General features: G+C 44.1%; 5 protein-coding genes and 2 pseudogenes across 5 annotated transcripts; 5 read left to right on the top strand and 2 right to left on the bottom strand.

The window, feature by feature from the left end:
- The first annotated feature begins 6013 nt into the window (after positions 1–6013).
- On the top strand, positions 6014–6979 carry LOC136653077 (olfactory receptor 6M1-like). The gene has a single exon (XM_066630002.1). The coding sequence runs from the start codon at positions 6014–6016 to the stop codon at positions 6977–6979; it is 966 nt and encodes a 321-aa protein (XP_066486099.1).
- Positions 6980–14397: 7418 nt separating this feature from the next.
- Positions 14398–15405, top strand: LOC136653076 (olfactory receptor 14A16-like). The gene has a single exon (XM_066630000.1). The coding sequence runs from the start codon at positions 14398–14400 to the stop codon at positions 15403–15405; it is 1008 nt and encodes a 335-aa protein (XP_066486097.1).
- Positions 15406–23340: 7935 nt separating this feature from the next.
- Positions 23341–30016, bottom strand: LOC136653075 (vomeronasal type-2 receptor 26-like; annotated as a pseudogene).
- Positions 27240–27359, top strand: LOC136655018 (5S ribosomal RNA; annotated as a pseudogene).
- Positions 30017–47774: 17758 nt separating the features above from the next.
- LOC136653074 (olfactory receptor 14A16-like) lies at positions 47775–48782 on the top strand. The gene has a single exon (XM_066629999.1). It carries the CDS (start codon positions 47775–47777, stop codon positions 48780–48782), a length of 1008 nt encoding a protein of 335 aa, XP_066486096.1.
- Positions 48783–58839: 10057 nt separating this feature from the next.
- On the top strand, positions 58840–67020 carry LOC136653073 (vomeronasal type-2 receptor 26-like). The gene is made up of 6 exons (XM_066629998.1): positions 58840–59081; positions 59318–59609; positions 60685–61533; positions 61751–61963; positions 64976–65102; positions 66116–67020. The coding sequence occupies exons 1-6, from the start codon at positions 58840–58842 to the stop codon at positions 67018–67020; spliced, it is 2628 nt and encodes an 875-aa protein (XP_066486095.1).
- Positions 67021–69004: 1984 nt separating this feature from the next.
- On the bottom strand, positions 69005–69961 carry LOC136653072 (olfactory receptor 6M1-like). The gene has a single exon (XM_066629997.1). The coding sequence runs from the start codon at positions 69959–69961 to the stop codon at positions 69005–69007; it is 957 nt and encodes a 318-aa protein (XP_066486094.1).
- Positions 69962–71389: the final 1428 nt, after the last annotated feature.

Genomic DNA, 71389 nt, shown 5'->3' with positions numbered 1-71389 from the left:
ATTTAATGAAGCCAAGTTCATCACATTCAGCATGTTAGTGTTTTGCAGTGTTTGGGTATCTTTTGTTCCCACGTACGTGAGCACCAAGGGAAAATCTATGGTGGCTGTGGAGATTGTCTCCATCTTGGCCTCCAGTGCTGGATTACTGGGTTGTATCTTTTCCCCCAAATGTTATATAATTGTTTTGAGACCTGAGTTAAATAGCAAGGATCAGCTAGTATGGAGGAATAAATAGGAAACTAAATAGGACAATGGTGTTATTTTCTTTACTCCGTTGTTTTCCATAAGGTTGTAATCCTGTCCTACTCACTGGAAATAAAAAACTCTATTAACAGCATTTCTATAATTATGTGAATGGAAGGAAAGCTAAGAGACATACGAGTGCCCCCCGTATCCACGGATCCAGTTATCTGCTGTTGTCCATGCCCCCTGTACCCATTAACTTTACTTATGTTCTTACCAGTAGTGCCAAGAGAAAATTTTCTTCCTTTTATTGAGTGCTGTAACCATAAGAACGGAAGAAGAGCCCCATAAGATCATGCCAAAGGTCCATCTAGTCCAGCTTCCTGTATCCCACAGAGGCTCACCAGATGTCTCAGGGTGCATACAAGACAACAACAAGAGACCTGCATCCTGGTGCCACCCCATGTATCTAGCATGCTGAGGTAGGCTACTTCTAAAACCAGGAGGTTGCACGTACCCATCATGACTTGTAACTTGTGATGGACTTTTCCTCCAGAAATCTGTCCAATCCCCTTTTAAAGGCATCCAGGCTAGATGCCATCACCACATCCTGTGGCAAGGAGTTTCACAGACTAAATCATGTTGGGTCAAGAAATATTTTTTTGTTGTAACTCTTCTGACACTCAATTTTAGTGGATGTCCCCTAGTTCTGGAGAGATAAAAGAACATCCTTCGATCCACTCTATCCACCCCCTGCATAATTGTATATGTTTCAATCATGTCCTCCCCCCAGGCACCTATTTTCTAGACTGAAGAGACCCAAACGCTGTAGTCTTTCCTCATAAGGGAGGTACCCCAGCCCACTAATCTTTTTGCTTGCTCTCTTCTGCACTTTTTCCATTTCCATTATATCCTTTTTGAAATATAGCAACCAGAACTGTACGCAATACTCCAGGTGTGGCCTTACCATTGATTTGTACGATGACATTATAATACTGGCCATTTTATTCTCAATCCCTTTTTTAATGATCCCAAGCATGGAATTAGCCTTCCTCACTGCCACCGCACATTGGGTTGTTGCTTTCATCAAGCTGTCCACCAGTACCCCAAGATCTCTCCCCTGAGTTGTCTCATTAGCCTATATAGGAAGTTTTGGTTTTTTTGCCCCAACGTTCATTACTTTACACTTACTTATATTGAAACACCTCTGCCATTTTGTGGCCCTTTCTCCTAGTTTGGAGAGAACTTTCTGGAGCTCTTCACAATCCATCCTCCCCTGACTAACTGGAAAAGTTTAGTGTCATCCACAAACTTGACCACCTCGCTGCTTAACCCTGTCTCCAAGTCATTTATGAACAGATTGAAAAGCACCAGTCCCAGGACAGATCCTTGAGACACACTGCTTTTCACCTCTCTCCATCATGAAAATTGCCCATTGACATCTACTCTCAGTTTTCTGGTCTTCAACCAGTTCCTAATCCGATTCCTAAACTCCCTGACAGTGGAGATTTCTGAGCAGCCTTTGATGAGCGACCATGCATGCTTATAGCAGGATGTGCAGTGAGGCAGCCTAAATGCTGGAATAGACTAATCAAGCATTAACAGGAAACTGGGGGGTGTCTGAGGTGGGGAGGAGGGTGGACCGAGGCTGGGAAGGGAATGATGTTGATGGTAGTAGCACCACTGTTATCCTATCCCAATTCCTGGGCCCAGTCTGCCTTCCCGGGTGCGCTTGGACTTGAGTCAGCTATATAGTTGGCTGAAGTCCAAGTAGACCTAGTGTGGCATTTAAGGCTTACCCAGGGCAAGGGAACAAATATTCCTTTACCCAGAGGAGACCTTTGGAACTGCCATTATGCAGGATGCAGTGCGTTGTCCAGTGGCGTGGCTCCATCAGCAGGAGGAGATTCAGTAGGATTGGGCTGTCAGTGTGAACAGCATTTCTGTAGTTTATGCTGACCTGAATGGAGGGAAAGCTTAGAGACAAACATGCAGCCCAACTCTGTCCAACATGATCCATTCAACATGATGCCAGAAGTTCTGGTATCAAAGCAACTCCATTGTTCTTTTCCCCCTTCCCAGCCCCAGACAAAGAGCTGGCATTGCTTTGAGGCTACACATTGAAGACCTTGCAGCTTATGGGGAGGTAAGTAAAAAATGTCTTTACTTACCTCTCCTGTGTTGCCTTGACCTCCAATGGTTCACTGCATGCTCCGGGCTGACCCTGGATGGGAGTGCATCTATAAAGGCAGTTCGCCTTCCACCCTGGCATTCACCTCTAACAAAATGGTCAGTCAGGTAGTTCACAGGTGTCCTCTTTTTATTCATGTGAGTGGGGATGAGGCAAGCTGGCAGAGGTAATCCAAACTGTATACATGTTCATGTGCTAATGCTGTTCAAATGTATGTTTGAAAGGCCAAAACAAACTTATGCCAAAGTTATAGCCATGATGTTATATTAAGGGAGACTGTTTGGGATAGAAATTCACAAACATTGGCTCAGCAAGAAGTTTAACCAGGCCCAGAAAAGCAATTTTGCTTTCTCTGGGAGAGGCTGCTTGTACAAAAACATTACAAAGTTGTAAGGAACACTTAAGGTTACCTAAGTGAATTAGTTTAAAGCAATAAGTTTAGTAATATAAAGGAAAAAATATAGTTTGAATCCATTTTGCCCAGAAGCCTTAGAGGGAAATGCAAAAGGGAAAATCAGAATAAACTTTACTTTTACTTTTAAAGACATTAAAAAATGTCTTTACTTACCTCTCCTGTGTTGCCTTGACCTCTGATGGTTCACTGCATGCTCCGGGCTGACCCTGGATGGGAGTGCATCTATAAAGGCAGTTTGCCTTCCACCCTGGCACTCACCTCTAACAAAATGGTCAGTCAGGTAGTTCACAGGTGTCCTCTTTTTATTCATGTGAGTGGGGACACTAGCTGAGAAATGTGGAAAAGAAATTTCTAAATCTGCAATAAAAGCAACAAAGATGAGGCAGTTTGTAACTGGAATCTATTGAGTTGTACTAAATCTGATCTCAAGAACTGATTGGATAGTTTATGTTAATATGCATTCATTTCATGACTGGTTAGTTCCTGTAAATAAGAGTAACACTGAGTTTTGGATAGATGACAAGCTTCACTCATTGCATAAGAAAAGCAAGCCATATTCTTTGAATTCCCAGGTAATAGAAAGGGGTGGGATTGAGAATACTTAGGCAACAACATTGGCTGCATAAATTTACACTTCGCACAATAGACAGAGCTGGAATGACACCATTATGGAAGTGTTGGAAGCGGGGAATTGTGTGGTTTTTATTTCACATGCACATCACCCTTATACTTTCATCTCAGATGGGAAAGCATGTTAGGGCGTAGTTGTTCACCGGCAATTTTGCTCCAATCCCTGCCATGGAGACTTCCTGATTGGCCCTGCAGGGCTCGGGGGGCAGGACCATTGGGCTGTGCATTGCCCAGCCAGCCCAGAGCGGTCCCTGCAGCATCCCCCTCCCGCCCTCCCTTTCATCAGTCCAAGTCTAGCTGGTTGCTTGTTGGGGGCTGGGTAGGAATTTCTGGCTGACATGCAAATTGGCCTGGTGTGCTGGTTTTTTCCGCCTACTCTGGACTGAGGTATGGTGATGCGGTTGTATGGTAGGTTTGGTCACTTTAGCAAGAGATGTGCTTACACTAGAACAGGGGTGTCCAAAGTTTTTGGCTGGAGGGCCACATCATCTCTCTGACACTGTGTTGGGGGCCGGGGGGGGGGGGAAAGAATTAATTTACATTTAAAATTTGAATACATTTGTATAAGTTTACATAAATGAATATATTAAAGATGAACTTATATGAATGAATGAAGGTCTTGCAGTAGCTCAAGGCCTATAAAAGGCCTTGCACAAAGCAAGGCCGGCCTTTCCTTTGCTGCCTTTGCTGCGTCACAGACATGAAACAACAAGAAGTGGAGGGAGCCCTCATCCCACAGCTCACGCGAGAGGTCAAACAGTCGCCCTCACGCTGAGAGCAGTTGCCTCGGGCCAGTGCAGGCTCCAACAAATCTCCGGGGCCAGAGGCTCATTGGAGACTGGGGGCTCCCTGAGGGCCGCATTGGGAAGCTTCAAGGTCCGCATGTGGACCCAGTGCCTGGACCGAGATATGGTGATGCAGTTGTATGGTAGGTTTGGTCACTTTAGCAAGAGATGTGCGGGGTTGGGTAGGTAGGCCTAGGCTATGGTGTACAATCTGAGGTATGCAAGGGCCAGGGGTGAGCCAGAACTGCTCCCATGATGCTTGACCAGCTTGAAGGAGGCTGACCGGCAAGTCCCTGGTCTGGAATAGGCAATGCCCATGCAGGGATTAGTTGTGGGTTGTGCCATCCAGCTGCCTTGACCCTCAGGGGTTGGTGAGGATAAGTTTGGTAGCTAGGCTGTCTTTCCCCAAATTAGATCCCCGCACATCAAGTTGGGTTAGTCAGTGCCCTGCTGTTTATTGAATTAATTAATTAATAAAGTGGCCCAGTTTCATTCCAAGGCTGTTTCTGTGTGTTTATTGGCGGTGCAGGGTAATAGTCATAGAAACAAACCACGTCAAATAGGCTAACTGGGCAAAAAGGTTCAGTTGTGTCCTCTTATATTTGGCAGAGGGAGAACAACTGTTGCTCTTCATCCCCACAAGGCATTTTTTCCAGTGACTGTTGCTGGTATCTCATCTGTATTTTATTTGTTTTTAGATTGTGGCCCCTTTGGGAACAAGGAACCATGTATTGATTTATTTAACTATGTAAACAACTTTGTGAACTACTCCCCTTGAAAAACAGTATATAAGTATTCTCCACCATATCTTTGCCTGGATTTTAAGCCCGCCCTGCGCCCCAAGGTAATTGAAGCAGCTTTTAGATTTCATTCCTGAGGGGGTGACAAAGGTGAACAGTGTGCCTGGAGGCTTTCAAAAACCAGACAAAGCAGGAAGAGCAGACTTTCCACAGCCCAGATGCTGAAATTTCAGGAAGTACCTGGGGAACCTCACGTGACCATCCTCGTCTTAATGATCACCTGTGAGCTACATTTGCATTTGGCATCTAGCGGATTTTTCGTGCCTTTGGGTGTTCTGTCTTCCCTGTATAACTGCAATGCTGTAAGTATCTGTTGTTTCATATTGCCTATAGAATACAGGCATGGAAGTATTTTTTTAATCTTCTCTTTGCATGCTGCATGGTCAGACACTGAGCGAATATATCCAGGGAATCTTAGCTTTGTGTGCATATTCGAAATGATCCATGAGGGCTTTACACACCACAAGAAAAGACCCTTCCTTCCAACCACCTCCAAATATCTAAGTGTCCCCATGAATTGTTTGCTGTTTCTAGCCTATACCATTATAATTCCGTGCCAAAGCACCCTTCCTTTTCTCTTCCCTTCTCCCTTTGCAATCTCTCCCCCATATCTAGTCCCATTTGCATTCTTCAATGTATAGACCTGCCACATAAAGCAGAATGTTTATACATTTCACTATGTCTGTGATGTTCAACCAGTTTGCCAGCATATTGGTGTGCTGCAAATAGCCTGAAGGTGTGCTGCGAGAGTTTGGGGGAATTTCATTGATTAGTAGGGTCTTTGGGGTATGTGAGTCTCCAGCTGAGAGCATGGTGTTCCCTGTCAATTTTAAAAACACAGATGGTGTGCCTTGACAGTTTTAGTGCCTTGCCAGCAGGCTGTGAGATGAAAAAGGTTGGAAACCACTTTACTATGTGAATCACCAGTATTAGCAGCTACATTTGTGATAACAGGAATTGCTTCTCCATATTTGTTTCTTTTCATCTTTGACTTCAGGTTCCTGGCACAATGGTCCTGAATGACAAAGGAAATACAACGGAATCAGTTGTAAAGGAGTTTGTTTTGCTTGGCTTTTCTAGTCTCCAAGAGGTGCAACTGCCACTGTTCTGCCTCTTCCTGGTCATGTATGCGCTTTCATCTATCGGCAATGCTCTTGTCATCCTTATGATCCACTTTGATTCCCATCTCCACATACCCATGTACTACTTTCTCAGCAACCTGTCCTGGCTGGAAATCATCATCACAACCACAGTTACACCCAAGATGCTCAGCCTTCTCATCTCAAAGAAAAAGACCATCTCTTTCACTGGATGTGTTATTCAGATAACATTGTATTTATTAGCTGGAGCCACAGAGATTCTCCTGCTAGGTGCCATGTCTGTGGATCGCTACTTGGCCATCTGCAACCCACTGCGTTACACAGCCATAATGAGTAACCAGGTCTGCAGGCTGATGGTCCTTTTCTGCTGGATAGGAAGCATCTTTTGTGTCTCACTTACCATAGGCTTCAACCTGATCTTGCCTTATTGTGGCCCCAACGTCATTGATCATTTCTTCTGTGACACGAGCCCCTTGACAAAATTACTCTGTGCAGACCTCACCCTAATTCATGCTCTTCAATTCATGGTGGCCTGCCTTGCGCTGCTGACCTCTGTCTCTGTGACAGCTGTTTCTTATCTCTACATCATTATCACTGTGATGAGGATGCCTTCAACCCAAGGAAGGAAGGAAGCCTTCAGCACCTGCAGCACCCACATCACCTTGGTCTCAATCTATTACGGCAGCTGCATATTCATCTATGTCAGGCCAGCTGGTAGCTCTTCAATGGATTTCAATAAAGTGGCCACAGTGCTCAACACTGTGGTCACCCCCTTACTCAACCCAATAATCTATAGCTTTAGAAACAAGGTGGTTATGGATGTATTGAAAGATGCATTGAAACAGATGAGTGAAACACTAGTGAAGACAGCCTGATGAAGTGCCTTTTGTCTCTGTAGAATGGGCTCCTGTTCCATGCAGAACCTTGGGCTTAACAAAGTAATCTTTCTTTTCTCCCTTGTCAACCCTTAAATGTTTCCAAGTATTTGTTCGAGTAGAAGGGACTTCTGAGTGCTTTGGACATTATCATGCTTTGGTCATCCCTTCCTTGGCATCTGTTAACTCCTTGTGTGACAGAAACACATTTTCATGTTCAGAGGTGGTGCACAAGCCGTCTAACTTCTGCTGTTGCCTCCCTCAGCAGACAGGTTTACTATTGCTTTGCTAGAGAGAGAGAGAGAGAGAGAGAGAGAGAGAGAGAGAGAGAGAGAGAGAGAGAGATTTGGGGGAGGGGACTTCATGAAGTGTTATTTCAAAAGTGATATATCATCATAAATCCTGGATTTTCCAGTTAAATAATTTTTGGAAAGCCTTAGAAGAACCATATGGATTGAAAATAGGAAAAGTTGTTTTGATGAGATGTTGATGAAAAAATTTGGATTAAAACACAGGATGGTCTGACAACAGTTTTATATTCCTCACTGCAAGTTAATGTACATATTTACTTCTTGCTTGTGCTTTTACTCTGCAAGTCTCATTTCTTCCTAAACTAGCAAGTGCAGGAACCCTGAGCAAGATTCTGGTGTGGGGCTTTCAAAATTGGCCATGGATACGATCGCAATCCAGATTCCCCTCCCTGCACAGACATGGCTGTGATTTGTCCTGGGAGAGGCTCCTGTTTCCAGAACTCAGTGGTGGTACTCCCACCATCTTCACACTTTCAGGGCATTCATTTTTATTTTTGGTGTGACTTGCAGGGAAGATGGGGAATTGTAAAGAAAAGAAAGTAGCAGATACTGGAAATGGTTGCTGTTGCTGAAACTCCTGTGTAGGCTGCTTAGGGTTGGGCTTGTGGGTCTGGAAAGTAGAAGCCATTCTCGTCAGGATGGCAACATCCCCCTTTGATCTGAGGCTCTTCTTCACTTTTTGATTAGGGGAGAGACCCTTGTGGCTGCAAAAGGAGTATCTTATGAAATAAATTGTCTGAATTTCTTTTGGATCTTGATAGAAATCCGCTTCTGCTTAGAGGAGCTGTTTTTGTGTTGTGCTCATTTTGGTAGTACTCCTCTTGGTGAAACACACCATAGGTCACACACTTACATTGCTGATAATAGTCTCTTGCTTCCAAAAGGGGTTAGTGAAACTGTGAAATGTCATTAGTGGTGTTTTGATATTGTTCCTTGGGAAGTTCCTACTATTTCTCAATCCCATTACTTTTTTCTACTCATGGTAAATGGGATGCCCACCAGACAGTTGTGAAGTTGAGGGAGATGATGGGTAGGCATCTCCCCAGCTCACTGAGGAGATCAAAAACTGAAACTAGAATAAGAACATAAGAACAGCCCCACTGGATCAGGCCATAGGCCCATCTAGTCCAGCTTCCTGTATCTCACAGCGGCCCACCAAATGCCCCAGGGAGCACACCAGATAACAAGAGACCTGCATCCTGGTGCCCTCCCTTGCATTGGCATTCTGACATAGCCCATTTCTAAAATCAGGAGGTTGCACATAAACATCATGGCTTGTAACCCATAATGGATTTTTCCTCCAGAAACTTGTCCAATCCCCTTTTAAAAGCATCCAGGCCAGATGCCATCACCACATCCTGAGGCAAGGAGTTCCACAGACTGATCACATGCTGAGTAAAGAAATATTTTCTTTTGTCTGTCCTAAACCTCCCAACACTCAATTTTAAGTGGATATCCCCTGGTTCTGGTGATATGTGAGAGTGTAAAGAGCATCTCCCTATCCACTCTGTCCATCCCCTGAATAATTTTGTATGTCTCAATCATGTTCCCCCCTCAGGCTTCTCTTTTCTAGGCTAAAGAGGCCCAAACACCATAGCCTTTCCTCATAAGGAAGGTGTCCCAGCCCCGTAATCAACTTAGTCGCTCTCTTTTGCACCTTTTCCATTTCCACTATGTCTTTTTTGAGATGTGGCAACCAGAACTGGACACAATACTCCAGGTGTGGCCTTATCATTGATTTGTACAATGACATTATAATATTAGCTGCTTTGTTCTCAACACCTTTTCTAATGATCCCAAGCATAGAATTGGCCTTCTTTACTGCCGCCTCACACTGGGTCGACACTTTCATCGACCTTTACACCACCACTCCAAGATCTCTCTCATAATCTGTCACAGACAGCTCAGAACCCATCAGCCGATATGTGAAGTTTTGATTTTTTGCCCCAATGTGCATGATCTTACACTTACTTACATTGAAACGCATCTGCCATTTTGCTGTCCATTCTGCCAGTCTGGAGAGATCCTTCTGGAGCCTTCACAATCACTTCTGGTCTTCACCACTCGGAAAAGTTTGGTATCTGCAAACTTTGCCATCTCACTGCTCAACCCTGTCTCCAGGTCATTTATGAAGAGGTTGAAGAGCACCAGTCCCAGGACAGATCCTTGGGGCACACTGCTTTTTGCCTATCTCCATTGTGAAAATTGCCCATTGACACCCACTCTCTGTTTCCTGGTCTTCAACCAGTTCTCACTCCAGGAGAGGACCTGTACTCTAATTTCCTGACTGTGGAGTTTTTTCAGTAGCCTTTGGTGAGGGACCATGTCAAATGCCTTCTGAAAGTCCAGATATATAACGTCTATGGGTTCTCCCGCATCCACATGCTGTTGACCTTATCAAAGAATTCTATAAGGTTTGTGAGGCAAGACTTACCCTTACAGAAGCCATGCTGATTCTCCCTCAGCAAGGCCTGTTCGTCTATGTGTTTTGAGATTCTATCTTTGATAAGGCATTCTACCATCTTACCCGGTATAGATGTTAGGCTGACCGGCCTACAGTTTCCCAGGTCCCCCCTCTTTCCCTTTTTAAAGATCAGTGTGACATTTAATATCTCCAATCTTCTGGCACTGTGACCGTTTTGAGGGATAAGTTGCATATTTTAGTCAAGAGATCAGCAACTTCATTCTTCAATTCCTTAATAACTCTTGGGTGGATGCCATCACGGCCCGGTGACTTATTGATCTTTAATTTATCAATGAGGTCTGAAACATCTTCTCTTTTAACCTCTATCTGACTTAATTCCTCAGTCAGGAGGGGCCATTCGGGCAGCAGTATCTGCCCAAAGTCTTCTGCTGTGAAGACAGATGCAAATAACTCATTTAATTTCTCTGTCATCTCTAACTCTCCTTTTCTCTCCCCTTTCTCTCCCTCACCATCCAGAGGGCCAACTGCTTCTCTGGTGGGTTTCCTGCTTCTAACATATTTGAAGAAGCTTTTATTATTCCCCTTAATGTTGCTGGCCGTGAGTACCTCATAGTCTTGCTTGGCCTCCCATATCACCTTCTTACATTTCTTTCTTTTTTTTTTTTTTTAAAGAATGCTTTATTTATTTATTACAGATACAGGTAAGGAAAATTGGATAGACTTAGGGTTAGGACTACATAGGTTACACACAAGGCTGGTGGCCATCGATTACAACAAACATTAATCCAAACGAAATTACTAATCAATACAAAAATTATCATATTCATTACCCCAACTGATTAATACTTTAACATTCCATATTTTTCCTCTAATCTTATCGATCCCATCATATTCAAATTTTACTTTACTTTTACTCTTCTTACCACTAAAATAATCTCTAAAATAAAATCTTTCTTATCTAATTCTTAATTTCTAATATCACATCTAAAAAAGAAGTCTCTGATTACAATGGTATTACCCCCTTCAATCTCTTCTAACATATTATATATCATTTTTCATAACTATCCAATCAAAAAAAAACTTCAAAGTTTTGCTTATAGACTCTTCTTACCACTAAACTAACCTCTAAAATAAAATCTCTTATCTAATTCTTAATTTCTAATATCACATCTAAAAACAAATATCTCCAATTACAATAATATTATACTTCGCTTATCCACCACATATTTATTAACCCAAAATACAGGTTTAATATTTTCTCCAAAATAAACATCTATAATTTATTTTATTTATCTTCTCTTTTAAAAAATAACACTTTTATTTATCTTAATATCACTTTAGTTTACACAATACTTATATTCCAAATTTACAGTTCCATCTAATTTATTTCATATGATTACCGCTTTAATTTTCAAAATACTTATATTCCAAATTCCCTTTTCATTCCCTTTATATTCCAAATTCCCTTTTAATTTAATATAATTAATAAAATATTTATCTTAATACCACTTAATTTCCGCAATATTTATATTTCAAATTTTCATTTAAATCTATTTTAATTTAATATAATTAAAAAAAAATTCTACTTATTATTCAACCATTTTGACCTTCTTCTTATTGCTTGCTTTGTGCTCTATCTTATTGGTGTTCCCTCTTAGTCTTCCAACTGGATCTTCCACTTCTTCTTTTTCTTCTTTTTCATCTTAAGTCTATTGAATTTCTTGGCCCCCCTGTATTTTTCTTTCTTCTTCTTCATTCTGTTATTCTTGAATTCAGTCCATAAATTCTTCCTCTTCTTGAGACAGCTTGCTCTCTGAACATTTCCTCTTTTTTCTTCCTTAAGGTCCTTAGTTATTATGACAATTGCTTCTTCCGCCTCGTGTCCCATCTCAAAATACTCCACTTCTTTAACTTCACCGGACATCTGATCCATTCTTTTTTCTTCTCTATTGTTTATAATCTGTTCCTGCGAGTTTACAAGGGAGGAACTTATTTGCCCAATTTGTTCAGACAGTTCTCTGACCTGTTGCTCCATTTCTCTTCTAAAATCCATCACAAAGTCCATCAACCAGGCCTGGCTTTCACAACCATCTTTTAAATTTTCAAAAGCCATTTTTATCAACACCAACTTGAACCACTTCCTGCAGGGCTACTTTCCAATTTTTTATCCAGGGTTACTTTCCAATTTTAATATCCAAAAAAAAAAAAATCAGTCAAATCAACACACTCAAATTAGGTTAGTATGCCTTTAAATGACCAAAAAAAATTCAAGCCTCTTGCTGAGAAACCGAAAGTAGCCGTAACCAGACTTAAATCAAGGCTTTTTGCTGGGAAAATGAAAGTAGACTTTATTTCCTTCGTTGAAGATTACTTATTTATTTCTCTTCGGTACATACCATTGAAAAAAATAATCTTGTACTTACTCCAGCAGGGGAAATACCAACTCACCTATTCCCCCCCTGGGTGGCTAACTTCCAGCGTGAATAATCTTGTATTATCTCCTTCTCCTCCAGACTTCTTACTTACAGTTCTCGGTAAAACTTTTTAACGAGCCAAGTTCACTTACTCTTAATAGCTTTTTCCGCTGTGATGTTGTTGTATCTAGGCCGTGGGAGGACGGGTTCTCAACTTTCCGAGCTTCTCCAAGATGGCGCCCGGGATAGATATGATTCAGCACAGAGCAAAACAGAGAGAAATCCTTGAAATTGCCTGTTTCAAAGGACCCCCCGTTCAAACTCTCAGCACTTCGTACCGTCTTCCTGGCACCGAAGCGTGCCTTAGTTGTTTAGGCACATGAAAACACATCTATTTCGCAGTCTCTTCGGGAGCCCCCAAAGTTCACTGCAAGTTCGTTGAGAGTTAGCTCCGCCCCCACCTTCTTACATTTCTTTTGCCACAGTTTATGTTCCTTTTTATTCTCCTCATTAGGGCAAAACTTTTATTTACGGAAGGAAGCTTCCTTGCCCTTTACAGCCTCTCTAACTTGGCGCGTTAGCCATGCGGGCACCCTCCTGGATTTAGTGGAGCCCTTCTTTCTTTGTGGTATACACCTCTGCTGGGCCTCTATTACTGTTGTTTTAAGCAGCCTCCATGCACTCTGGAGAGATTGGACACTTTTTACCCTCCCTTTCAACCTCCTTCTAACCAGCCTCCTCGTTTGAGGGAAGTCCGCCCATCGAAAGTCAAGGGTTTTTGTGAGAGATTTGCCTGGTATTCTTCCCCCGACGTGCATGTCAAAACAGATCGCAGCATGATCACTGTTCCCCAATGGCTCCGTAACATTGACATCTCTAGCCAGGTCCTGGGTACCGCACAATATTAAATCCAGAGTCACCTGTCCTCTGGTGGGCTCCGTGACTAGCTGATCTAAGCCACAGTCATTTAGCATGTCAAGGAATCCGGTCTCCTTTTCGTGACCAGAACACAAATTGACCCAGTCAATATGAGGATAATTGAAGTCCCCCATGATTACAACCCTATCCCTCCTTGTCACCTCCCTGTTCTGTTTCCTCATTTCAAGGTCCCCTTCCGATTTCTGGTCTGGAGGACGATAGTACACCCCCAATATTACATCGCTCCTCAGGCCTGGTAATTTAACCTACAGAGATTCTACAGTGGAGTTGGACCCACCTTCAATCTCTACTTTGCTGGATTCTTTCCCTTCCTTAACATAAACGGCCACCCCACCTCCAACACGCCCCTCCCTGTCTCTCCTGTAGAATTTCCTGTAGAATAAGCCCAACCTCCAACACGCTCCTCCCTGTCTCTCCTGTAGAATCTCCTGTAGAATAAGTCATGGGTGTGTCCTCGGTGCAAGGAGCTCCAGGGTCTCAGGGAACGCGTCCGCTCCCTTGAAGCCTTGGTGGCTGACCTGGAGAAGCGCAGGCAGGCAGAGGAGGACTGTGGGGAGACTTCTGGGGATGATCAGGCTTCGTCCCAACCTTAGTCGTGCAGCTCCTTGGCTGCCTGGGTGGGAATTCTCGGGACTGGAGGACGTCATCCTGGAGAGGAGGGAAACAATCCCCTAGGGGGGACCCCTTCTCCAGGGGATGGGCCCGTATCCGAATGCACTCGGGATAACCCTTGGCGGGAGGGGGGTCGGGGGCTTCTTGTAGTGGGGGATTCAATTATTAGAAACATAGAGAGGGGGGTTTGCGACGGTTGTGAGGACCGCATGGTGACCTGCCTGCCTGGTGCGAAGGTTGCGGACATCACTTCTTGTCTAGACAGGCTAGTAGACAGTGCTGGGGGAGAGGTAGCGGCTGTGGTGCGTATCGGCACCAACGACGTGGGCAAGTGTAGCTGGGAGGTCCTGGAGGCCTGGAGGCAGGAAGCTGAAAGCCAGGACCTCAAAGGTAGCGTTCACATTTTAGATGATTGGACCATTCTGCATACGTAAAATGCAGGTAGTTAAATGTTTCGGCAACAATGGTATTCGGAGTCCCTAGAAGATTTTTCTCACTGCATAAAGATATCTTGTATTGTTCTGTAATTCATTTCATTTCTCTGTCATGCTGGTATCTCAATAGAGGCTGTTGAATACCTTGTTAGATGATCTCAGCTCAAAACTAGCCAGTTATTGTATGTATTGTATGATGTTTTTAATAACATCATTGTGAAAATAAAATAGTTGGAGTAATTCCGTTTGTTTCAGGGAACCGTATTATTGTAAGTCCACCGATATGTGTTTATACTTATCTTTCTTCTTCCTCAGCGGTCAACATATTAATGAAGTCAAGTCTAATGTAACTATTATAACTGATTTCTTACTTCTGGGATTGTCTGAGGAACGGCAACTTCAAATTGTACACTTGCTGGCTTTCTTAACACTGTACTTGACTGTGCTGGTGGGGAATCTTCTCATCATCACCTTGGTAACCCTCAATGCTCACCTTCAGACCCCAATGTATTTCTTTCTAATCAACCTATCCATTGGGGACCTTGGATCCACCTCTGCCACCATGCCTAAGTTTATGACCAATGTGCTCATGAATACTAGACACATTTCCTATTCTGAATGTGTGGCACAACTGCTTTTTTTCCTTTTCTTCATTTCCTCTGATATTTTCATTCTTGCTGTCATGGCCTACAACCGTTACGTTGCCATCTGCCACCCTCTTCACTATATGACTGTGATGAAAAGGGGAACCTGTCTACAACTGGCAGGTAGCGCATGGATGGCAGGTTTCCTCAATGCTTGTCTGCACACAGGGACCATTTTTTCAATGCCCTTCTGCTCCAACATCATCAACCAGTTCTTCTGTGAAATTCCACACCTAGTCAAGATCTTATGTGATGATTCATATCTCCATGAAATGTGGATGCTTCTCCTTAGTGCAGCCTTGGGTCTCAGCTGCTTTGTGTGCATTATCATGTCTTATGTGAAGATCTTCACCACAGTATCAAGAATGTCCTCTGTGGAGAACAGGCAAAAGGCCTTATCCACTTGCATTCCTCATCTCATAGTTGTCTCCTTGTTACTTGGTACTGGTATCCTTTCCCATTTCATGCTAAGTTCCAGCTCTTCATATAACTCGGATGAAGTGCTTGCTGTGATATATTCTGTATTGCCACCAATGATGAACCCAATAATCTACAGCATGAGGAATAAGGATGTCAAGTCTGCTCTGTGGAAGCTGCTGTACCCAAAGTTTCCAACCAAGAATATGATCCCTCATGTTCACTTATGAGTTCCTTCTGCTTCCATGTGGGACAGTTTAATTTTAAAATTCATCATAGCTGCCTCATATGGGTGCTATTGTGTCTGTTTTTCCCTCAGTAGAAAAAAATAATCAATACTTTGGTTTCTCAAGCATTAAAAAACAACACTGTGTATAGAATATGTTGTCTAAGATCTCAGAACAATCAAAATGTTGTGGGCAAAATGTATATTTCATTCACAGTGGGTGAGAAACAACAGGAGACTTCCAGAGAACAGTGGTGAACCTCCCATTCATTCTATGGGGCAAAGGCCCCAGGCACAGAGCCTCATGCACCTTTAGGACCCCGCAGAAGCCTCCCTGGGGCTCCTGATGAGGTTGGAAACTGTGCTTCTGGTTTTTTGGAAGCACGGTTTAAAGCATCGGGGAACCTCAGAGAGGCTTCCCCAATGCATCCTGGAGTTGCGTGAGGGTCTGTGAGCTTCAGGTAAGTGGGGGATTTGCGTGTGGGGGCAGCGACATCCCATGGGGGGCACCATCACGGACCTTTGCCCTGGGGTATGGGGCTCAGGAGGTCTGCCACTGCCAGAGAGGAGAAGGGATGTTGCAACACTGTGCCAGTTGGTGGAGCTGGTAGGAAGGCCTGCGCCCTCCTGCCAGTGGAAACACAGGAAGCAGCATTTGCTAGATAGGGTATGTCCCATGCTAGGCAGCAGAGGGGTGGGAGAAGGATAGTGGAAGGCAGGGAGGGGCCAGAATGGGGCAGGTGTCAATAATGGGGGCAGATCAGGCCTGGGAGGGGGTAAGATGGGCAGTGCAAGCACACACTGTATCTTATCCCCCTTCCCGGGCCTGATCTGCTGACATGGGGCAATGAAGACATGCACTGATATCAGGCATGCAGTGATATCACAATGGGACACTCAATTTTCTGACAGGCAGTGTCATTATGGTGTCATAATGTCCAGTCGCTTCTTCTGATAGATGACATCACTGTGGTCATTCAGTATCTCTCACTCTCCTTCAAACAGGCAGCAGAATCAGTGTGCAGGAACAATGTCACACATTGTTCACACATACTAGGATAGGAAGATTCCCACATGTTCTCTGCAGACGCGTGTGGCCTCTGGGAACACAAGTGCCTCTGGGAACGAAGTGCCAGGTAAGGCACCGCAAGTTTAGCCTCAGTGCGAGTTCAGCAGCAGGGCGAGGAGGCCAGGGCCCCAGATATCGCCTTTCTCTTCCTTTGAGAAGAGGGCTGCTAACCAGTGAAGGGTTTTTTATAGTACCCCTAAATAAAAACAACAAAAAAGCTATGCCGCCAGACAGCCAGCAGCAGGGTGGGGGCTATCCAGTTTTCTGCATTGAGTGCCACATGTATGATTATTTGCCTCTGGGGCATAAGTCAAGGGTGCGTCCTCAGTGCAAGGAACTTCAGGGTCTCAGGGAACGCGTCTGCTCCCTTGAAGCCTTGGTGGGCGACATGGAGAAGCAGAGGCAGGCTGAGAAGGACTGTGGGGAGACTTCCGGGGACAATCAGGCTTCTTCCCAACCTCAGGCATGCAGCTCCTCAGCTGCCCGGGTGGGAAGTCTCGGGGCTGGAGGACGTCATCCTGGAGAGGAGGGAAACAATTCCCTGGGGGGACCCCTTCTCCAGGGGACGGACCCGTATCCGAACACACTCAGGATACTCCTCGGCAGGAGGGGGGTCGGGGGCTTTTGTAGTGGGGGATTCAATTATTAGAAACATAGAGAGGGGGGTTTGCAACGTATGTGAGGACCACATGGTGACTTGCCTGCCTGGTGCGAAGGTTGCGGACATCACTTCCTATCTAGACAGGCTGGTAGACAGTGCTGGGGAAGAGGTAGCGGTTGTTGTGCATGTCGGTACCAACAACATGGGCAAGTGTAGCCAGGAGGTCCTGGAGGCCAAATTTAGGCTTTTAGGCAGGAAGCTGAAAGCCAGGACCACAAGCGTAGCATTGCCGGAAGTGCTACCTGTTCCATGCGCAGGGCCAGCTAGGCAGGCGGAGATCAGGGGTCTCAATGCGTGGATGAGACGGTGGTGTAGGGAGGAGGGGTTTAGATTCGTTAGGCACTGGGGAACGTTTTGGGACAAGCAGGGCCTGTACAAGGCGGATGGGCTCCACTTGAACCAGAATGGAACCAGACTGCTGGCGCATAACATTAAAAAGGTGGCAGAGCAGCTTTTAAACTGATCCCTGGGGGAAGGCCGACAGGAGCCAAGGGGCATCCGGTTCGGGACTCCTCATCCCTATGGGTGTGCCCCATCCCTATGGGATGAGGATGGGGAGATTAGAGAACAACAAGACAAAGGCAGAGTAGGAGAAGAAATTGGGAAAGGTTGTGTGATGGGATGTGATAGACCGTTTGGCACAATGAGAGGATGCGGGGACAAAGGAGCGAATAAGCAGCGCATCCTGGGGCATTCTGTGTACAAATGCTTTCATGTGAATGCCCGAAGTCTACGAGCAAAGGTGGGAGAACTGGAATGTCTGGTGACAAGGGAAAATATTGACATAGTGGGCATAACGGAAACCTGGTGGAATGCGGAGAATCAGTGGGATACTGCAATCCCGGTTTATAAACTCTACAGGAGGGACAGGCAGGGGCGTGTTGGAGATGGGGAGGCCGTTTATGTTAAGGAAGGGATAGAATCCAGCAAAGTAGAGATTGAAGTCCGACTCCACCGTAGAATCTCTGTGGGTTAAATTACCAGGCTTGTGCAGCGATGTAATACTGGGGGCGTGCTATTGTCCTCCAGACCAGAAATCGGATGGGGACCTTGAAATGAGGAAACAGATCAGGGAGGTGACAAGGAGGGACAGGGTTGTAATCATGGGGGACTTCAATTATCCTCATATTGACTGGGTCAATTTGTGTTCTGGTCACGATAAGGAAACCGGATTTCTTGACGTGCTAAATGACTGTGGCTTAGATCAGCTAGTCACGGAGCCCACCAGAGGACAGGTGACTCTGGATTTAATATTGTGCGGTACGCAGGACCTGGTTAGAGATGTAAACGTTACTAAGCCATTGGGGAACAGTGATCATACTGCGATTCGTTTTGACGTGCACGTTGGGGGAAGAATACCAGGCAAATCTCTAACAAAAACCCTTGACTTCCGACGGGTGGACTTCCCTCAGATGAGGAGGCTGGTTAGAAGGAGGTTGAAAGGGAGGGTAAAAAGAGTCCAATCTCTCCAGAGTGCATGGAGGCTGCTTAAAACAACAGTAATAGAGGCCCAGCAGAGGTGTATACCGCAAAGAAAGAAGGGTTCCACTAAATCCAGGAGAGTGCCTGCATGGCTAACCAGCCAAGTTAAAGAGGCTGTGAAGGACAAGGAAGCTTCCTTCCGTAAATGGAAGTCTTGCCCTAATGAGGAGAATAAAAAGGAACATAAACTGTGGCAAAAGAAATGTAAGAAGGTGATACTGGAGGCCAAGCGAGACTATGAGGAACGCATGGCCAGCAACATTAAGGGGAATAATAAAAGCTTCTTCAAATATGTTAGAAGCAGGAAACCCGCCAGAGAAGCGGTTGGCCCTCTGGATGGTGAGGGAGGGAAAGGGGAGATAAAAGGAGACTTAGAGATGGCAGAGAAATTAAATGAGTTCTTTGCATCTGTCTTCATGGCAGAAGACATCAGGCAGATACCGCTGCCTGAATGGCCCCACCTGAGCGAGGAGTTAAGTCAGATAGAGGTTAAAAGAGATGATGTTTCAGACCTCATTGATAAATTAAAGATCAATAAGTCACCGGGCCGTGATGGCATCCACCCAAGGGTTATTAAGGAATTGAAGAATGAAGTTGCAGACCTCTTGACTAAGGTATGCAACTTGTCCCTCAAAACAGCCATGGTGCCAGAAGATTGGAGGATAGCAAATGTCATGCCTATTTTTAAAAAGGGAAAGAGGGGGAACCTGGGAAACTATAGGCCGGTCAGCCTAACATCCATACCGGGTAAGATGGTGGAATGCCTCATCAAAGATAGGATCTCAAAACACATAGACGAACAGGCCTTGCTGAGGGAGAGTCAGCATGGCTTCTGTAAGGGTAAGTCTTGCCTCACGAACCTTATAGAATTCTTTGAAAAGGTCAACAGGCATGTGGATGCGGGAGAACCCGTGGACATTATATATCTGGACTTTCAGAAGGCGTTTGACACGGTCCCTCACCAAAGGCTATTGAAAAAACTCCACAGTCAGGGAATTAGAGGACAGGTCCTCTCATGGATTGAGAACTGGTTGGAGGCCAGGAAGCAGAGAGTGGGTGTCAATGGGCAATTTTCACAATGGAGAGAGGTGAAAAGCGGTGTGCCCCAAGGATCTGTTTTGGGACCGGTGCTTTTCAACCTCTTCATAAATGACCTGGAGACAGGGTTGAGCAGTGAAGTGGCTAAGTTTGCAGACGACACCAAACTTTTCCGAGTGGTGAAGACCAGAAGTGATTGTGAGGAGCTCCAGAAGGATCTCTCCAGACTGGCAGAATGGGCAGCAAAATGGCAGATGCGCTTCAATGTCAGTAAGTGTAAAGTCATGCACATTGGGGCAAAAAATCAAAACTTTAGATATAGGCTGATGGGTTCTGAGCTGTCTGTGACAGATCAGGAAAGAGATCTTGGGGTGGTGGTGGACAGGTCGATGAAAGTGTTGACCCAATGTGCGGCGGCAGTGAAGAAGGCCAATTCTATGCTTGGGATCATTAGGAAGGGTACTGAGAACAAAACGGCTAGTATTATAATGCCGTTGTATAAATCTATGGTAAGGCCACACCTGGAGTATTGTGCCCAGTTCTGGTCGCCGCATCTCAAAAAAGACATAGTGGAAATGGAAAAGGTGCAAAAGAGAGCGACTAAGTTGATTACGGGGCTGGGGCACCTTCCTTATGAGGAAAGGCTACGGCATTTGGGCCTCTTCAGCCTAGAAAAGAGACGCCTGAGGGGGGACATGATTGAGACATACAAAATTATTCAGGGGATGGACAGAGTGGATAGGGAGATGCTCTTTACACTCTCACATAATACCAGAACCAGGGGACATCCACTAAAATTGAGTGTTGGGCAGGTTAGGGCAGACAAAAGAAAATATTTCTTTACTCAGTGTGTGGTCAGTCTGTGGAACTCTTTGCCACAGGATGTGGTGATGGTGTCTAGCCTAGACGCCTTTAAAAGGGGATTGGACAAGTTTCTGGAGGAAAAATCCATTATGGGGTACAAGCCATGATGTGTATGCGTAACCTCCTGATTTTAGAAATGGGTTATGTAAGAATGCCAGATGCAAGGGAGGGCACCAGGATGAGGTCTCTTGTTATGTGGTGTGCTCCCTGGGGCATTTGGTGGGCCGCTGTGAGATATAGGAAGCTGGACTAGATGGGCCTATGGCCTGATCCAGTGGGGCTGTTCTTATGTTCTTATGTTCTTAATTTATAAACCGGGATTGCGGTATCCCACTGATTCTCCACATTGCACCAGGTTTCCGCTATGCCCACTATGTCAATGTTTTCCCTTGTCACCAGACATTCCAATTCTCTCATCTTTGATCAGGGACTTTGGGCGTTTGCATAAAAGCATTTGTACATGGAATGTCCCAGGATAGGTTGCTTATTTGCTCCTTTATCTCCACATCCTCTCACTGTGCCAAACCGTCTGTCACATCCCATCACACTACCATTCCCAATTTCTTCTCCTATTCTGTCTTTGTCTTGTTGTTCTCTAACCTCCCCATCCTTGTCCCATAGGGATGAGGAGTCCCAATCCGGATGCCCCGTGGCTCCTGTTGGCCTTCCCCCAGGGATCAGTCTAAAAGCTGCTCTGCCACCTTTTTAATGTTATGCACTAGCAGTCTGGTTCCATTCTGGTTCAAGTGAAGCCTGTCTCTTTTGTACAGGCCCTGCTTGTCCCAAAAGGTTCCGCAGTGCCTAACGAATCTAAACCCCTCTACACTTGCCCACGTCGTTGGTGCTGACATGCACCACAACCGCTACCTCCTCCCCAGGACTGTCTACCGGCCTGTCTAGACTGGAGAAGCAGATGTGACATGTCTAATCAAGACAACCCATAGAGAAAATGGCAAGAGTATAGTAAGATGATATAATTGAGATAAGGAAATAAGGAAATAACCTAAATACTTGGGTTAAAAGTGGCCCTTATGTCATTTCTCCCCTCCCCTTATTGTAGGCCAAATGATCCAAGTAGTCCTCAATGGGGCAAAGCAACAATAACAATCAAACCAAGATTTATTATGGCACCATCAAATATAGCATATATTTTGGAATGCAATGTTTGCACCTTGAGTATGCTTGGTCAGGTTTATAAAATATTAGTCCTTGTTGGCGCACACACTCTCATGCACACACATGCTAAAATATGTTTGTGGTGTCTTCTTGGTCCTTAATAGAAATCCTGACTCCTAACTGCAACACAGTGGCATACCTAGGGTGACTGAGGAGCAAATGTCCCAGGGCACCACCTGGGGCAGTGTCATGACCCCCCCCCACTTCCCCCCCTTAAAAAAAAATGTCAAGGCCTTCTGGAGGACCTAAAAATTACTTCTGGAGGGGGGTGGGGCAGGATGGGGGCAGCATTTTGTGGTCTTGGCCCCAGGCATCACAGGGCCAAGGCCACAGAAATTCATATGGGCTTACATAGATTGAGATATATTGCATGAGGAATGGGGGGAGGGGTCACATGAAACCATGCCCTCTCCCCCTACCTCCCCCATTTCCTTTTTTTGCTTTAAAAAAAGATGGAGTGCCATTAAAATTACTTCTTTATTCATTTGCTTTACTTCTTAAATTTACTTCTTTGTTAGTTTGGGGAGGAATATTCACCCGTTAGGAAGGAAGGAAGGAGGGAGCCATGAACTATTTGAAACTGGGGCTGTCACTTGTGTATGCACTCTGTATGTGTGCAGGTCCCAGAATGTATGTCTGAGAAACTAGACATCGGCATGAGCTGATCTCTGGTTGGTGCCAGGGTGCTAAAGCCCAATGAGAGGACAGTTGCTTCTGTCTCCCTCGGGGTAGGTCGACTAAAATGAGGAGGAGCTCCGTAGTCAGGATCTGCTGCAAGAGGTAAGTGAAATGAATGATAAAGTCAAGAAAGGGTGCAATCCTAAAAGCACTCTAGGCTGACACAAGTCCCTTGCGCCTGCCCAGGAGGGTTGCAAATGTGCCATGAAGCACAAGAAGGAGGCAGTAGGGAGGCATTACAGGTGGGTGGAGGGTGGGTGGAGAGCGGTCCTGAGGCAGGCAAGCAGGCAGCGGGAGGCAGGGCTGGGTCTCAGCTGTTATGCTGGATCCAATCCCGTCCCTGGAGCAGTGCAGAACAGCTTGAAGCCTTTCTGTTCTCCTCTGGCTTGTGCCACCTCTAAAGTGGTGCAATTCTGAGGAGACCCATTGGGGCGATGGTGGCTTACCCAGGGGTAAGGGGAAGAGTTTCTTCTTATCTCCAGCTGAGCCACTTCTGGCCCCAATCTTGCTTTGGATACAGCGCAGGCATCCTAGTCTGCCTGTTGCAGCACAATTGCTGAAAGTGACCCAATTGATACCAGCAATATTGTCTCGTATAATATGTGGTGGGTGCTAGACAAATATAGATTTCTAGTTGGATTATAGTTAAATTAAGAATCAATTTAATGTTAATTTTTGAAAGAGTTCAGCAATTTATTTGTAAATGAAATGGACAGTAGACTACAGATAATATGACACCTTTGGGAACAAGGTGGTGCCAGACGATCAGATACCTGGGCTATCAGGAGTCCTATTCCACGCTGAAGTGCTATTGCTCTAGCTCAGACAGCTGTAGCTCAAAGCAATCATCCCTCACACTTCCCACAGCCCACCCATGCCCAGCCTCTGTGGGCACCTCATCTGAGATGGGGAACTATTGGTGTGTATCTAGCATTCATGCAGCTCCATTACACATGACAGTGGTGTGGCTTTCACACAGTACAATGGGGCCTATGACAGTGGATCATCAGATCTGCTGTCATAGGTTCTTCATATATTATTTATCGCTTTCTCCTAATCAGCTGCTCCTTGCTGTTCAGTTCTGGTCTCAAAATAATTATGTAGCATTTGGGGAAAAAGATAAAACCCAATCACCCTGCACTGGAGGCCAAGATGGAGAAGATCTCCACGACCACAACAGATTTGCCCTTGGTGCTTAGGTAAGAGGGAACAAAAGACAACCAAACACTGCAAAAGACCAGCATGCTGAAAGTGATGAACTTGGCTTCATTGAAACTATCTGGCAGCTTCCTGGCTAGGAAAGCCACTGTGAAGCTGATAGTAGCCAGAAATCCCAGGTAGCCGAGAACACAATAGAACATGGTGAGTGACCCTTCATTGCATTCCACTATGATTTCTTCAGCCAGAGAATGCATGTCCAAATCTGGGAATGGGGGAGCGGTAGCTAGCCACACAGCACACAGACTGGCTTGAATCATGGAGCAGGTAAGAACTATGGGGCTGGTCAGTCGTCCCCCCACCCACTTCCTCATCCTGCTTCCTGGCTTGGTGGCCATGAAAGCCAGAACCACAGTGATGGTTTTGGCCAAGACACAAGAAACAGCCACTGAGAAGATGATGCCAAAAGATGTTTGGTGAAAATAGCAGGTCATTGTCTGTGGACGACCAACGAATAGCAAGGAGCAGAGGAAACAAAGCATTAAGGAGAGAAGGAGAAAGTAGGTGAGGTCCCGATTGTTGGCTTTGACAATCGGAGTATTCTTATTCTTGATGAAGATAATCAGCACCAAAGATGTAACCAGAGAAAAAGAGAGAGCCAAGGAAACCAATATTATTCCCAACATTTCTGAGAAGGAGAGGAAGTTGATTCTCTTGGGCAGGCATTGATCTTTGTTCTTGTTTGGGAATTGATCTTCTGAGCATTTGACACAATCGTCCATGTCTGAAAAATATAACAGATTGTATGCTGATTTCAATGTTCTTGCGTCTACCATCCTGTATTCCATGAAATTATAATACCCATCTCCAATTCTCAATGTTCTCTACAGAAACTACCAATCTTGGAAATATTTAAATACTCAAACCACTGTATTTTATAAAAGAAATACTAAAGATAAGTCAAAACAATTGAAATCTTCAACACTGAAACAGTGTTGTAGTCACCGATTAACCTATCAATGGCCATCTTTTAATCTTTCTAATGATAGCCTCTCTCAACCAAACAAGTTCTCAGTCAGAGTAAGAGAAGAGGCACCTGCTTAAAATGAGGAGCTCAGTTCTCCCTTCATAGCAATGGGAAAATCTGATTGGCCATTTCAATAGAACTGGATAGTCTCTCTTTGACCCCACTGCTCTGTCCTGAGATCTCCTCATTAGCCAGAATGAAACAGTTTGATGGGAGGCTGCAGTTGTCTCCTGTCGCCGGTGGCTCATTGTATCAGATGCTGCCTCCAAGCCGCCTTATGACATGTCACGCACTCCCCCCCTTGTAAAATACCTCAATAGGACTTAAGTCTCCTACCTTTCTGGTGTGAAATCTTCCCAACCGCACATGGAACACAATCGTAGCAACAAAATGGCTGACCTTCCTTGGTTTTTTTGCAGAAGCCTGGATGGCAGTTGTCATTGCACTTAGCAAGGGGCATCACCTAATTGAGAAGAGAGGAGAAATTATGTCCTTCATACCCCAACAACAAAGTTCTTTAGAGAGTAAATACTAAATTTCCTTCTCATGGAAAAGACAGTAGGGTGATTCATGTAAATTATGGAGAGTTTAGAACATGGATGGTTTTAGACTGTCAACACTGGGAAGGGGTTACTCTGTCTTCTCATGGACCACTATGCTGTTATGTTGTTCAGAAATGAAAACAATACAGGAATATGGTGGTGGAGAGGTAAAAGTTTACCCTTCCACCTTAGTTATGGTGACAAAATAACTTGAGCATGTTCTGAGCGATAACACAGGCCAAGATATATTTTGCTGTCTTAAGTTATACATATTCCTAGGTATATTTGGAGTGCTGATTCAAAAAAGGGCATCTGTTTTACCCTGTCATGTTTAGTTTTGGAGATATGGCATAGCCTCACTAGTGAATGCTTCAAGCAGCTTACTCATGAGGAAATCTTAGCCATGGCACCCAAAATCCATATAAAACCACAATAAATTTTGGGGGAAAATGTTTTTCTCAAACTCACAGTCCTATGTAATGGTTCTCCATCAACAGGATAAGACCTCCAAATGGGAGTTTGGGCCCAATCCTATCCATATCATAGTTGAATCCTACCTGGTTGAACATGTTGTGCCATTTGATGGCCTCAGCATTAATGTTGAACTCCTTGCCTTCTAGAGCCTGTGGGTCCATCCATCCTAATTTCACTTTTGAGAAGCTTTGGTTGGGGAAAGTAACCCAGTTGATGATATCAAACCCAGCAGCCAATTCACCCTTCTCATTAAAGTAGACCGTGTCCCCAGCAGTATTGTTAAATATGATGCTTTTCAGGAAAGTGTGAAGCTAGATTGGAAGATGAAAGCACAATAGAAAGGAGATGGGGAGTTCAGCATGAATTAATCCTCAATTCTAATATTTACACTGCTGTTTTATCTGTTTTTCTATCCCAAGAGAAAAAAAACAAATTCTGTCCCAAGAGGGGGAAAAAAAACAGCTAGAGGCGGACCTCCCCACACCCAAGGCAAAGGTTTGTGATGGCGCACCTCCTGCGGGCTGATGCCACCCCCCCACACACAAAAAGCTCCCCCCCACTCACCTGAGGCCCATGGAGTCTTGCGCGACCTCTGCCCCTGTCAGGGAACCTCAGAGAGGCTTCCTTGAGGTTATAAACTGTGCTTCCGGGAAACCAGAAGCACAGTTTCCGCTCCCATCGGGAGCCTCAGAGAGGCTTCTGCAGGGTCCTAGCGGCTTGTGCCCCATTGGACCAAATGGCAGGTCCACAACTGAAAGCATAGTATGCAAGAGTTCATACAATAGATGCCTGTCGAAAAGTTAATACTCCTAGAAGATCTCCATTCCTTAAGCAAGCCCATGGGGCTTTTCAAACAGCAGTGTGAGTTCTTTGACCAGTGATGGTTCAAAGACTGCACCACAGCTGGGGTAGTCTGAACTGTTGCCACAGGGCAGCAGCAGTTCCAAACTCATGTTGCCGTGGACCCTGACCTCCAATGCTCACAGCAAGTTGGCAGTGGGGGGTGTGGCATGTGTGGGAATGGGGAAGGAAGGGAGAGTTTAGGGCAGAGAGGGGGAAGGCAGAGATGGATCTTGGAAGGGATCCTAGAACCTGGTGGTAGCAACTTGCACCAGGATCCTATTCTCTTTCTCATGCCCAATCCCCACTTTCTTACCAAGTATTAACACCAGCTATGCAGCTGGCATATGTAGACCCCTACGTCATCAGGAGGCATATGGAGAGTTCCTCTCCCAGGCCTTCTGAACGCCCTCTCACCACAGAATAAAGCAAACACCTCCTTGGCACGACTATGTACCATAAAACAGCAGAGGATAAAACTGGGCTGTTATTTACATATCATACTTTGTCATGCCACTTAAATCACTGGTCTTTCATTTTCTCATTTATGTCTCAGCCAATAGAAACCAACATAACCTAGAATTAAAACCAACTTGCTCCAATTGTATTAGCTACCAATTGAACTCAATTTAAGGTTCTCAGGTTGAGCATTATCATTGACACAGGTCCAAATTGACCACTGTGGCTGCTGGAGCTTACCCAGAGGCAAGGAGAAAAATATTTCCTTACCTTGTGGAGACTTCCAGCAACCAAAACTCCCCCGCATTTTGTAGCATTGCTGCACAGCAGTTTAGTTAGGATTGGCCTGCCCATTAAGACTGAGCTGTGAATCAGCAGCAACTGTTACCCTGCACATGCCTGATCTCATCTGATCTCGGAAGCTAAGCAGGGTCAGGCTTGGTTAGTACTTGGATGGGAGACCGCCTGGGAATACCAGGTGCTGTAGGTTTATACCATAGTCCTTCAAGACTGAAGGTTGCCAACCATTTTAATCCCCTCATCAAATGCTAACATTCAATAGATGAGAAGATGATTGTTCTTGATGTGAAATAGTACCTGCCAAGGTTGCACATTCAGATGATCTGGTCTTCCGCTCTCAGCTCTTCCACTGAGTTTTAGCTTGGATGGGTGCATCTTGTGAACAGCATGAACTATGGCATAGATGGCATTGTAGATGCTGTAACTTTGCCCCATTATGCTTGCCTCAAAAAAAGTGGTGGGAAGGTTCTCTAGTCTCTCTTGTCCTGTACATAGATCAGTGGTGTCTTCAGGTTTGTCAGAATCAGAAAATAAACAGTTGAATGCCTGTTCCCAGAAGACCTTTAGGAAGCCATCTCCTTTTGGAGAATGAGGATGTAAGCTCTGGAGGAACTGTGCAAACCCCAGAACCTCATTGGAATGAACAGCAAATGACAAGGCACCATCAAATATTTGTATATCATTATTCCTGTACACCGAATCTGTTGCAAGAAACCACTGAGCAGTCATGATCCACACTTTACCAGTCAAAACCTTGGTATCTTCAAATAAGGAATGCAGATATATCAAATTCATCAGAAATATTATGGTCTGATGACTTGCATTTATAATATTTACTTTGACATTGGAGCTCATGATTGAAATAGCCTGTGCACGGAGTGAGTCAATTGAACTCAATGTGTCTATACTTGGGATGTAGAGGGTGTTTTTTCACTGAAGGCTGAACAGATGCCATTCTGGGCAAGCATGGAAGTCAACGTCTGCAAGAAATTTTCCCCGTTATCGTCATCTGCTGTTATGAGGCCAACCCAGGTCCATAGGAAATGGAGAAGTAAATGCACAATTCCCCTATATTGATGTTCTTCGTTGGGGACCATCCGGTAGAAGAAAGGGAACTGGGTTTTAACATCCATCACTGGAGCTAATATACAATATGCAATCTAAACAAACAAAATAATAACAAAAACACATCACATTAATGATGAATGAGACCATTCTCTTCCAAATATCTGCTGCTGTGAAATTCATGAGGTTTAAGGAAAATAAAAGAACTGGAGAAAAGGTTCACAATGCTTTTTGTACATACGTAGAAAACCTTTTTGTAGAATTGCACCACTTATAACAAAATCTTACACTTTTTTTTGATCCAGTCAGATATTTTATTCAATCAAATCAGAGTGATTATGCTTCACATACACACAAAGTGGAAGAAATGCAAAAACATTTTTTTTATTTGAACATATCTTTCACTTTAGTGTTTGCATATTTATCCGTTCTGCTTACTCTCCTTACCAGAAAAAACAGAATTGACCAAAAAAAAGAAAAGAAAGGGAGGCAGGAGGATATTCTGAAAGGATAAGCATTAGTTCAAGTGGGAAAGCTTCATAGTCCACACCGTCATACTACCTGTGGGTACTTGTAGATTGCTGAGACAGTAGCCATGTGACGGGAGATCTCAGAATCAAGTCCTCCAATGACAGCTACCATATTCTTCTGCTTGTCACATTTGAAGTTGGGGACTGTGTGTTTCCGGATGGAAAGAAGATTCAGGGTGTTTTGATAAGTCATTCTTTCATCGAGGTAACTGTTATAAATTTGGAAACCCAGGCTGACATTGGGCAAGATCTCAGGGTTGTCATTGATCTCCTTGACAGCATATACCAAGGACAGGACATGTTGGTATATTTTTGGCTTTCCGCTAAAAGAAGAATTGAACAATGTGTAAGACAAATACTGAATTCTGCATGGAGGAGTTGATTGAGAGCACGACATAGTGTTCTGAAGGTGTACCTATCTTCACACCTATAGAAAATGGTAAAAACAGAATGACATACATAATTTATGGCTGTGCCATGTTTCAGTTTTTTTAGACAGATCTACATAGTAAGGAACATGGAGTTTGAGTGTCCAGGCGATCAGAAAATTCATGGACACAAGTCGATCTAAACTATTTGCCCAATACTATTCCTCTTTGAGACCAGTGTACTGTGAGGTTCACCAGCACAATGAGAGCTTTGCTGGCATGTTGGACACACTATAAGCGTGTGTCATGCTGCTGTTGGTGCAGCAGTCAAAATCAGTGCAGGAGCACAGACTGGGTTATGCTGGCAGAGGAGAAGATCAGGGTGGGTATCAGATTGGGCTGTGGTGGGTGTTGGGGCAAATTGGGGAGGGGTGGGGTGGGTGGTAAAGCTGATGGCCGCCGTATCATGAATCCCCATCCCAGAGCTGACGTAGATTTGAGGAGTTCTATGGGATTCCTTGCAGCTTATTTTAAGATATGGTGGGTATTTCACCTCATCTCTTTATCAACTGGCCTGGCCCACAAAAGTCCCATAGTATGCAGTAGCCAGTGTTCAGGCAGATGTGCATGCTCTGTGTCAGCTGGACTGGCTTGTAAGTGTAAGTCACTCCAAGCAATTTTCATAAGAGCCCATTCATGTCCAACTTTCCAGTGCTGATGCAGCCATGCCAACAGGGCTGTGCTTCATTCTCAGGGGAGGCAGACATGGAGGCCTCCTCAAGGTAAGGCAACATTTGTATCACCAGTTTGTGTTCCTTTTCTGGCCTAGTGAATGTCAAGTAGGAAAGAAAACAGTTTCCTTACATAAATTCATTCACAGTCATCGTGTTTGTGTTTTGGGTGAAAGAGAGCTCATCGAATATGTAGCCAAACAGAGTCACAATCGCTCCAATGGACAAGTCTCCTGCCTTATAATACTCATGAGGCAACTGGAAGGGATTGATCCTGGCACACAGAGCGCTCTTGCCTTCAGTTTGAGGCAGCCACAGAAAGAGCAACAGGAGTGGGAACATTCCTGCAATCCTATAGCTAATTTGGATTCAGATGACACAAACTCTCTCTCATTCAGCATCAGTTGTTCCTTCAATCTCTGAATTATCTGGATGAAGGGAAAAGGACTTGGTTCAGACTGTTGCCTGGAGTCTGTTGGTTCAGACTCCTGCTTGGAGTCCCTCAACTCATATCTGAATGTTGCACGGACACCTTATATCATTTGACATGTTCTGCTATTCATCCTGACTGTTGCCTCAAACACTCCAAGTGGGATTTGGCAAAGTGAAGGATGAACTCGAGGAACTGGAGTTAATTGCATGGTTCTAAATCATGTCCCAGGAGTATTGTGATGCTCGAGGCACCGCTTGAAGTGGAATGGGGATGAAAACATGTTTATTCAGTCTCAACATGGTCCAGCAGCAGCGATATCTCTGGCACAAGCCAGAACTGACTTCTGATCCATGAAGTTGAATGAGGCACAAGAAAGGGGAGAGAATTTGTCAGGTTCCGGTGCTGGTGCTGATGAACCTGTCCCCTTGCCAGACCCAATCTGCCTTCTTCCCCATCCCATCTCCTCCCGTTTCTGCCCCCTCCCCACCTTACTGCATCCTCTGCACTGTCTTGACTGTGGCAGTGGTCGTCCCTGGTCTGTTGTTGCAGCTTCAGGCAGTGGCCAGGCCACATCCGAGTCACTTTTGTTTATGCCATTAAAACACCTATTCCAGTCACATAAAGACCCTTTAGGATTGGCCAAAAGTTATCAACAGCATATTGAGGGTTAAGCCTAAAGCAGGAGATAGGTCTTTCACAAAGTCCACCTTATGTTATGAACATTTATCATAAAGCATCAGAACAGGGAACAAAAGCAGGACTCCCTCTGAGCTTGAGAATGGCTACAGCAGTCTAAAGATGAGTCTTTAGCCTTCCCCATGCCCCCACCTACTTCTCCGCTGACTGGCAGTCTGCATGACCACTGAGCAGCAGAACTCCGGTGTCCAATGCTGGCCAGCGATGGGTTAGCACCAGTGCTCCAGCAGCCCTGGGGCCCGCAAACTTGCTTTACGGCATGTTTGCAACAGTGCTCGCCGGCGGTGAACTGTATTGGATTGGGCCTGGCATTGTTAATCATTGTATTAGAAAGTCATCAATAAACTAGTGGAGGAAGAAAACCCTAAACTGGGAGACATGGATGTGTTTTTGGATACAATTTCAAAACTTTGCTTCTAGGTCAGAATCCCAATGTGAAAAGGTTAGAGTAGGAGTCAACTGAAGTATGAACGATGCAATATTATGTACATTGATTAATAATAAATCATTTTTTCCTTAGATAAAAAAGAACTCTAACAACCCAAACATATAAACACTACACTATAGCTTGCAGCCATATCAAGGGAGTGTGCACTGCATGCTATGGTGGATGGCATGACCAGAAGGACAATGAGAAGCAAGGAAAAACCTACCGGATTCTGGTCATTATGGGCACCTGATCTGGGCTGGTGAACTATCAGGGCATGTCTCGTACTCACACGGCACCATTGCACATGACAGTGGTATGACTTTCATGGTGCCACATGAAGGCAGTGGGTTGCAAGATCCAATGCCATAGGTCCTCCATATATTTTTTATCACATTCTCCTAATTAGCTGCTCCTTGCTGTTCAGCTCAGGCCTCAGAATAATTATATAGCATTTGGGGGGAAAGATAAAAAACAGTAACCCAGCACTAGAGACCAAGATGGAGAAGATCTCCACAGCCGCCACAGATTTGCCCTTGGTGCTCAGGTATGATGGAACAAAAGACAGCCACACACTACATAAGACCAACATGCTGAAAGTGATGAACTTCGCTTCATTGAAACTGTCTGGCAACTTCCTGGCTTGGAAAGCCACAGTGAAGCTGACAATGGCCAGAAATCCCAGGTAGCCCAGGACACAATAAAACATGGTGTGTGACCCTTCATTGCATTCCGCTATGATTTCTTCAGTCAGAGAATGCACATCGGAATCAGGGAATGGAGGAGCAGTGCAGAGCCACACTGCAAAAATGTTTGCTTGAATCAGGGAGCAGGAAAAAATAATGGAGTTGGCCAGCCTTTTCCCCACCCATTTCCGCATCCTGGATCCTGGCTTGGTGGCCATGAAAGTCAGAACCACAGTGATGGTTTTGGCCAATAGGCAAGAAACAGCCACTGAGAAGATGATTGCAAAAGATGTTTGGCGTAAATAACATGTCACTGTCTGAGGCCGACCAATGAATAGCAAGGAGCAGAGGAAGCAAAGCAATAGGGAAAAGAGGAGAGAGTAGGTGAGGTCCCGATTGTTAGCTTTGACGATGGAAGTGTTCTGATTTTTAATGAAAATTCCCAGCACCAAAGCTGTGAGCAGAGATAAAGAGAGAGCTAAGGATGACAAAATCATTCCCAAAGTTTCTGAGTAGGAAAGAAAATTGATCCTCTTGGGAAGGCACTGGTCTTTGTTTGTGTTTGGAAAGCAATCTTCTGAGCATGAGAAACAATCATCCATGTCTGAAAAATAAAATAGATGATCAAATAAAAGATCTAAAACAATTGAAATCTTCAACACTGAAACGGTGCTGCAAGCATTCATTAACCCATTTGTGGGAGAAAAAAGGAGGCGGTGACACAGTTGCCATGATCTCACACCACTACCAGGAAGGAAAGGGTTTTTTTTTTAACTTACCTGGGTGTCGCTATGGCTTTCCTGAGGGTCTGGCGGACAAGTGACCCACTCACCAGGCCTTCCCACATGTGCAAACTACTGTAAAATGCTGTATAAGCTACTTCTGTATACTGTATAAGCTCCTTCTGCTTATATAAGATTCCCCCAATAACTTTATCCTTAATACTCGTATTTCTTCATGGATTATCTTGTATTCAGTGGTGTTTCCTGGGGAAACTACTAACTATATTGTTCGGAAACTACTTTTCTCTGGTATATACTTCTAATAATTCACAGAACGGCCATACTGAGTCACTGACGTACTTGTGAAAGTGAAGGATTCCTACAGAGTACATCTTGAGTGAGTAAATTTTTCCATTGTATTTCCCATCTCTCTTTGACCCAACTCTCTGTCAAGAGCAAGTGGATACTGATAGTAGCATCCCTTTGACCGCACTGCACCATGTTGCGAACTCCCTGGAAACATATCCAGGTTGATGGAGTCTCCTGTTGCCATTGGCACATTGCATCAAATCTGCCCCCATAAGAGGACAACAGCTCAATCCTAAATCGCCTGGTGCCCACAACTCAAAAGGTGCCAAAGTGGTGACCACCATATCCACTGTGCATCAGGCTGGCGCCGGGAGTCTCCTTGGGTAAGGAAACATTTTCCTTTTTTCGCTGGGTAACACAGCCATGGCAACAATGGATCTCCTTGAATCTACACCTGCTTTTGTGCCAGACTGCCCATATTGGGCTGTCCAGGCTGGGACAGAGGTTAGGATTCAGTGCAGGTCCTGCTGTTATCTCTACCTCCTGGGACTGCTCCTCCCCTCCCCCACCCTCCATACACCCTTCTCCACCCACTCCTTGCTTTCCCCCACCCTGAAAACACTACAGCTGACTGGTGCTGCAGAAGCGTCATCTATCCACGCAGCACTGAGGCTCAGCGCTGACTGACACTGGCCTCCTCTTGAGTGCCACAAACGTGCTTTCCCCCTTTTCTAATGCCTCAGGAGGACTTGTGTCTCCTACCTTTCTGGTCTGAAATCTTCCCAACTGCACATTGAACACAATCGTAGCAACAAAACTGCTGTCCCTCCTTTGTTTTTCTGCGGAAGCCTGGATGGCAGTTGTCATTACACACAGCAAGAGGCATCAACTATTCAGAAGAGAGGTTATGCCCCTCCTACTCCAACAATATACTCCCAATAGCAAATTCAAAATTTATTTCTCATGGATGCATATAAATTCACAAGAGGATTAGAACAGGGTTGATTTAGAACTTTCAAAACTGGGCATTTTTAAAAAGTGGTTCTCTAATATTAAGCATGGGAAGAGTAAGAGCCACTATTCACCCTGGTACAGTGACTTTTCTAGAGGCTGCTGGTGTTCTTTTCCATCTTTTTCAGGATGTGAGCTCTTTTGTGACAGGGAACCATTTATTTTCTCTCCATCCGCACTGTAAAATTATTTATTGAAAAGTGGTATATAACAATTATTTACAGAATAAAATTATTCCAGTTGTTGTTGGCACCCTAATCTAGGCGAAATTTAGCCATCAACAAGGTTGTGCATATTTTTTCATTAAAAAAAAATCCCCCCAAAAGTGGAAGATCTCCTTTCATTCCAAGCTCCATTTCTTTCATCTTGATCTCGACTGCCTGCATGCCAATGTTCCCATTAAACTTCTGTGCATGTTCAGAAAGATGAGTTATTGCCAGGATGATAGAATTTGAAGCATGGCACTTAACTGAAAATCAAAATTAAGTCAAAATCATCTGGCAGCATGCTGGATGCCAGAGTGTGGAGTTCATCTCCAATATGAGGAGTTCATCAGTCAATATGAGGATAATTGAAGTCCCCCATGATTAGAACCCTGTCCCTCCTTGTCACCTCCCTGTTCTGTTTCCTCATTTCAAGGTCCCCTTCCGGTTTCTGGTCTAGAGGACAATAGTACGCCCCCAGTATTGCATCACTCCTCAGGCCTGGTAATTTAACCCACAGAGATTCTATGGTGGAGTCGGACCCACCTTCAATCTCTACTTTGCTGGATTCTTTCCCTTCCGTAACATAAACAGCCACCCCACCTCCAACACGCCCCTCCCTGTCCCTCCTGTAGAGTTTATAGCCCGGGATTGCGGTATCCCACTGATTCTCCGCATTCCACCAGGTTTCCGTTATGTCCACTATGTCTATGTTTTCCCTTGTCACCAGACATTCCAGTTCTCCCATCTTTGCTTAGAGACTTCTGGCATTTGCCTAAAAGCATTTGTGCATGGAATGCCCCAGGATGGGCTGCTTATTAGCTCCTCTGTGTCCACATCCTCTCACTGTGCCAAACCGTCTATCACATCCCATCACGCTACCATTCCCAATTTCTTCTCCTACTCTGCCTTTGTCTTGTTGTTCTCTAACCTTCCCATCCTCATCCCATAGGGATGAGGAGTCCTGAACCGGATGCCCCTTAGCTCCTGTCGGCCTTCCCCCAGGGATCAGTTTAAAAGCTGCTCTGCCACGTTTTGAATGTTATGCACTAGCAGTCTGGTTCCATTCTGGTTCAAGTGAAGCCCATCCCTCTTGTTCAGGACCTGCTTGTCCCAAAACGTCCTCCAGTGCCTAATGAATCTAAACTCCTCCTCCCTACACCACCTTCTCATCCACGTATTGAGACTCCTGATCCGCCTGCCTAGCTGGCCCTGCACATGAAACAGGTAGCACTTCAGAGAATGCTACCTGAATATATAGAAAAACAGCCACTGGGTAGATGGGGCTCGTCAGCCTGGGAAGGCAGCTCATCTGAGAGAAGAAAAACTCTGATCCCAAACCTCCACTGCCTTGTGGCTACATCCAGTTAAGGAAAAGGCTTCAGGAGTCAACCTCGAGGCAAAATCTATTGCCCCTATGTTCACTGGCTGCTGAACTCAGTCCTACCAGTGAGGGCTGCTGTTAGATGACCATGGGTGGTGGAAAGGCACAGACAACACATAGTCACTAGGGTGCATTCATTCATTCATTCATTCATTCATTCATTCACTAGGGTGAAGTTTAACAAGAACAAGGATTTTATTAAGAAAGAGATAAGAAGTAAAGTTTGTCATCTAAATAAAGATCTCAGAACATACCTAAGAACCTTTCCTAAACATCTGAGAGTATAGGCTATTTTAGGGGATGGGGTGAAAAAAACTATCCCTCTGGTCTGGGAGTCAGTAGCTGGAGAAGTTATCTTCCAACATCACAGACTCTGGAAGGTAGCTGGAACTGTTGCAAGGTCACAAGCAAAGTTCAAAAGCAAACTCAGTGGGCAAGAGTGGTGATCGTCTGCAAGCTTTATTCGTTGCCAGCAACGGGCCTCTCAGGGACTCTTGTCCAAAGTGGAGAGCAATGAGAGCTATGTGGGAACTCTCAGTGTCTCCAGAGAAAAGCAATGTTTCAGTGTGAACCTTTTGCTTATATAGCATTTTGGCTTCTTTGTTTGAAAATCTCACACTGTCATTGGCTGGGGTTATGACATCAGAGATAGATCACTTTACAAACATTTGATTGGCTAGTTTCAAGTTACAAACTAAAAACATACATTTCAATAACTGCTAGGTGGCACTCTTTACTCATTTATTACTGGCCTTTGGTATGTCTTTGTTTATTTTTGCTAACCTCTGTTTAAACTAAGCCCTTTTGGTCTTTCCCTCTATCCTATGTGTAATTCTTCATATGTGATCTGTTATAGTGGTGTAATTTCATTTATTTAATTCAGGACAAACTAAACTCTTATTGTACAAAAGGATTCTCTTTTAGAACTCTTTTCTTATTCATTTTAACTAAATCCAGCCCTTTCTGTTAACTTACAGGCTCTGACAGAGATTCTCAGGCATGTTTGCTAATTGGGGCTTTTTCATATTATCTTGTTCCCGTCCAGCTGCCTCCATTTTTCAAACAAGATAAGAAGTTGCATTACTAAGACTTTCTCATTAAAATGTTTCTAATTAGGTGGTTTCTTAGCTTCATACCCTGATTTATGTTTTCAAGAGATATGTTTTTCCCAATTAATGGTGCAAGTGTATCCTGACTACTCCTTATCTATCTCTTTTTGAGTTGTAATTCTTTCTGGTTCCAATTAAAAGTGACAGGTGGGACATACAGAGTTATGAATGCTTTTCTTAAGATAAGAACCTTATCTGAGGAATTATCTCATACCACATTTCTCCTTGTTAGACTTTTCTAATTAACTCTAGGCAGACACCTGCCTTTACAAGGTTGCATTCTGAATCACTTTTGTGGCTTTTAATTTAATGGCTACCACTTATTCTGTGCTTTAATCAAACTATTTTTAACAGCTAAAATTCACTTCTGATGCTATTAACATTAATTTACACTTCTAAGCAATAACTTTAAGTAAAAAAGTATTGTGATCCCTTTAACATGAACCTCTGGTCTCAACAGCCCTTCCCAGTCTTTAATATATGCATTTAAGACTGTATTTTGGTTAAAAAAAGGAACTAATTGAATAACAGGAAAGTCTGTTTGACTTCTGTCTTAGAATCTAAAATGTTCTTTTTCTTCTCTGGTTTAATGAAGCCTGAATGCAAAATCCCCTTTTGATTCTCTGTTCAGTAGTTCTAACATTCAAGCTTGGAAGTGTATTTCTAAATGAAACTAACCTGTTCAGCCTAGCTTCATTTATCATTTTACCAATTAAACTTGACAGCTGGGAATTCCAGCTTCTTAGTGCTTTGAAGCTTAAACTCTTATCTGATGTCTTTGACATTCTAGTTAAAAACATTCCTTGATTTACAGCTTGTCTCTATTTCACTTTCAGACTTCTTCAGACAAAGTGGATTCCATATATTTTAAGCATCATTTTCCTTATTTCTTAAACACTATTTGTTTTAAACTGTTTGGCTATTAACACCCATAAACATTTGGTTCATTAACGTAAGTAAACATCTGAACATTTTCCCCACCAAACTGCCAAGCACTTGCTCTGTTTAAATGACTTGTTTTAACATGAATGGCTGGCTTCCATTAGCCTGTATCAGAACCACAGAAAGAAGTAGGGGTCTTTGTTGGAGCTCAAGACATGTAAGGCAACTTCCCTGCAAGCCCCATCTCTTAGAGACTCCTTCCTGGCCACTGGCAATCCTTGCCCTGTGCCACCCAGGAACAGGACCACAGGATGCTGCCACCTCTACAGTCTAGGGGCCTTCAGAAAACCAGAGAGGATGTGTGCCGCCTCCCCAGCCCTCCAAAAACTTTCTGAAGCCCCTGGAAGGCCGAAAATAGCTACTTTCGTTTTTTGGAAACTGAAACTTCTGTTTTTTGGAAACTGGAAGTAGCAATTATTGACTTTCTGGAGGTCTCAAAAGGCTTTCAGAGGGGCAGGGAGGTGGCACATGGCCTCAATGGCTCTCCAAAGGCCCCCAGATGGGGGCAGGGGCAGTGGAGGGCAAGTAAGGTGGCGCTGCCCCAGAGGCATGGTGCCCTGAGGCATTTGCCCCCTTGCTCCCCTAGGAATGAATGACACAGTTCCAGGCTCACCCAGATCAACAGAGAGCTGTCCCCACCTACAGTTCGCCCTCCCTTTTATATGCTGGTCTCAGAGAACCTTCTAGCTGTGCAACCAAACAGAAACCTCCCCTGCTGCTTATTTGCATAATCTCCTTCTGAGCCAAACACCCCCCCCCCCTTTATATATGTTCTCTAGCTTATGCTTCTCTAAGAGCAGGGTGACCAGATGTCCTAACCACAAAAGAGGACAAAGCACCCCAAAATGTAGGACATCCAAGAAAAATGCAGGACACAACAAAATAAAAGTTAAAAACACTTATATATTGATTGCATGTAGTTAAACATTATTATTATTATTATTATTATTATTATTATTATTATTATTATTATTATTATTATTATTATTAATAAACTATATTACATATAATTTATTATATATAATTTATTAACTACTAGAAGGCTATGTGTTGCCTGCAGAGGCCTACTCACAGGGGAAAGAAAGACATTTAAGTTCATTTCCTGGACACGAGGCTAAAAAAAGAGGACATGACCTGGAAAAAAAGGACATCAGGTCACCCTGTCTTCAGGAGTGAAGGATAAAGATACTTTAAGTAACCCTGTAGTCAGCTCTTAACTATTTTACTTACACAAGGAATGTGCCTGCACTAAAACAGGGTAGAGCAGTGGTTCTCAAACTTATTAGCTTAGGACTCACTTTTTAGAATGACAAACTGTGGGAACCCACCAGAAGTCATGTCATTAACTTGGAAGTGATGTCATGACCAGAAGTGACATCATCAACAGGAAATAATTTTAACAATCTTAAGCTGCAATCCTATCCACTTTCACCCAGGAATAAGCCCCATTTGTGGCAAGGTGTTGATGTTGTGTCCGCAGCAAACTTCAAGCAAGCTCAAAATTGAGCTTCAAAAGCAAAGTTGAAATCAAACTCAAAATAGGCTCAGTAAGCAAGCATGGCAATTATAGCAAGCTTTATTCATTGCCAGCAATGGGCTTCTCTTGGTGGTTCAAAATGGGGAGCACAGAGAGCTGTGCTCTCTCAGTGTCTCCAGAGAAAAAGCAACTTTCAATACGTGTTTTAGTTTATATAGGCCTTTGTCTGGAAAATCCCACTATCATTGGCCGAAGAGCTGGTGATGTCACAAGTGGGGCTTTTCCTTTGATTGGCCACAGGCTTCTAGCATCTGATTGGTTGTGCCAAATATGGAGCATGCATTTGAATATCTCTGTTTACTGCATGTGCCATATTTTGAAAGGCGCTCCCTCTGCAGTGCTATCATATTTCAGAAAACACTATCTTTAACATCATAAGAACATAAGAACAGCCCCACTGGATCAGGCCATAGGCCAATCTAGTCTAGATGCCATCACCACATCCTGTGGCAAGGAGTTCCACAGACCAACCACACGCTGAGTAAAGAAATATTTTCTCTTGTCTGTTCTAACTCTCCCAACACTCAATTTTAGTGGATGTCCCCTGGTTCTGGTGTTACGTGAGAGTGTTAAGAACATCTCCCTATCCACTCTGTCCATCCCCTGCATAACTTTGTATGTCTCAATCATGTCCCCCCTCAGGCGTCTCTTTTCTAGGCTGAAGAGGCCCAAACGCCGTAGCCTTTCCTCATAAGGAAGGTGCCCCAGCCCCGTAATCATCTTAGTTGCTCTCTTTTGCACCTGTAGGTGGCACTGTGCTCTGTCCCATTCAGAGCTTAACTTTTATATTTTCTTTATTTCTTTATCTGAATCTCTAAATAACTCAAATTTAGATTCCTTATGATCCTCAATTTATTCTCCTTTCCAATCTGATGCCAAACATTCTATATTTTACTTAAAAACTGAGTTTTTAAATGATTTCCCTCTTTGTTGAATCCTTGCTTTTTCTTTGTTAATTCAAGATGCAGGCATTCCAATCTTTGGAATGTTTCTTATCAACCTGGGCCTCTTTGACATTGAACAGATCTTCTGCTAATGAGTCCATGTCTACTAAGATTAATTATTTCTCATTATTAGAAATACTCTGGCACCAGGATAAGTCATTAATAGTCTGGATTCTCCTTTAGCTTTCTGTCTGTTGCCCCTTAAGTTATATTCTGTCTTGTGTCTTATCTGTAAACTATAACCTTTTGGAGTGTCCTGTCAAACTTTAATTAACTCCAAGCTAGCATCTGCATTTTGAGGCATATCTGAGACTTTAAGCCTTTTTAATTTTAGCTTTTTCTATTCTATGTTTTAATTCAACTAATTTTAACAAAACTAGAATTTACTCTTTTATTCATACTTTCAATTGTATTCTTCAACTTATTAGAGCAGTGAAGAATTCAATATACTTGCTGACTTCTATGATCTAATTTTGTCTGAGTCTACAGAGTTCTTTATCTTGTGACATGCAATAAATTCTTGCAGGTTTTCAAGGGAGCAGGCTTGCTTTTTGTTTAGAGCTGTAACAAGCCTTGTGCATTTTTAATACTTATTTCTGTTTATATTCTAACTTTTATTCTGCTAAGGATTTACTTCTGATGCTGCTAACATTAGTTTCTACTCGAAAAACAATTTCTATATAGCATTAGGGAGCTATGGGCATTTCTATGACCTAAAAGCCTTTCCTAATAGTATTTTCTGTTCAGTTTGATTCTCATTTATCAATTTGTACAGCTTCTGTGATGTTTGGTCAAGAGGCAAACTTGAATCAAAAATCTCTTTGATTCTCTGTGTATTTTTGGGTAAGACTAGCAGCTTCTGTTTTTACAACCCTATTTTATTAGTGCCCAGTATCCGTTGGTCAACTTTATTGTCTGGCTACTTTGCTGCTTCAGGGACTATAAAATGCTTTCCTTTGTTCTAAAGCTCTTACACATCTTGTTACTATTAAATCATAAAGACAAATAACTGATTTAGTTATAACACTTATTAACTTTTGGTCCTTAAAGAAAATTTATTTAGACCTTTAAAATACTGGATTTTAGTTTAAATCCTCTTTCCCAAAATCTTTGCTTTTCTGTGTATTTCCCTCTGCCTGATGCAGTCCTTGGGGCCTGCATTCCAGACTTCTTTTGAACCTGCCTAGCTATATATATCAATTCAATTAGGCTTGACAGCTTCTAACTCTAGCTTTCTGTTATCTACTGATGTGTCAAATTGTTTTATGATCATCTCCAACTGGAAGGTCTCTTTGTACCATCCCAGCCCAGCACTTTGGCAGAGTTGAATTAAAGTTCATTGGTTTTGCCTTATTCCCTATTTCCTAACTAATCTTCCTTTTGCATTTACATTATTAAACTTATTGCTTTGAACTAATTCTCTTATAAATGACTTAAGTGTTCCCTGCAATTTTGTCTATATAAAGAGCAGGGAGAAATGCATTTTATTCTTTAATTTCTTCAGAGGAATGTCTCTCTAGCAGGGTGTCACATTCCTCTCTAATTTATGGCTTGCAATGTGCAGATCTGCTGGAAGCAGACAGAGAGACAAAATGGGATTTTATTCTCTCTATAGCTGTCAAGCATATGAAGTTTTAAGCTAATAATTTGTTTAATTGAACCTTTAAGCCATATACACCTTTAGCATAATGGCATTACCTTTGCTTTCATTGAGCATTTGATCTGATACTCTGGGCATTCAATTTCAGTAAAACAGCCAATGTGCTTACTAGCTCAGACCCAGGAGATGGATCCAGCTGGCTTTTGAACATGCTAAGTACATACAGGCTTTTCAAACATATATTTGAACAAAACATATCCTCATGATGTTGGACATTTGGTTTGATCTTAGGATAAGTGTGGCTTCTTCGATGGCCATGCCTCACATTGACTATCATTGTTAAAAGCATGCACATTATAGCCTGTTAAAAGTATAAATCTTCCCAAATGCAGTCATATACCATGTTGGCATCAAGTCTAATATACTAAAAATAAAATATTGAAATGAATGGGGACCCACCTGAAATTGGCTTGCAATTCACTTAGTGGGTCCTGAGCCAGTTTGAGAAACAGTGGGGTAGAGTGTGAGGATAAGTAGGACCCATTTCTGTATGTTTTGGATATTCGTTAAGGTTGTACCCATTTATAATCCATACTTCTTGACTTGGGTCTCATTGGGGTATGCAGGAAATTCTTCAGCCATTGACAGCACTTTTTAAAACATATGTTGACAAGCATGAGAGCTAGGATTTTTTTTTTTTTTAATGCAGTCAAACCTGTTCATAGAGCCATGAACTGTATAGTTCTCTGTATCAAGCATTGCTGGACATTTATGCACCCTCACGAAGCTGACACCAAAGAGCAACTATTTCAATTGTTGTGCAAGGCAGACACTGAAATGCTACAACTGTGAAGAGGCCAGTAGCTGCCTGAACAGCATTATGACATCACTGGTTCATGGGCTGCTATGGGCCTCTGTTGAGTCACACTGTTCTACTGTCATATTAGGCCTTGGAGAGGGGCTATCAGGGGCTACAAAGTTTCTTTTGGGTCCCTTCCCAAAGAGGAAGGAAACAGAACAGAATAGGGGGAGGGTAGTGACAGCTGGAAAAGTCTTTGGAGCCCAGGTCTACCAGGCTTCCCATTGATGAGCCCAGCTATATCTTCTCATATGGTGACGGCAGGTAATACAGAAAACTAAACATACTCCTCAGTCTCTCTAAAATCTTTTAAATATAGAAAATCATTGCAGAAAATAAGCATCATCGAATGTAGGCTCACACTAGAATGGAAAGAGCCTCATGCATACCAAAACTTACTTCTGCAGCAGCTGTAGTCTTGCAACTGTGTCACAAAGCTCCCATACACTCCTTCATGGTAAGTGTATTCACAAGCCAAAGAGCTACTGCAGCAGGCCAGTTTCCTTCCAGATCTGACACTGTGTTCAGAAATGTCATGCATGCATTCCTTGACCCAAAACATATGACTTGTGATAGCAGCTGCGGCCATCATGCTCCCACAGTAGCGCCCCCAGCATCCCATGCGGGCACTGAGTCCAGGTGTGATCAGAAAATGTCCGCACCCTCTGGAGCCGAGGGGAGCTCTGCTTTCCTCACCTCAGGAGGGTCCTCTGAGCCCAGCAGAGGCTGCAGATGTATGTTGTTTCATGACTGAGGTTTAATCAACTGAAATATGGGGGGGGGGCATATCCGCAGACTCCATATCCGTGTCTGTGGCCTCTGCCAGTGTTGCTTGATGAGCTTTTTAATTGGACAGTGGTGTCCAAACTTTTTGGCAGGAGGGCCACATCATCTCTCTGACACTGTCGGAGGCCGGGGAAAAAATGGATTAATTGACATTTCAAAATTTGAATAAATTTACATAAATGAATATATTAGAGATGGAACTTATATGAATGAATGAAGGTCTTGCATTATAAAAGGCCTTGCACAAAGCGAGGCCAGCCTTTCCTTTGCTGCCACTGCTGCATCATAGATGTGAAACACAAGCAATGGAGGGAGCCCTTGTCCCACAGCTCACGCAAGAGGTCGAACAGTTGGCTGTCACATTGAGAGCAGTTGTGTCAGGACAGTGTGGGCTCCAGCAAGTCTCCGAAGGGCCAGAGGCTCATTGGAGACTGGGGACTCCCTGCTGGCTGGATTGGGAGTCCTCAAGGGCTGCAAGTGGCCCCAGGGCCGGGGTTTGGGCATCCTTGATTTAAAACATACCCTGGGGCACTGTGACACACAATTTGGCTTTGCATCTGATTTAAGTCCTTAAACTTAAATGACCAATGGCCAAATCCAATTTGAACCTTGTGCTACCAGAATGTACATCCCAGCAGCACAAAGCCCTATGCAGCATAAATGCTGGGCCACAGTTACATGCTTCTGGGCCATGCTATGTGGGTAGAGGTGTGGAGTGTCCAGAGTGGCTCCTGTTAGCTACACTTCTCTTGGTAAGTTGGTGGTCAGGGTGTGCCATGGGTGGGAAAGCTTATGGCAAGGGGAGTTTGGGAGCAGGAAGAGGGAAGGGCAGAGGGCAGGGAGGGGTAGGGAGATGGGTCCTGGTGGCATCAGCATGCACCAGAATCCTACCCACTCTTTTTGAACTCACCTGCCCCTTTTCTCTCCTCAGACATACAGCAGCTTGTGTAGGTAGAAAATATTTTCACATACATCCAGAAGGCCTCCTGATCGCCCCCCACCCACCAACGCATGCAGCAGCTGCATTGTGAGAATGGCTGCATCATCAAGGATGATGATAGGATTGGGGCCTAAGGCTGCAACCCTATACAGTCTTATCTGGGAGTAAGCCTCAAGTGACACAGTGGGTTCTGAACAAACATGCAAAGGATTGCACTGTAACTTCACCTCCATTGACTTCAGTCGTGTTTAGGCAGGATTCACTTTCTTTAGATATAACCCATTATTTTAATAATGTTAGCATATTATATGGTCACTGGCACTAACCTAAATGTATTGTATTTGGGCCAAGGATGCTTGTTTCTCCAGGACTGCACAACCAAAAAGTAAGACATGGCTTATAGTTCTTTCTGAAACAAGAAAGTAAGGCTGCACTGCCATTGAACTCAATGGGATTAACCTCTGAGTAGACATGCTTAGGATTGCACTGCATGGGCCAGAAAAGTGCCAGGGTTTCCCCCTAGGACTTTTCTAGCAGAACTGAGCAAGACTTTCAAGGAGTGAATCCCTAGACACCCCTACTGCGGTTGATATCACATTTGATCACAGCTTCATAGCCCTGCTGCTGCTTCTTGAAATCAGCCAGGCAGACAATATAGCCATGCAGGAAATGAGGTGACGTCTTGTTTCATTCTGACTTCAGAGAAATCAGAAAGTAAATGTAAAGTAAATGTGGAAATTCTGTTTGTAGATCCAGGAAGGAGTGAGAGATAAGGATGGATTGATGGGTGAATTGATGGATAGTCGACTGAGTAGATGACTTGAGAGGGATATGCAGGAGGAGAATCGCAAATGTTGGCTGGAAACCATCAATGAAATGATACCGTAAGATCTGTTCCCCTACCATTTTTAAATCTTTACCTCTCTTAAATTGCTTCTTTGATCCCTTTCAATATTTATTTCTATGTCTTCTCATTATCCCTTTCTGTGTCTATTCCTGAATTTTTCTGAATTTGTCAATGCTACCTGTTCAACTATCATCATCCTCTTTGCTTTCCCTATCATTCACATTTTCAGATTCTTCTAGCACAGTGGTTCTCAATCTTTTTGAAAGCTTTACTTTGGGAGCAAACTTTTTGGGAGTCTTTGCGGGAAAGGGGCGAGGGCAGTGATGAGATCCCCAGGATCGCGTCACTAAGGGAGGTGAGGGGGGTGCTTTTACTTATGGTGGGCTTGTACAAGAAGCAGGAGATATGGGGAGCCCCGTGCAACCTGCCAGAGGGCTCCCCAAGGCTTGGAATGTTAAGAAACAGCCTGTGCAGACCATGTCTTGCAAACCAGAAGTGGTTTGCACTTGTTATTTCTGAATATTCCAAGTCTCAGGGAGCCCTGTGGAGAGCTGTGTGGGGCTCCCCGCACCTCCTGCTGCTTACACAAGCCCATAGTAAGTAAAAGCACCCCCCCCCCATGATGTGATCCTGGGGAACGTGCCACTGCTTCCCCCTTCCCCTGTCACTTAAAGGAACAGGGGAAGCTTTTCATGAACTAGTGGGTTGTGATCTGCCAGATTGAGAACCACTGTTCTAGCATAAATGTTTTCATTGAGAGTCATGTCTGTGGGTGCCACAGAGGAATACATAAACTAAGCAGAACTTCCATGTGTATTTACCCAATGACTATAGAAAAAGACCCTGATCCAACCAGAGTGAAGCTACCAAGTCCATTTTGACATCAATAAGGCTTAAGTTTCAAACCTAAATGTAATGTCCTTACCAGGTGGTATACCTTACCTTACCTAACTGAACTGTTAGGACTTAACATCTGAGCATGTTTGCCGAGGATTGTGCTGATGAGGTAATCACAAATACGTATTTTGGACAACTGAAATTTGTTTTCAGCTGGTCTTAGGGCACAATCCTAACCTGTGCTGGAACAGGCAGCCCTGCTGGCCTGCACTGTATCCAGTGCAGGGTAGGAGCCGACTTGGGAGCAACTCAGAGTAAAGGGATTTATGCCCCCTTAACCCATGTCATGTGCCTGCGAGCCCTTTGGGCCTCCTCAAATCCGCACCAGTGATTTTGTGGGCACAAATCAAAATGGCTCATGTAATACTGATTGAATCGTGGGTTAGGATCTGGCCTAGGCCACCTAGGCCAGTTCCATCTTCTCCTGGGCCTGATCCACCTCCCAGTCCACCCTCCTCATGCCCTGGAATGTCTCTGTTCCACCCTCCAGCCACCCTCTTCCACCCCTTGTGACGGATTGTGGGAATATTAGTAGAGGTGAAGCCAAACTGCAGCAAACGGGACATTCAGTGAAATCTTTCCTTTCAAAAAAGAGTGGAAAGAGATGGGATGAGAAGGGGAGAAAAGCTTGAGGAAATGAAAATAGTAGATGAGTTGGAAATGTGCTTGGAACTAGGAGTAGACAGAATTGCCTGTTTTCACTCTGGTCTGCTTTTTGGTAGAAAATTGAGTGGATCCGTTTGAATCCAGCATAGTGAGGTAGGAAGGCAGCACCTTTGAGATCGACTGAGCATTTAAATCAGGAGTGCTTGACTATGCAGGCATGTGCGCTTGATGTGAGCTGAATAGAGGCCTGCCCTTTAAAGGCTGATACCCCACATTCTTCTCTCAAGGACAAACATTGCCTCATGCTGGGGAAAATAGATGGAGAGCAGCTGAAAGAGGGCTTGTTTTGTGCCCTTCGGGTGCTAAAGGTCAATGCCCACCAAGTTCCTCTGAGGCTCTCTGAACATTCTCCTTTAATGTTCAAAGGGTGCACATTAATTTTGTGGTGAGCACAAGGCTGTTCACCCATCTCTACATGTTACAGGCAATACTAGATTTTTTTTTTAAACCTGATGCTCTTTCAAGGTATTCAAACTACCCATCATTCTTAATACCGATGCACTGTTAATGCAGATATTTCTAACACAAGCACTGCAAATGAGTTAATGGTGGTGTGGTCTGGCAGAGAGCTTGACTGTACAAGTGCAACAGCTGCACATTTTAGATGATTGGACCATTCTGCATACGTAAGATGCAGGTAGTCAAATGGTTCGGCAACAATGGTATTCGGAGTCCCTAGAAGATTTTTCTCACTGCATAAAGATATCTTGTATTGTTCTGTAATTCATTTCATTTCTCTGTCATGCTGGTATCTCAATAGAGGCTGTTGAATACCTTGTTAGATGATCTCAGCTCAAAACTAGCCAGTTATTGTATGTATTGTATGATGTTTTTAATAACATCATTGTGAAAATAAAATAGTTGGAGTAATTCCGTTTGTTTCAGGGAACCGTATTATTGTAAGTCCACCGATATGTGTTTATACTTATCTTTCTTCTTCCTCAGCGGTCAACATATTAATGAAGTCAAGTCTAATGTAACTATTATAACTGATTTCTTACTTCTGGGATTGTCTGAGGAACGGCAACTTCAAATTGTACACTTGCTGGCTTTCTTAACACTGTACTTGACTGTGCTGGTGGGGAATCTTCTCATCATCACCTTGGTAACCCTCAATGCTCACCTTCAGACCCCAATGTATTTCTTTCTAATCAACCTATCCATTGGGGACCTTGGATCCACCTCTGCCACCATGCCTAAGTTTATGACCAATGTGCTCATGAATACTAGACACATTTCCTATTCTGAATGTGTGGCACAACTGCTTTTTTTCCTTTTCTTCATTTCCTCTGATATTTTCATTCTTGCTGTCATGGCCTACGACCGTTACGTTGCCATCTGCCACCCTCTTCACTATATGACTGTGATGAAAAGGGGAACCTGTCTACAACTGGCAGGTAGCGCATGGATGGCAGGTTTCCTCAATGCTTGTCTGCACACAGGGACCATTTTTTCAATGCCCTTCTGCTCCAACATCATCAACCAGTTCTTCTGTGAAATTCCACACCTAGTCAAGATCTTATGTGATGATTCATATCTCCATGAAATGTGGATGCTTCTCCTTAGTGCAGCCTTGGGTCTCAGCTGCTTTGTGTGCATTATCATGTCTTATGTGAAGATCTTCACCACAGTATCAAGAATGTCCTCTGTGGAGAACAGGCAAAAGGCCTTATCCACTTGCATTCCTCATCTCATAGTTGTCTCCTTGTTACTTGGTACTGGTATCCTTTCCCATTTCATGCTAAGTTCCAGCTCTTCATATAACTCGGATGAAGTGCTTGCTGTGATATATTCTGTATTGCCACCAATGATGAACCCAATAATCTACAGCATGAGGAATAAGGATGTCAAGTCTGCTCTGTGGAAGCTGCTGTACCCAAAGTTTCCAACCAAGAATATGATCCCTCATGTTCACTTATGAGTTCCTTCTGCTTCCATGTGGGACAGTTTAATTTTAAAATTCATCATAGCTGCCTCATATGGGTGCTATTGTGTCTGTTTTTCCCTCAGTAGAAAAAAATAATCAATACTTTGGTTTCTCAAGCATTAAAAAACAACACTGTGTATAGAATATGTTGTCTCAGAACAATCAAAATGTTGTGGGCAAAATGTATATTTCATTCACAGTGGGTGAGAAACAACAGGAGACTTCCAGAGAACAGTGGTGAACCTCCCATTCATTCTATGGGGCAAAGGCCCCAGGCACAGAGCCTCATGCACCTTTAGGACCCCGCAGAAGCCTCCCTGGGACTCCTGATGAGGTTGGAAACTGTGCTTCTGGTTTTTTGGAAGCACGGTTTAAAGCATCGGGGAACCTCAGAGAGGCTTCCCCAGTGCATCCTGGAGTTGCGTGAGGGTCTGTGAGCTTCAGGTAAGTGGGGGATTTGCGTGTGGGGGCAGCGACATCCCATGGGGGGCACCATCACGGACCTTTGCCCTGGGGTATGGGGCTCAGGAGGTCTGCCACTGCCAGAGAGGAGAAGGGATGTTGCAACACTGTGCCAGTTGGTGGAGCTGGTAGGAAGGCCTGTGCCCTCCTGCCAGTGGAAACACAGGAAGCAGCATTTGCTAGATAGGGTATGTCCCATGCTAGGCAGCAGAGGGGTGGGAGAAGGATAGTGGAAGGCAGGGAGGGGCCAGAATGGGGCAGGTGTCAATAATGGGGGCAGATCAGGCCTGGGAGGGGGTAAGATGGGCAGTGCAAGCACACACTGTATCTTATCCCCCTTCCCGGGCCTGATCTGCTGACATGGGGCAATGAAGACATGCACTGATGTCAGGCATGCAGTGATATCACAATGGGATGCTCAATTTTCTGACAGGCAGTGTCAGTATGGTGTCATAATGTCCAGTCATTTCTTCTGATAGATGACATCACTGTGGTCATTCAGTATCTCTCACTCTCCTTCAAACAGGCAGCAGAATCAGTGTGCAGGAACAATGTCACACATTGTTCACACATACTAGGATAGGAAGATTCCCACATGTTCTCTGCAGACGCGTGTGGCCTCTGGGAACACAAGTGCCTCTGGGAACGAAGTGCCAGGTAAGGCACCGCAAGTTTAGCCTCAGTGCGAGTTCAGCAGCAGGGCGAGGAGGCCAGGGCCCCAGATATCGCCTTTCTCTTCCTTTGAGAAGAGGGCTGCTAACCAGTGAAGGGTTTTTTATAGTACCCCTAAATAAAAACAACAAAAAAGCTATGCAGTCAGACAGCCAGCAGCAGGGTGGGGGCTATCCAGTTTTCTGCATTGAGTGCCACATGTATGATTATTTGCCTCTGGGGCATAAGTCAAGGGTGCGTCCTCAGTGCAAGGAACTTCAGGGTCTCAGGGAACGCGTCTGCTCCCTTGAAGCCTTGGTGGGTGACATGGAGAAGCAGAGGCAGGCTGAGAAGGACTGTGGGGAGACTTCCGGGGACAATCAGGCTTCTTCCCAACCTCAGGCATGCAGCTCCTCAGCTGCCCGGGTGGGAAGTCTCGGGGCTGGAGGACGTCATCCTGGAGAGGAGGGAAACAATTCCCTGGGGGGGACCCCTTCTCCAGGGGACGGACCCGTATCCGAACACACTCAGGATACTCCTCGGCAGGAGGGGGGTCGGGGGCTTTTGTAGTGGGGGATTCAATTGTTAGAAACATAGAGAGGGGGGTTTGCAACGGATGTGAGGACCGCATGGTGACTTGCCTGCCTGGTGCGAAGGTTGCGGACATCACTTCCTATCTAGACAGGCTGGTAGACAGTGCTGGGGAAGAGGTAGCGGTTGTTGTGCATGTCGGTACCAACAAAATGGGCAAGTGTAGCCAGGAGGTCCTGGAGGCCAAATTTAGGCTTTTAGGCAGGAAGCTGAAAGCCAGGACCACAAGCGTAGCATTGCCGGAAGTGCTACCTGTTCCATGCGCAGGGCCAGCTAGGCAGGCGGAGATCAGGGGTCTCAATGCGTGGATGAGATGGTGGTGTAGGGAGGAGGGGTTTAGATTCATTAGGCACTGGGGAACGTTTTGGGACAAGCGGGGCCTGTACAAGAGGGACGGGCTCCACTTGAATCAGAATGGAACCAGATTGCTGGCGCATAACATTAAAAAGGTGGCAGATCAGATTTCTTGACATGCTAAATGACTGTGGCTTAGAGCAGCTAGTCACAGAGCCCACCAGAGGCCAGGTGACTCTGGATTTAATATTGTGTGGTACACAGGACCTGGTTAGCGATGTAAATGTTACTGAGCCATTGGGGAACAGTGATCAAGCTGCGATCCGTTTTGACATGCATATTGGGGGAAGAATATCAGGCTAATCTCTAACAAAAACCCTTGACTTCCGATGGACGGACTTCCCTCAAATGAGGAGGCTGGTTAGAAGGAGGTTGAAAGGGAGGGTAAAAAGTGTCCAATCTCTCCAGAGTGCATGGAGGCTGCTTAAAACAACAGTAATAGAGGCCCAGCAGAGGTGTATACCACAAAGAAAGAAGGGCTCCACTAAATCCAGGAGGGTGCCCGCATGGCTAACGCGCCAAGTTAGAGAGGCTGTGAAGGGCAAGGAAGCTTCCTTCCGTAATTGGAAGTCTTGCCCTAATGAGGAGAATAAAAAGGAACATAAACTATGGCAAAAGAAATGTAAGAAGGTGATATGGGAGGCCAAGCGAGACTATGAGGAACGCATGGCCAGCAACATTAAGGGGAATAATAAAAGCTTCTTCAAATATGTTAGAAGCAGAAAACACGCCAGAGAAGCGGTTGGCCCTCTGGATGGTGAGGGAGGGAAAGGGGAGATAAAAGGAGACTTAGAGATGGCAGAGAAATTAAATGAGTTCTTTGCATTTGTCTTCAGGGCAGAAGACCTCGGGTAGATACCGCTGCCCGAACGGCCCCTCCCGACTGAGGAGTTAAGTCAGATAGAGGTTAAAAGAGAAGATGTTTCAGACCTCATTGATAAATTAAAGATCACTAAGTCACCGGGCCCTGATGGCATCCACCCAAGAGTTATTAAGGAATTGAAGAATGAAGTTGCTGATCTCTTGACTAAGATATGCAACTTGTCCCTCAAAACGGCCACAGTGCCAGAAGATTGGAGGATAGCAAGTGTCATGCCTATCTTTAAAAAGGGAAAGAGAGGGGGACCCGGTAAACTATAGGCTGGTCAGCCTACTATCTATATTGGGTAAGATGGTGGAATGCCTCATCAAAGATAGGATCTCAAAACACATAGATGAACAGGCCTTCCTAAGGGAGAATCAGCATGGCTTCTGTAAGGGTAAGTCTTGCCTCACGAACCTTATAGAATTCTTTGAAAAGGTCAACAGGCATGTGGATGCGGGAGAACCCGTGGACATTATATATCTGGACTTTCAGAAGGCGTTCAACACGGTCCCTCACCAAAGGCTACTGAAAAAACTCCAGTCAGGGAATTAGAGGACAGGTCCTCTCATGGATTGAGAACTGGTTGAAGGCCAGGAAACAAAGAGTGTGTGTCAATGGGCAATTTTCACAATGGAGAGAGGTGAAAAGCGGTGTGCCCCAAGGATCTGTCCTGGGACCGGTGCTTTTCAACCTCTTCAGACCTAGAGACAGGGTTGAGCAGTGGGTTTGCAAAGTTTGCGGATGACACCAAACTTTTCCGTGTGGTGAAGACCAGAAATGTTTGTGAGGAGCTCCAGAAGGATCTCTCCAGACTGGCAGAATGGGCAACAAAATGGCAGATGCGCTTCAATGTCAGTAAGTGTAAAGCCATGCACATTGGGGCAAAAAATCAAAACTTTAGATATAGGCTGATGGGTTCTGAGCTGTCTATGACAGATCAGGAGAGAGATCTTGGGGTGGTGTTGGACAGGTCGATGAAAGTGTCAACCCAATGTGTGGTGGCAGTGAAGAAGGCCAATTCTATGCTTGGGATCATTTGGAAAGGTATTGAGAACAAAACAGCTAATATTATAATACCAATGTACAAATCGATGGTAAGACCACACCTGGAGTATTGTGTCTGGTTCTGGTCACCGCATCTCAAAAAAGACATAGTGGAAATGGAAAAGGTGCAAAAGAGAGCAACTAAGATGATTACAGGGCTGGGGCACCTTCCTTATGAGGAAAGGCTATGGCGTTTGGGCCTCTTCAGCCTAGAAAAGAGGCGCCTGAGGGGGGACATGATTGAGACATACAAAATTATGCAGGGGATGGACAGAGTGGATAGGGAGATGCTCTTTACACTCTCACATAACACCAGAACCAGGGGACATCCACTAAAATTGAGTGTTGGGAGAGTTAGAACAGACAAGAGAAAATATTTATTTACTCAGCGTGTGGTTGGTCTGTGGAACTCTTTGCCACAGCATGTGGTGATGGCGACTGGCCTGGACGCCTTTAAAAGGGGATTGGACAAGTTTCTGGAAGAAATATCCATTACGGGGTACAAGCCATGATGTGTATGTTCAACCTCCTGATTTTAGAAATGGGTTATGTCAGAATGCCAGATGCAAGGGAGGGCAGCAGGATGCAGGTCTCTTGTTATCTGGTGTGCTCCCTGGGGCATTTGGTGGGCTGCTGTGACATACAGGAAGCTGGACTAGATGGGCCTATGGCCTGATCCAGTGGCGCTGTTCTTATGTTCTTATGTGGACACTTTGTCCTTCTCATTGCAATGGGCATACACAGGCATATGTGGACTCACTGTCTGTTGCTGGCATAATTCTCTGGAGATACTGGGGACATGTCTGGTTCAGGACAGCAGGTTTGGGATTTGGGGGCCACCAATTTCACTTCATCCCTCCCAGTTCCACCCCACTCTCCATCACTTTCCCACCTCTCTGCTATTGGGGTCGTGCCAGCAGCTTCAGCCTGTTGCATACCTAGTGGTATGACGACATTTCTTGGCCATGAGATTGGGCCACCAGACTAAAGAAAGGAGCTTAAGACACTGTGCCAAAGGCTTTGTGGAAAAATGGAAATGGAAAAGCGAGATAAATTGTCACTACACGTCCATGTTGGCGCTTCTCTGTCTATACTGGAGGCAGTGGCCTCAAACAACAGAGAAAAAGTTATGTGGACCAAGTAAAAGTGTTGGTACTTGGAGGCTAAGTGGTAGGTCAGTACAGAATGTAAAACAAATGTCGTAGAACATTATATATTTTTGCTCTATTATTTATTTTTAAATCAGTAATAAAATATTCAGAAGATGATCAAAACTGTCATAATAAAATCCATAAAGGCACAGGTTCATAAGATTAATTCTAGCCCTGTGTTTTCCTGTAGGAGAAATTCATGGTTATACAAGCATTGCCTGCCTACACCAATAATCAGTTGCTAAAAGTGCATTCACCCAGCTCACAGCCGAATCCTGAGCTGCCCCACACACGGGGCTGCTGCAGCGCCAAAATGGCTGCTGTGGTATCCAGTGTGCAACCAGGCAGCCACTAGTGGCTGCTTGGGGAAAAGGGACTTTTGTCCTGCAATGGGGCTATTCTGGAGCTGCCGTAGAATTGGAGAGTCCTGTGCCAGACTGAGTGGTCCCACATGGGGCTCAGGATCTGATGGAGCCTAGCTCTGTCTGTCCTGCCCTCCTCCTGCCCCACTCCTCCCCACTACGCCACCTCCCCACCCTCCCCCACCTCCCCCACCTCCCCCACTCTGGAAAGCCTCCTCCCCACCTCTCCCCACACCTCCACTCATCTCTCCGCCATCAGGCAGTCCAGGTGACTGCCCAGCAGCAGAACGTGGGCCCAGCGTGGTGAGGGCTTGCAAACATACTGGTGTGCACTGTCCAGGATCAGCCTATCAGGCTGGTGCTCCAACTGAGACCATACTTGAGCCGACCTGGCTACTGTAAGTCATGCTTGAGTAACTTTGAGACTGGACTACTGCAATGTGCCCTATAAAACTGTTTGGAAATTGCATTTAGTACACAATGCAGTGGCTCAAGTAGTTGTAGTGCCAGGCGACAGGACTCGGCTGAACCACTGCTTCAGCAGCTACACTGGCTGCCCATTTTCAACCTGTCCCCGTATCAGATATGGAGTGGGACACGGAGTAGGATTAGAACTTTGAAATGCACCATAAAGTAACCAAGAATCAGGTGGAGAACTAGAACTGATCTCAAGAGGCTGTTTAACTCAGGGATGCAGGCCGGTGACCCCTCAAGGGCAAGTATATCTGAAAGGAAGTCAGGCTTGGGATAGATGGAACAATCCAGCTCCTTCAACCTCCTTTGCAAGAGCTGTCATGGAAAAGCTAAAATTGTCAATTACAAGAGAGGGTGGGGGTACCCCAGGGGATGTTGCACCTCTAGGATAGGGGCTCACACTAAAAGGGGAGGGAGTATTGCTGTAGTTAGGACACACTGCATGCTATTCTATTGTGATTATTCAATAAACATGAATGAATTTATCCAAATCTCATCTTGTCTCAGCAGTGGGTCCTGCACACCACGGGGTAAGTCCCTGGGTGACACTCCCCAGTCCTATCCACTGGCAGAAGTGCAAGGATGCCAGTAGAAGCGAGCTTTCACCAGCAAGCGCAATGAGGTCCCCATTGTAGTGGCTGGGAGCCATGCACGCAAGCTGGCAGAGAGGCCACTGTCCGCTCGTACTAGTGAGTTGGCTTTGATGGTGGCTGCAGAGAAATACGGGCATATCTGTGAAGGGAGGGGGAGGAACCGGGGCAGCGAGGAGGTAGGAGGGGTGGATCCAAGAGCTAGGACTGGCCCTGGGAACAGGGATAGGATATGGCGCATGCCAACTCTGCTGAACCTGTCGCCTCCCAGTCCTGATCAATGTCCATATGTTCACAGAACTGCAATGTACCGTATTTTTCACTCCATAAGATGCACCTGACCATAAGACGCACCTAGTTTTGAGAGGAGGAAAACTTACTTTTAAAGTAAGCCTGCCGTCCCCCTGTGGCACCTGCGCAAATGAGGACCTTGCCCCCAGTGCGGACCTTGTCCCCTTTGTTTTCCGCCTGCCCTCCCCCTGTGGCGCCTGTGCAAATGAGGACCTTGCCCCCAGTGCGGACCTTGTCCCCTTTGTTTTCCGCCTGCCCTCCCCCTGTGGCGCCTGTGCAAATGAGGACCTTGCCCCCGGTGCAGACCTTGCCCCCTTTGTTCTCGGCCTGCCCTCCCCCTGTGGCGCCTGTGCAAATGAGGACCTTGCCCCGGTGCGGACCTTGCCCCCAGTATTCGCTCCATAAGACGCACACACTTTCCCCCCACTTTTTTGGGGGGAAAAGTGTGTCTTATGGAGCGAAAAACACGGTAATCCAACTGGTTTCAACATCGCCTCACTGGTAAGCAAAGGCTTTGATCTTTCGTACCTCACAATGACGTGCAAATTATTTCATGGAATCTTACAAACATGTTTTTGCAGTTGCACTCTAAGAACATCCATTACATCAGGGAGACCATTACCTGCTCTGTAATTACCCAAACAACCATTATTAATTTTCCTTTTTGTAGCACTGGTAAGAAAAAATATTTAGAAAAATTCTGAGCTCCCATCTAGACTGGAATCCTCAAATACTGCTGAGTTTTGGGTTGCTGCTCTATAATGGGTTAGATCTAAGCCAATCTCCTGTTCTGGAGTTCACCTTCTTTAGATCTTTCTGATGCAATCTCTGGATCGCACTAATTGTGCTTCTGAATGGGAAGGTGATTGCTGTGGACAGCACACTAGTAGTAGCGAGGGCAGTTAGATATGGAGGTGTGCAGGTGCAGCACAGGTGGACATATAATTGCACTCAGATGGCCATTATTGCTGCTGCTGCTGCTGCTACTGTTCCCTCAACTCGCATCTCAGGATACAAATGCTGAATGTCGTTTTCATACTAACAGCCCAGGCTATTTTTATAAGCCAGGAGATGCCGCGATTGGTGGTGTTGTCTCTCTCATACGTGCCGTCATTGCTGCGCCCCGTTTCAGTGAACCTCCAGAAAGGCGCTGTGGTACATTTAAGTAAGTCCCTTTTTTTTCTTGTTTAGTGATAGTATCACTTCTTTGCCCACTGAAAAAATAGCGTTCCAAACAACAGCATGAGGCAGAGGTTGCCAAAGTGTGCATTGTGATTCCCATTGGCATCACAAGGCACTTGCCAGGGTGTTGCTGGCCACCCTTGGGAGACCCAGCATAGGCCTCCAAATGGTGGCAGGTGGCTCAGCACAGGGGGCAGAGCTGCAGCTCGCTGAAAAAAAGCACTGGAAAAACTCTCCTGTCCGCCCTTACCCTTTTACTGCTATTTTGAGGCTTGCAATGCCCTCCAAACCCGGAAGTAAGTGGTGGTGATGTCACCGCATGATGCAGCTTGCATTATCATCACTTCCTTCTGGGTTCCGGGAGTGTTGCAAGCCAGGAATAGTTTGGGAAGGGGCAAAATAAGGGGTAAAATTTCAACCGGTGCTGCTATAGATCAGATATAATTGAAACAGTTGATATAGGAGTTGGCATTCAACTGCGCATTTCCCCCCAAAGCTTCTTCATGATTGTTGCTATAATCAAACAATCTTTGAGGATCATAGACTGGGTTGCCTCCATTTTCGGTACATCTGACAGAGCACTAGTGATGCTCCAAATCAGCAGAAGTTCCCATTCCAAGCTGTCCTTTCCTTTCAGAGGGCTGGGACCAAATGGAGCAGCTTTGTGCTATTTTTCAAAATTGTTCCGGAAGAGGCAGCTTTGATTACATATATTCATACTTTTTTTTCCTGAGTATATACTTTTGCTCCTCGCCAATGATAACATAGCCTTTGTTATGCAGATTACTTCCATCAGCCAACCAGAAAAGTTTCTGTCACCCAACCAGAAAAGTTTCCATCTTGTGAAATACATACTGAACATGCATACTTCCTATGGATATGAATATGTCAGAGCAGCAGCAATAGAGAGAATATCTCTCACCATTTTTTTTTAATGGGGGAGAGGTGAGGGAAGTGAATATTTTCATTGTTGTAGTGTGAGTGGGGCATCATCTCTGAGGGAGGAGAGCACCTCTCCGCTATAGTATTCTACCAATTTTCATCACTATGATTCACAAGTAGAGTTAATATTTAACTGCTCTTACATGCTATGATGCTAGCTAGCCAGATCTCGTGCAACTTTTGGTGCCAAGCAAAGAATTCAGGATGCCGCTTGATGGTTCTTAATTTTTTTTTTATGGGTACCAATGGCCCAGGCTTTTGTTGAACAGGTCAAAGGTTGACTTTCTGGGAAGCACAAATATGCCTCTCTGAATTAGATATCCCAATGAAGTTTAGAGTGATCTCAGTCAATCCATTTCAGAGGTCAAGTGTGAGAGTGCCTGATGAGATTCTTGAGGTACTGTGAGTACATGTAAAAAAATGAATCCATTTTAAAACTTTGCTGGATCAAATCCAGAGAATTAAGTAAGCGGTAATAGTAACATTGAAACCAATCAAATATGAATTTTGAGGCCCAATCCTATCCAATTTTTCAGTGCCAGTGCAGCCTCAATGTAGACCGAAAGTCAGGGAACAAGTGGTCCCGTACCTTGAGGAGGACTTTATGACTGCCTGCACCACCACAGGATGCAGCATATGCCCTCATTGGCACAGCATCCATGCTGGAAAGTTGGACAGGATTGGGCCCTGTGTTTCAGCTGGCAGCCTGAGCTGCAGGTGGGAGGTTCTTTTTGAGATCAGAGGAAGAAATGCATCCAGTTGAAGACTGAGGTGCAAAAGTACTTTATTTTAATGAAAAGCATACAGAGCAGAGCAAGACAAAACTTATGGTGGACTCACAGAGCAACGTAGTGGTGTGCTGGTGTCAGTGGAGTGAGTCTACTGAGCTAAGTGAGAGATTATATAGGGAGGTTCTTGCTTATCAGTGAGTTGGTACTAATTGGCAAAAAGATAACTGACAGCAAATGATATATGTGCATGGCCATTGCCAGGGTTCCCATCACATCGCGGACAGTGGCCGGGCTGATGCCAGGAGAAAGGTGTTCCCATCATTAGAGAATGGGGGGCTGCTTTGCAGGCGCAGCATAATTGATGTACTTGAAACCTGAACAGAGCTGGGGTGTGGAGGATGATTGGACTTTTCACCCAATCTTCCTAGCAACAGCAGATGCAGAGGCTGAGGTTCTTGATTTATGTCTAAGTTTCCGCTACTTCCTGTGGGAACAGCTCAGCAAAAGAGCAGGCTGCTCCGAGGGACTGAGAGACACACAGTCAGGCATGGGTCTTGCTCTGGCTGTTACAGACCCTTGGTTGGATGATGTCACCCACTTGTGGTCAGATATCTTATCTGACTCTCCCTGTTCTAATATTTGAAAGCACAAATAATTCCCATGTATATAAAGAGAAATGCTTCTGGTTCATATCTCCCTTCTGGTATCAACCTTCCTTACACATTCTGGTGGGAATCAGATGTTCAGTAATCTTTGTAGATGTACTACTAATGAAAATATAATAATATGATTCTCTTTTTGAAAGTATTTTTTAAGTCCCCATGCCAATTTTATTGCAGCATAGTGTTTAAAAATTTTCAACATGCTCTTGCCTTCATGTTTGCCATTCGTGATATCAGCGAGGATTCCAAACTCTTGCCCAATGTCACTCTGGGATTCCATCTCTATGATAACCAGTTTGATTCCATGATAATATACAAAGACACCCTGGATGTGTTGTTCACACAGCAAAGTACTCTGCCTAACTACCAGTGTAATATGAAAAAGGAAGTGTTGTCTGTCCTTGGAGGACTTACTGTTGAAAACTCCATTCAAATGTCCACCATCTTGAGTATCTACCAGGTTCCACAGGTAGGTGCATATGTGCTTAGGTATGGATGCTACTGAATTACATTCTGATCTAATGTTCTGATTAAAATCAGTCTACCCTGAGGTTTCCTCTTCAGTACAGACCATGGACTAGTAATAAGCAGCCTCCATTTTCCTTTTAAAACAGATTATCTAAAATGTCCTAATGCTGGAGGTGGGGAGTTCTCAGAAGTAGAACTTAGTTCTATATTTCATCTAATTTCCTTTTCAATGCAATCATTCAAAAAGAAATCATTAAATTGTTCAAAAAAAGGGAGGTGCACTTATGCACATTAGAAACTGGGGGTACAAGTCAATATTTTCTAGTACATTCCTACTTGTTTTATAAATGTGTAGCAATCTACTGTACCTATAGAAATGGACTCATCTCTTTATTGTTAAAAGGTCTGCCCTGCCTTTCTCAGAATGACTAAAAATAAGTTGCAATTGGTATCACAAAAAAACAATACAATCTAATTATGAGGAGCAAAAATAAAGAGTTAGAAGAAAGAAAACAAAGACAAAACAAAAAATTGAGGACAAAACCATGAAGGTGTAGCAAAAATGTCTTGAGATGGCAATGAATGATGGACAGAGAAGTCACCAGTTTCAATCTGAACGTACTGGGGACCACCACAGAGATGGCCATCTTGCCAGTTTCTGCCCAGTTGAGCCTCAAAAAATGGCAGAACCTCTGTGAGAGCCTCTGCAAAAGATCTGGTAGAACGGGTATATTCATGTGGGAGGAAGTTGTCATTCATAATGGAGGCTGTTTATGACTTGAAAGGCAATCACCAACACTTTGAATTGCGCTCAGAAACCAGGTGGCAATCAATGCACTTTGAGCAATGAAGTTGTGACATGATTAAAAAAAAAAAACAAAAAAAAAAACCTACAGCTGAAAACTGCAGTGGATCTTCAAGGGCAGCATCATATAATCTCAAAACAATAATCCAAAAGACAATCATAAGACAAGTCAAACACTTAGGGTTGTGGCATATTTGTAGGGGGAAAAAATGTGTATTTGGGCATATTCAGTTATCTCTTCAACCTCTAAGAAAGTCCGCTGTCCCCTTAGATTGCTTACAGTGCATATCAAACCAGGATGAGTGGAAAAGCTCATCTCCCATCATTTTACCAGATGGCACCAAAGGAAATTACTCTGCACATGGGGATTGTTCAGCTACTTCTGCATTTCCAGTGGACATGGATTGGTCTCATTGTTTCAGATGACAACGATGGAGAAAGCTTTGTGGAGATGCTGACACCTAGGCTTGCCCAGAGTGACATTTGTGTTGCCTTCTTGGAAAGGTCTCTAGCAATGAATCAACATGCTTTATTAGATGATAGAAAAACATATTCCAAAATATACTTCTTACTTCGCACAACTGATGCCAATGTGATTGTGGTCAGCGGGGATGCTCATTCTCTGGAAACTTTAGTAATGGTATTGGATGCGAATGAATTTCACATCAAAGCCCAAATAGGAAAGGTTTGGATTATACCTCCTCAATGGGATTTCACAAATACATTCAATCAGGATGGCTTTTCTACACAAACCTTGCATGGTGCCTTGTCTTTTTCAGTCCACACCTACTCAGTACCAACATTCCGAGACTTTCTCCAGACCTTAAGACCTGACAAGTCACCGATGCAGTTTTTCTCTGTGTTCTGGCAAGCAGCATTTTATTGTCGTGTCCTCAATGAAAGCTTTCAGTTCTGTAGTTATTGTCAAATATGTAGAGGGGATGAGAAGCTAGGAAGACTGCCTACTTCTAGATTTGAGATGGACATGACTGGCGAGAGCTACAATATCTACAATGCTGTCTATGCTGTAGCGCACACTCTACATGCCATCCAGTTGTCAAGGCAAAGAAGAACACTGGACAGAGACAAATTTGTCAATATGAATGTTCACCCATGGCAGGTAAAGTCATTTGTGATTAACTTCTCAATGTGGACAAAAGATCACTACATGATATAGATAGTGATTGATAGTCAACTCATAGAAGCAGGAGGGAAATATGCCCCTTCCTGTTTCTGTACACGCCATATTTAATATTTTCATCAGAAGAATGAAATGAAAGGGGCATACAGTACAAAACCGTCTCTAGTTTTAAACATTGTTTTCTCTTCCAACCCAGTTCCATTCTATTCTAAAGTCTGCCCACTTTAACAATGGTGTTGGACATGAAGTCTTGTTTGAAAATGGAGAATTGTCATCTGGGTATGATATTATCAACTGGGTCACCTTCCCCAATCAGTCTGTCCTTAAAAGCCAGGTCGGAGAAATTTCATCAAATCAAGAGTTCTTCATTCATGCAGATAAGATTGTGTGGAACAGTAAATTTAAGAAGGTATGATCAAACACCAGATCTTAAAATCACAGCGAATTACACTGTTCAGACATTGAACAGAATCCTGCACAGAAGAAACATTTAAAAAAAAAAATAGAGGTCAAATACATTTTTTATAATCACACACACTTCCTTTAGAAGTGAAGTGTGTCAGGTAGAATCCATTTGAGTAAGTTATGATCCAATCCTATCCAAGAGCATGCCAACAGAATGTGTGTGACTATCTCATGCCGTCGTAAAGGCACCATAAATACTTTGTGATAGCACAGAGGGCTGCTATAGACCTGAAATTCATTGCAGAGCAGGAGACTTGTGGAAGGATAAGGAGTTTTAGGGACCCATTCTATCTGGTCAGCACCAACCCTCTGGCAGCACTGAGTGTTGCAAATATGCCATAAGGCACACCTGTGACACTCACCACCAGGCCGGCACCAGCACTGGCTCAGCCTGTGCTGAGTCAGTGCTGGGGGAAGGCCAGTTGCATGCCAGGGTAAGGCCTTGCCCCAAGGAGACCTGTGGCTAATTCCCTGCCCAATTGGGTGCAGCAGTCGCCGTTTTGGTGCTACTGCTTCATCTGTGGGGCTGGGAAAGAATAGGATTGGACTGCAAGATCCGTTGAACAATGACTTGCTTCTGAGTAAATGTACGAGGGTCGCCCAGAAAGTAATGCACCACATTTTTTTTCTTCAACAATTATTTATTGAACACAATGAAACTTACACACAAGAAAGAATGATGTTTCTTCTACACTCCCTATTTTTCCATGTAATCTCCATCCAGTTCTATGGCCTTCCTCCAGCGAGACACAAGGGGATGTATGCCCTGTCGGTACCACTCCTTGTTCTGGTCACGAAGCCATTTCTGCACTGTGCGAATCACCTCTTCGTCATCCTCAAAATGTCTTCCGCGAATGGCATCCTTTAATGGCCCAAACAAGTGGAAGTCTGAGGGAGCTAGGTCAGGGCTGTAGGGTGGATGGGGTAACACAGTCCAACCCTGTTTAGTGATGTGTTCCGAAGTCCTCAAACTTGTGTGAGGCCGAGCGTTATCATGTTGAATCAAACATTCACCTGGGTTGTTATGGCGCCGAAGTCGCTGGAAGCGCTTCTTGAGTTTGGTTAATGTCTTCACATAAGCTTCAGAATTAATGGTGCTGCCTCTTGGCATCATATCAATGAGTATGACACCCTCACAGTCCCAAAACACAGTGATCATGACCTTACCGGTTGAAGCAGTTGCTTTGAATTTTTTCTTCTGTGGAGATTGAGGATGACGCCATTCCATCGACTGTTGTTTTGTTTCGGGCTCAAAATGGTGAACCCAGGTTTCATCACCTGTCACAATCCTGGAAAAGAACGCTTCCCCCTCAACTTCAAAACGTTTCAGCAACTCAGAAGAAATGTTTTTTTCTGAGAGATTTGTGGTCCACTGTAAGACAGCGCAGAACCCATCGTGCACACACTTTTGAGTAATCAAGAGCACGGATGATTGCATCCACACTTCCTTTTCTGATTGACAGCTTCAGCGCCAACTGCCTAGTCATTATGCGTCAGTCCTCGCGAATGAGCACATCAGCAAGCTGCGTCTTGTCAGGTGTGACAGCTGTGGATGGCCGCCCCGAACGCTGCAAATCTTGGAGCTCTGCCGAACCGCCTTCTAATGGCCTCACCCTCTGTGCCCAGCAACTAACCATACTTCTGTCGATTGCAGATTCTCCATAAACTGTACACAAACGTTTGTGAATGTTCCCAACAGTTTCTTTCTCTGCAGTGAGAAATTCAATGACGACACTCTGCTTGTAACGTACATCGCTTACAGACACCATTTCGAAACACTGTTGCAGCTATGCTATCTGTCTGAAGAAATCAAGAATTTGTGTGCGCACTCCTGAAAATTCAAATAATGTATATCTAAAGTTTTGCATTCGTACCATTACTGTAGGCTGAGAAAAAAAAATGTGGTGCACTACTTTCTGGGCGACCCTCGTACATAGGATTACATGCTTTATTCTTATGTTGAATAATTTTAATCCCGTTTTTAAATTTTTGTAAACTTGTTCATAGTTTTTAAACTATTGCAACCTGCTCTGTGTCTGAGATGAAACTAGTTAGATCTTTAAGTGAATTTCCAAGGCTGGAATAATGGGTAGAGAAGAAAATATTCTAATATTCTAATTCATAACCCAGTCCTAACCCCCACCATGTTCTTTCATGCAGACATATTGACGTGGCATGTGCCGCATGCTATGGTAGGGGAAGGGTGAAGGCAATCAAAACATTAGTAAAAATGGCCATGTATTAGTCATGAAAGCACAGAGCGCAGGATAGCTGCCCCAGGGCCCAATCCTATCCAGTTTTCCAGTGCTGGTGCTGGTGCAACTGTGCCAAAGGGGTGTGCACTGCATCTTGTGGTGGGGCAGCAGTCACAAAGGCCTCCTTAAAGTATGGGAACATGTGTTCCCTTACTTTGGGGTTGCAGTGTGGTTACACCAAGGCTGGAAAGTTGGATAGGATTTGGTCCTCAATCGCCTTACCTAAGGGACAGCTCTGACTGTGGGACATGATGAATTCCTGTCATTTAAAAATTATCGCTACACAACTGGCCAATACACCACCACTTACTGCTACTTGAGGAGACTTTGGGGGAAAATGGCAGCAGTCAGCCGCTAGCCTCCAAGACAAAAGCCATGTTGGGCCAGTGAGCCTTAAATCCTCAGAAGAGTGGAGAAATCAGAGACTGGAAGAAAAAGGGAGAATTCACAGTTGGGTTGAATGGGGATGGGCTTAGAGAAATAGGAATCAGTGAATTCTGTGAAGAGAACATCACATTTTGATATTGACTGATTTTTTACGAGAGTTTTGTTCTGTCTTTTACAACAGCAAGCACTGAAAATCTTCATCTACTGTAGGTATTTCAAGTCAGGAATTTTCCGAATGTAAAAGGATTCTGTTGTGCTGGTGTTTATGAAACGATTGGTGCTACCTACTTTTTCTTTTTTATTCATATTATCAGATATTGCCCAGCTCCAGGTGTGTCAAACCCTGCCATCTTGGACACAGCAAGACTGTGAAAGAGGGAAAACCAGTTTGTTGCTATGACTGTTCTCAGTGTCCAGGAGACATGATTTCTGATCAGATGGGTAAGGATAGCATACAGGTTTAGGCCTCTCCAAACATAATGTTTCATGCCAAGAACATCTGTTTTAGCAAATGGGGATAGACTTTGAGCAATAGAGCATGGAAGAAAGGTGTAAGAAGTTTTACATTGCAACACCTTGAATGAAGTTATAATTAATGGCTGCATTTACATTGAATTTTTCCTACCTTTTCAGAACTAATTCCCAGAAATCATCATCATCAATAATATAACGAAACTTCCTTGACAGTTGTAGAACAGCTTCTCTATCTGTGGAATACTGATGCCTTTGAATCTTTTCAAGCATTCCATCTACTGATTGAAATGATCATTCCTTGTTTTCTTCACTTTTTGAATTGAAAGTAAAGTTCTTTCATCCAGACTTTGAGCCTGGAGAACTTTACACAGAGAGAATAAGGAACCTATGGGAAAAATACTAGATGTATGATGTGAAAAATAAGGGATCTTCTTTGGGATTTGATGTTCTACACACACCAGAGGTTTTCAAATGTGCAGGCTCGTTAATTCATTCACTAACTTTGCCTATTCAAAGGTTGGTGGACACACAAAGTATTTGCTGTTTGACTAGGAAAAATTAAACTAGCACGCAGGTTCAGAATATTAAATATAAAGGGAAGAAAGCAATCCGACCCTGTAGACCCTTGGGAAAGGAGAGTTCACATTAGAAACCTGCTACCTGCAAACTTCCCCCATGTTGAAATTGCTTTTAATGGTATGGAATACATCTCACCAATTCATAACGTAGATGGAAATGTGGTGTCTTGGAAAAAAAAAAAACTAGTGAAAATCCTTCACAGAATGAGATGCACTTTAGTTGACCCTTCCATGCTGTGTTGGGATGGGATCCTGCCACCAACACAGACGTGACTGTCAACAATCCAGAAATGAACATTCATTGTCCAGCAGACAGACTGCTCTGATACCACCATATTTCAAGACAAAGTAAACAGCATTGTATGAATGAACTGAGATACTAATACGGCTTATCTACTTTAGATGCAGATCATTGTGTCAAGTGTCCGGAGGATCGATATCCAAATAAGAACCAGAGCCAATGTATACCGAAAACTATAAACTTTCTAAAGTATGCAGAGCCCCTGGGAATAGCTTTGATTTTTTTTGCAGTCTTCTTTGCTGTGGTCACAGTTTTGGTAATACAAACTTTTCTGAAGAACTGGAACACTCCCGTTGTCAAAGCCAACAACCGGAATATCACCTGTATTCTTCTCAGTTCCATCCTCCTCTGCTACTTTTCTTCTTTACTCTTCTTTGGCAAGCCTGGGAAGGTCTCCTGCCTTCTCCGGCAAACAGCTTTCAGCATCATTTTCTCTGTTGCCATTTCTAGTGTCTTGGCAAAAACAATCATTGTGATCCTGGCCTTTCTTGCCACCGAGCCAGGAAACAAGATGAGGAAATGGCTAGGGCAAAAAGTGGCCAACTCCATTGTCCTGTCCTGCTCCCTCATTCAGGTCTGTATATGTCTGGCATGGCTGCTGACCACTCCCCCATTCCCAGATGTTGACATGCTCTCACAGGTGGGGAACATCATCCTGAAATGTAACGAAGGCTCTCTCAGCATGTTCTACTCTGTCCTGGGCTATATGGGCTTTCTGGCCATCGTCAGCTTCACTGTCGCTTTCCTAGCCAGGAAACTGCCAGACACTTTCAATGAGGCCAAGTTCATCACCTTCAGCATGCTGGTCTTTTGCAGTGTTTGGATCTCCTTTGTTCCAACTTACTTGAGCACCATGGGCAAAAACGTTGTGGTTGTGGAGGTGTTTGCCATCCTGGTCTCCAACACTGGACTGCTGTCTTGCATCTTTCTCCCCAAATGTTACATTATTCTACTAAGATCCAATCTTAATACAAAAGAGATACTTAGAGGAAAAACCATGCCTTAGCAAGCAGTGTGGAGATATGATAATGTTGTATGACCGTTTTGTCCATTTTCTCCTGCTATTTGACTGCATTCATGTCAATGAAGTGCATGGTTTAATTTGCTCTTGGGTAATGGTTTTGAGTTGAGGGACTACTGCCAAGACACCCTTCCTTTTGGATATCCCAAATCAGCATGCATAAATGCCACAGCTAGGATAAAATGAGCTTCCCAACATGGAAAATTGTGTACCAAACACAGTGTGGCCAGTGCAGAACAGAAACTTTGCAGAATACAGATTTACTGTACATTGTAGAAACCACTTGAGACCCACTGTCTAACCACAAAGAATACAGAATCTTGGCTTCTAATTCCTAAAATTTATTTTAAAAAACAAAACAGAACAAAAACCTCTCAAGGCAACATTTGATTTTGTTTCTGATTTTTTTTTACATTTCAGAAGGATTAAAACTATTGTTACCTCCATCCCACTAAATATATAGTGTATCAGTTAAGTGCACTCAGCATCTACTGAACTATTAATGCCTTGAATTATGTCTCTGTTATCAGTGAACTCATTTGTCATAAATAAGAAGTGGAATGCAGCTTATAGCGTAACAGTTAATTGTTCTTGCAGGAAATAATTGGATCATGGGAGCCATAGTTTTCTTTTTTTATCCCACTACAGCAGTGTTTCCCAAACTTCTGCAGGAAAGTTTGGAACTATATAAGTTGTTGTGGGGGAGGGGCAAATGCAGCGTCACGATTGCCAGGATTGTACTGCTGCCAGGAATGAAAGGGAGTGTTTTGAACTTACCAGGGGCAGAGCTAGCCTCCTATCAGGGGGTGGGGAGCCCAGGGATACCTTCACAGGGCTCCCCATGCCTCAGAATGCCTAAAAATAGCAATTGCCATCCACTTCAGTGGGTTGTAACTGCTATTTTTAAGCATTCTGAGGCATGGGATCATGGCAATTGTTTCATTGCCTTCTCCCGACTTCTTAAGGGGCAGACACAGGACTTTCTCTGTCTGGTGGGTCATGACCCACTAGTTTGGAAACTACTGCACTACATGGAGCAGAGAAAAGGTAGCAGGTACTCCTAACCGTGGTCAGAACCATCATTCCCAGTTAAGGACAGGCCCCATAAGGTTTCTCTTGTGTCTAATGAGCCTTTCCAGCTGCCATTTACCCTCTCATTCTCCTCAAAAATGAGGAAGGTTGCTTGTGAGGTGGATACTGGCATCCAAGTAGGGCAGAAAGTCATTGTTCTAGGGTTTTTGGAGTGTTACATTCCATATTTCATTATTTTGAACATTCAGAGAATAATTTGAAAAATACAAATGGATGGGGGTTCACACATCACTAATTTTAAGGGGTTTCTTTGGAAATAAATGTTGAACTGGTTTAATCAATCCATTCTTTATTTCCACTGCCAATTTTCACCATATGTTCCATGCCGACTCTTCCCCAATTTGTTCTCAAACATTCTGCTGCATGGGACTTCAGGGAAAGTAAATGGGAATAAATAAACCATCTCCATCTTTCATACCAACTCATCATATGCATGACAGTACAGTACAGATATATGAAGTGTCATCCTGCTAAATAGGTTTCTCATTGTAGTAAACAAGTATACAGCACACTCCTAGGTATCTCTACTCAGAAGTAACCAAATGTTCCTGAGAGTAAGTCCCATTGAACAAAACAGAACTTACTTCTGACTAGACCTGGTTAGGATCGTGCCCTAAGGGTGCAATCCTAACCCCTTATGTCAGTGCTTTCCAGCACTGGCATAGTGGTGCCAATGGGATGTGTGCTGCATCCTGCAGTTGGGTGTCACTCATGGTGGCCTCCTCAAAGTAAGGGAATGTTTGTTCCCTTACCTCGGAGCTGCATTGCCCTTATGTCAGTGCTGGAAAGCATTGACATAAGGGGTTAGGATTGCACCCTAAGTCACTTAAGTGCAATAAAGGCTTACACCAAGGAAAGTATGTATACAATTACAGCCTTAAGCTTCCTTTCTTAAAGAAACTTGAACTCTCTGCAGTGCATCTCTCACCGCATCCTTCACAGTCTTGTTCCTGAAGCTATAAATGATGGGGTTGAGCACTGGGGTCACCACGGTGTTGAATACTGTGGCAATCTTGTTGAATTCCATGGAAGAGCTTCCAGCTGGCTTGATGTAAATGAAGATGGAGCTGCCATAATAAAGGGATGCCACAGTGATGTGAGAGGTACATGTGCCAAAAGCTTTCTTTCTGCCTCTGGCAGAGGGCATCCTCATCACAGTGACAATGATGCAGATATAGGAGACAATTGTCACAGCTACAGAAATGAGAAGCATGAAACAGGAAACTGTCAAGTCTAAGGCCTGGAGGAAGTGAATATCAGCACATATCATCTCTAGCATAGGGCCACTGTCACAGAAAAAATGGTCAATAACATTGGGGCCACATACAGGTAGGCCAGCCTTGAGTAGCGTAGATGCTGAAATGGAAAAGAAGCTGCACAACCAACAAGACAAGACCATCAGCAGGCAGACTCGGCTGTTCATTATAGCTGTGTATCTCAGTGGGATGCAGATAGCCACAAAGCGGTCCACTGACATGGCAGCCAAAAGAAGGACTTCAGTGGAGCCAGCCACAAAGTAGACATACCCTTGCAGGGCACAGGCAGATAATGAAATGGTGTTATCCTTTGAGATAAGCAGGGTGAGCATCTTTGGGGTGACAGTTGTAGTGATGATAATCTCCAGCCAGGAGAGGTTCTTGAGGAAGTAGTACATAGGTGTATGGAGACGCTGGTCTATCCGGATCACAAGGATGACCAAAGTGTTGCCAAGCAAAGTCAGTATGTACATGACAAGGAAAAGGAAGAAGAGCGGTTTTTGAAGCTGGAGGAGATGAGAGAAGCCAAGTAGGACAATCTCAGTGACAATAGGCTTAGTAGAGTTGCTAAGCTCCATCTTACCAATACATCTTCATTTCTAAAGGAAGTGCAAAGATTTTGTATGGTTAAGAAAAAGAGAGAGAAAAACAATTTTAGAATTGATTATCTGTTTCCTCAGAGGCAGATTTATTCATTTTGTTAAACACGTACTCCATTATGAATCCCCCTAAACATATCATAATGCTTCAATGAAGAATCTTGTGTAGATGAATTTCAGAATCTACTGAAGTTGAATTCTTTGCTGATGCTACTGTCTTGTACTTATCTATGAAGCTCAGGATAAGCTCTTGAAAACTGTACAGGAATGTATGCGAACTTCTCTGCAAATAAACTGCTCAAAGAACAGGCTTTTAATATATTTAAAGATAGTTCGGATCAAGCTACATCCTTACAAAACTTGAAATGGTCAAATAGACCTAGTTAATATTTAACTGTCTTATTGAGAAAAAGTCCACATAAGTAGAATAATTTTGACATTGTATCCCCCCAAAAAGAAATAAAATTTAATGCTGTGTTTCAAATGTATCAATTTTAGGAGAAATGAATGTGTGTAAGATTAATATTTCCCCTGAATTTATTCTAAATACCCAGTTTAATTCCAGGGGAAAAAAGGTTGAAATAATGACAAAAAGTGCTATTGGGTTTCATTGTAATAGGAAGACATCCTTGAAATGCTTAAGAAGCATGGAAAAGGAGGAAGTGGTGTACCCAAGTTGCCCTTTTACAATTCCATGCAATCGACTGATTGCATGTCGATCAAGTTCACTCATCAATGTCACTTGAATGAACTTGTGCTATTCCACTTTATGTATTGTCATGGATGAAGAAAGAAATGAGGGAATTATACATTCAACAACTGTATTCTAAAAGCTACTCTTGAAATGTGGCAACAATCCTCTAATGACCTGGCACCAGCTATTTCGCCTTTTGCTTCCATTTCAAGAGAAGAAATCCTTATTAATGCAATGAAGCTGGGTAACTTTATTAACCGGGAACTTTGAAGACAGATAAGTATGAAGACTGGGCTGAGGACAAAATTGTGAAGTGCTTTAGGGAAACCACTTAGTCAAGACCACTCTGAGATTCCCATGCAATCTTTTCCGTTTGAATTCTTTCTAAATGTACAGAATGGAAATGATTTATATCTTGGGAGCTGACCAAATTTGATGAACACATCACTCTCTAACAGCATGTCCTATACATGTTTACTCAGAAGTAAGTCCCATTTTATTCAGTGATGGTCCTTGGACTGCAATCCTATACACACTATACTGGGAGTAAGCCCCACTGAACAGAACTGTGCATACTTCTCAGTAGACATGCATTGAATTGTGCTATTAAGCCAAAGGACCCATTCATTTTCTAACCAAAGATGTGATCATATGCACAATTCCTTGGGAGAAAGCCCCTTTGAATGCAATGGAACTTACATTGAAGTGTAGGT

This window comes from Tiliqua scincoides, chromosome 5, assembly GCF_035046505.1.
Source record: "Tiliqua scincoides isolate rTilSci1 chromosome 5, rTilSci1.hap2, whole genome shotgun sequence".
Classification (NCBI taxonomy): Eukaryota; Metazoa; Chordata; class Lepidosauria; order Squamata; family Scincidae; genus Tiliqua; species Tiliqua scincoides.
Note: the sequence above shows the minus strand (reverse complement) of the source record. Positions and strands in the feature narration are given on the sequence as shown.

Excerpts from the sequence above, each read along its gene's own strand:
- LOC136653077 (XM_066630002.1), top strand. The coding sequence starts at position 6,014 with ATGGTCCTGAATGACAAAGGAAATACAACGGAATCAGTTGTAAAGGAG.
- LOC136653076 (XM_066630000.1), top strand. The coding sequence starts at position 14,398 with ATGTGTTTATACTTATCTTTCTTCTTCCTCAGCGGTCAACATATTAAT.
- LOC136653074 (XM_066629999.1), top strand. The coding sequence starts at position 47,775 with ATGTGTTTATACTTATCTTTCTTCTTCCTCAGCGGTCAACATATTAAT.
- LOC136653073 (XM_066629998.1), top strand. The coding sequence starts at position 58,840 with ATGTACTTGAAACCTGAACAGAGCTGGGGTGTGGAGGATGATTGGACT. Across the intron at positions 59,082-59,317 it reads GATGATGTCACCCACTTGTG|CATAGTGTTTAAAAATTTTC; the intron begins GTCAGATATCTT and ends ATTTTATTGCAG. Across the intron at positions 61,964-64,975 it reads GGAACAGTAAATTTAAGAAG|ATATTGCCCAGCTCCAGGTG; the intron begins GTATGATCAAAC and ends TCATATTATCAG.
- LOC136653072 (XM_066629997.1), bottom strand. The coding sequence starts at position 69,961 with ATGGAGCTTAGCAACTCTACTAAGCCTATTGTCACTGAGATTGTCCTA.